The sequence below is a fragment of the Triticum urartu genome, chromosome 2A (assembly GCF_056163025.1).
Source record: "Triticum urartu cultivar PI428250 chromosome 2A, HENAU_Tu73, whole genome shotgun sequence".
Classification (NCBI taxonomy): domain Eukaryota; kingdom Viridiplantae; phylum Streptophyta; class Magnoliopsida; order Poales; family Poaceae; genus Triticum; species Triticum urartu.
Genome location: NC_141874.1, coordinates 20,028,716 through 20,098,372, shown reverse-complemented (window position 1 = coordinate 20,098,372; position 69,657 = coordinate 20,028,716). Strand labels below are relative to the sequence as shown.

At 43.3% G+C, this 69,657-nt stretch overlaps 7 protein-coding genes across 9 annotated transcripts; 2 read left to right on the top strand and 5 right to left on the bottom strand.

Moving 5' to 3' along the window:
* The first annotated feature begins 17,800 nt into the window (after positions 1–17,800).
* Positions 17,801–20,882, top strand: LOC125535167 (putative carbohydrate esterase At4g34215). Its single transcript, XM_048698214.2, has 2 exons — positions 17,801–18,571; positions 20,402–20,882. The coding sequence occupies exons 1-2, from the start codon at positions 17,858–17,860 to the stop codon at positions 20,630–20,632; spliced, it is 945 nt and encodes a 314-aa protein (XP_048554171.1). The 5' UTR covers positions 17,801–17,857; the 3' UTR covers positions 20,633–20,882.
* A 641-nt stretch (positions 20,883–21,523) lies between these two features.
* On the bottom strand, positions 21,524–26,824 carry LOC125535168 (zinc finger (Ran-binding) family protein). Its single transcript, XM_087542781.1, has 7 exons — positions 26,435–26,824; positions 25,244–25,608; positions 24,582–24,660; positions 23,788–23,879; positions 23,566–23,702; positions 22,727–22,804; positions 21,524–21,939 (listed from the first exon to the last, which is right to left on the bottom strand). The coding sequence occupies exons 1-7, from the start codon at positions 26,634–26,636 to the stop codon at positions 21,894–21,896; spliced, it is 999 nt and encodes a 332-aa protein (XP_087398907.1). The 5' UTR covers positions 26,637–26,824; the 3' UTR covers positions 21,524–21,893.
* Positions 26,825–27,752: 928 nt separating this feature from the next.
* Positions 27,753–32,040, bottom strand: LOC125535166 (ATP sulfurylase 2). The gene is made up of 5 exons (XM_048698212.2): positions 31,420–32,040; positions 28,961–29,366; positions 28,622–28,882; positions 28,302–28,388; positions 27,753–28,201 (listed from the first exon to the last, which is right to left on the bottom strand). The coding sequence occupies exons 1-5, from the start codon at positions 31,959–31,961 to the stop codon at positions 28,064–28,066; spliced, it is 1,434 nt and encodes a 477-aa protein (XP_048554169.1). The 5' UTR covers positions 31,962–32,040; the 3' UTR covers positions 27,753–28,063.
* A 15,021-nt stretch (positions 32,041–47,061) lies between these two features.
* LOC125534755 (uncharacterized) lies at positions 47,062–49,739 on the bottom strand. The gene is made up of 5 exons (XM_087540612.1): positions 49,673–49,739; positions 48,356–49,038; positions 48,098–48,241; positions 47,211–47,521; positions 47,062–47,080 (listed from the first exon to the last, which is right to left on the bottom strand). The coding sequence occupies exons 1-5, from the start codon at positions 49,737–49,739 to the stop codon at positions 47,062–47,064; spliced, it is 1,224 nt and encodes a 407-aa protein (XP_087396738.1).
* Positions 49,740–50,872: 1,133 nt separating this feature from the next.
* LOC125540680 (uncharacterized) lies at positions 50,873–53,444 on the bottom strand. Of its 2 annotated transcripts, none has more exons than XM_048704269.2 (2): positions 52,022–53,444; positions 50,873–51,608 (listed from the first exon to the last, which is right to left on the bottom strand). In XM_048704269.2, exons 1-2 carry the CDS (start codon positions 53,258–53,260, stop codon positions 51,318–51,320), a joined length of 1,530 nt encoding a protein of 509 aa, XP_048560226.1. In that variant the 5' UTR covers positions 53,261–53,444; the 3' UTR covers positions 50,873–51,317. The 2 variants fall into 2 exon arrangements, with proteins under 2 accessions (XP_048560226.1, XP_048560227.1); XM_048704270.2 differs by having other exon boundaries at positions 52,034–53,438.
* A 3,413-nt stretch (positions 53,445–56,857) lies between these two features.
* Positions 56,858–60,941, top strand: LOC125534754 (G-type lectin S-receptor-like serine/threonine-protein kinase At1g11300). Of its 2 annotated transcripts, XM_087542779.1 has the most exons (7): positions 56,858–58,219; positions 58,332–58,430; positions 59,005–59,180; positions 59,274–59,481; positions 59,560–59,797; positions 59,888–60,038; positions 60,159–60,941. In XM_087542779.1, the coding sequence occupies exons 1-7, from the start codon at positions 56,878–56,880 to the stop codon at positions 60,459–60,461; spliced, it is 2,517 nt and encodes an 838-aa protein (XP_087398905.1). In that variant the 5' UTR covers positions 56,858–56,877; the 3' UTR covers positions 60,462–60,941. The 2 variants fall into 2 exon arrangements, with proteins under 2 accessions (XP_087398905.1, XP_087398904.1); XM_087542778.1 differs by having other exon boundaries at positions 59,274–59,797.
* Positions 60,942–62,253: 1,312 nt separating this feature from the next.
* Positions 62,254–67,243, bottom strand: LOC125540679 (transcription factor E2FC). Its single transcript, XM_048704268.2, has 13 exons — positions 66,323–67,243; positions 65,097–65,238; positions 64,912–64,950; positions 64,748–64,833; positions 64,534–64,622; positions 64,402–64,456; positions 63,777–63,829; positions 63,645–63,695; positions 63,519–63,567; positions 63,372–63,437; positions 63,195–63,289; positions 62,903–63,122; positions 62,254–62,820 (listed from the first exon to the last, which is right to left on the bottom strand). Exons 1-13 carry the CDS (start codon positions 66,695–66,697, stop codon positions 62,755–62,757), a joined length of 1,386 nt encoding a protein of 461 aa, XP_048560225.1. The 5' UTR covers positions 66,698–67,243; the 3' UTR covers positions 62,254–62,754.
* Between the last annotated feature and the right edge of the window lie 2,414 nt (positions 67,244–69,657).

Here is a 69,657-nt window from a genome sequence, read left to right as displayed (position 1 = left end):
GCCTTTAGGTCAAATTCTTCCCCCATGTGCTCATCCCACGCACGTACACCTGTTCCATTCCACAGTTGTAAGAGTTCTTCAACTAATGGCCTTAGGTACACATCAATGTCATTGCCGGGTTGCTTAGGGCCTTGGATGAGCACTGGCATCATAATGAACTTCCGCTTCATGCACAACCAAGGAGGAAGGTTATACAAACATAGAGTCACAGGCCAGGTGCTATGGTTGCTGCTCTGCTCCCCAAAAGGATTAATGCCATCTATTCTTAGACCAAACCATACGTTCCTTGCGTCATCTGCAAACTCCTTCCCATACTTTCTTTCGATTTTTCTCCACTGTGACCCGTCAGCGGGTACTCTCAACTTTCCGTCTTTCTTACGGTCTTCTCTATGCCATCGCATCACCTTGGCATGCTCTTTGTTTTGGAACAAACGTTTCAACTGTGGTATTATAGGAGCATACCACATCACCTTGGCAGGAATCTTCTTCCTGGGGCGCTCGCCCTTGACATCACCAGGGTCATCGCGGCTGATCTTATAGCACAATGCACCGCATACCGGGCAAGCGTTCAAATCCTCGTACTCACCGCGGTAGAGGATGCAATCATTAGGGCATGCATGTATCTTCTGCACCTCTAACCCTAGAGGGCAGACAGCCTTCTTTGCTTGGTACGTACTCTCGGGCAATTCGTTGTCCTTTGGAAGCATATCCTTTATCATTACCAGCAACTTTCCAAATCCCTTGTCAGATACACCATTCTCTGCCTTCCATTGCAGTAATTCCAGTGTGGTGCCCAGCTTTTTCTTGTCACCTACGCAATTTGGGTACAACAATTTTTTGTGATCCTCTAACATGCGCTACAAATTCTTCTTCTCCAAATCACTTGCGCAGTTTCTCTCTGCATCGGCAATGGCCCGACCTAGATCATCAACGGGCTCATCCAATGCCTCTTCTTCAGCTTCTTCCCGCATTGCCGACTCGGCTTCTTCCCTCATTGTTGTATCATTGTATTCAGGGAACCCATGGCCAGGATAGTTGTCGCCGTCCTCTTCTTCTTCATTGTCTTTCATCATAACCCCTCTTTCTCCATGCTTGATCCAAACATTATAGTGGGGCATGAAACCGGACTCAAACAGGTGGACGTGAATGGTTCTTGACGTAGAGTAATTGCGACCATTCTTACAGCCAGCACATGGACAATGCATAAAACCATCCGCTCGCTTGTTTGCCTCAGCCGCAAGTAGAAAAGTATGCACGCCATTAATGAACTCGGGAGAGCATCGGTCATCGTACATCCATTGCCGGCTCATCTTCAATACACAGCACCGAAAACATCAAATTAATACAATACATAAAGTTCATACATAAAGATCATACAACACTTAAATGCAACAAACAAATAACTCTCTAGCTAAAGAATTTAAACGCAACAACAAATGCGATCAAGATCGCAACTAAGGTAACAATTGATCCAACAGCATAATGATACCAAGCCTCACTATGAATGGCATATTTTCTAATCTTTCTAATCTTCAAGAGCATTTTCTCCATCTTAATCTTGTGATCATCGACGACATCGGCAACATGCAACTCCAATTCCATCTTCTCCCCCTCAATTCTTTTCAATTTTTCCTTCAAATCCTCGTTTTCTCTTTCAACTAAATTTAACCTCTCGACAATAGGGTCGGTTGGAATTTCGGGTTCAACTGCCTCCTACATACAAATATCTATGTCAACTTGATGGGCATAATTTGTCATAAACACGAAATGCAATGAATAGTTTTAAAAGAGAATATACCACATCCGAATCATAACCCGGGCGAGGGCCGACGGGGACGGATATCAAAACCATGGCACTATGCATAACAAATAACGTATGGGTAAGATAATTATACGAGTAACTATATATCCAAATCACACAAACATCATTTTTTTATATAAAACTTCATGAACAAGAGGCTCACCACAAGGTGGTGCCGGCGACGGGACGTTGCGAGCAATCGACGGTGGTTACAACGGAGATTTAGAAGGTACTAAGTAAACCACACCTACATATGCAAAACTAAGTGTTATTTTTGACCTCAAATTGCATATAAATCAAATACTAGCACATATATATAATTCCTCCCAAATTACTAAACTCAAAAATCAATCACTATATAAAGCATTGCATGAGCTAATCTAGCAATGAGAGATGAAAGGAAAAATTTGCTAACCTTTGTGATCATTTGAATGGATGGGGGCCTTCAAATCTTGGGCAAAATGTGTGATGAGCTTGAGAGGAAGAGGGAAAAGAACAGAGAGGAGAGGGGAAAGGGGAAGAACAGAGCGAGCTCGGGTGGACGAAGGGTCTATGTAGGACGACCTTTAGTACCGGTTCGTGATACGACCCGGTACTAAAGGTGCTGGAGGGGCCCCGGACTGACAACATCCTGCCACCACTCACTTTAGTACCGGTTCGTGGCACAAACCGGTGCTAAAGGTTCGCCACGAACCGGTACTAATGAGAGCGGCCCGGCTAGCCGTTGGAACCGGCACTAATGTACACATTAGTGCCAGCTCAAATTCAAACCGGCACTAATGTGCTTCACGTTTGACCCTTTTTCTACTAGTGACACTTACTGATTTTGACAAACATATGTTATTTAGTGGAACCATGATAGTAGATCAAGCTTCGTGCAACCAAATACTTTTTGGATGCATATGAAGTTTAGCCATACATATTTATCTCATACGTTTCTGAAAATGTTTAGTTTTTGTGATGTGGAAGTGTTGATGCCTTATGATGAAAACCAGAAGTTATATATAAGAAACCTCACATAAGTTTGTAAGTAGTAGTAACAAATTAAAGTAAGATCATCTAAAAGAAAAGGAAGTTTCCATCACAGACATGGATGGACTCTGACAACCTTATGAGTTGCACAAAAAATAGAGCAAAGGAGAGTGTGACACTAGGGTGATACAAAAGCTTCATGAACAACAAGTATACCTTCGTCGGTGCATGTTGTTGTGCTGACAAGTGTGTGGGAATCATGAAAAATTACCCGAGTACAGAACTGAATCACACAAATAAAATTACATTCTACAAAAGTATAAATTCGTAAAATTCACGCCAAGTAATGAACTGTATGATTTTGATGCAAGTTGTTGAGTATGCAACCGTCATATTGACTAACTATTGTCCTCTTCATGAACATAAATGGTAAAATGATAAATAAATTGGTACTAACTACAAGCTAGAGCAGAAGTTGACTTTCAAGGACAAACTATTTATTGACACTTCATACACTCTACTATTCTCTGTTTAGTTACAACTAAACTTCATAGTCTTCTATTTTATACACATATGTCAAGTTATTTAGTAAATTTCTATAGTCTAAAACACTCCACCTAGTTCTATAGATATTTAAGGATATTATTTCTGATGAGCACTATAATACATTAAGGCCATCAATGCTTAGACCACATGAAAAAATTCTGTTGTGTCTTGCATGACCCCCCCCCCCACACACACACACAAAACCAACATAAATATGCACACATTAAATTAGTGCGGAGAATACAAAAAATAGCATGTCTTAAAATTCTTTTATTTTAATCCACGTATGATCAGGAAATGATGGTCTTCCAATCTAGTGTTTCTCTGTTACTTAATTTGAATTTGCTACATCAAAATACACTACCAGGACTTAGTCAAAAATGAATTAAAACAAAATAAAAATGTTTAGTATAAATATGTGATCATATCCAATCAGTCGAAGCCAAAGACACTCCACCTAGCTCGAGAAGAAGAAGCTCCAATCAACTTAGTAGATTTCTAGTCTAAAACACTCCACCTAGTTCTACAGATATTTAAGGATATTATTTCTAATGAGCACTATAATACATTAAGGGCATAAATGGTCAGACCTCATGGAAATTTTCTCTTGTGTCTTGCATGACCCCCCCCCATCCAAAAAACACACAAATATGTACACATTAAATTAGCGTGGAGAATCCAAAAATTAGCATGTCTTCAAATTCCTTTGTTTTAGTCTGGTATGATCAGGAAATGATGGTCTTCCAATCTAATGTTTCTTTATTAATTAATTTGAATTTGCTACATTAAAATACACTATTAGGACTTAGTCAAAAAATGAATTAGGACAAATAAAAATGTTTAGTACAAATATGTGATCATCTCCAATCAGCCGAAGTCAAAAACTCGACCTAGCTCGAGAAGAAGCTCCATAAAGTACGACAAGATGACTAGAAGACTAAGCTTGAAGAACTCACATCCCTCGATGCCAAGTAGATGATGTCCATTGATAGGCCGACAAATCAATGCGCGAGAGAGAAATTGTTGCAAAAACTATGTAGATTCACTATTGATATTGGAATCAAGATCTATTTTGACTTCTTTGTGTTCATTGTCCTCTTAATGTATTGTGTGCTTGGTAGAAATTAATATCCATCATGTGATGTAAAATGTGCTACAAGTTCCGGATTGATATGTTGTTGATCTATTGCTATGATTTGCTTGAAGATGGTATATTTGGATTATCCAACCTGTTAATGAAGACGGTATTGGTCTTTTGTTTTGGTTTCTATCATTTCTCTTTAAGTTCACCTTTTTTTGGTACTGAATTGTTGATTGTCCCTTCTCCTTATGGGCTTCTTTTTTAAATGCACTTCACTAAGCTTCGTTATGGGCTTCAGAGCACATATGATGAAGTTTGAATGTTGTGCCAATACTTGAATTGAGTGCATCTAAACAACTTATAGGAACATGGACAAATCCATTTATTGGATTAATGTCTTCTTTCTGTATTCATATGCACATTAAAAAAGAATCAGATAGTTCAAACTCAGGCCAATCACCAATGTAGAGGAGCCCAAAAGGTTGTGCCAGATTCCCTCTTTCCTTGAGATGCCTTCTTTGTTATGTAACTAAACAGATAGACTATCAACGAATGTTAGATTCTAAGAATATGATCATACTAACATTCAAAAAATCTGGTGGGTTGACCATTTTTTGCAATGTTACAAATAACTATTGAACTCAATTTTGTGTAAAAATATTCCATGGATACTTAGTGGCAAGTGCATGGACGCGAAATTATGGTTATGGGAACAAGTATTAACGGCAGCAGTTAAAGGAAGGGGCCTTGGTTTGAAGGTTGGAAGAAGTATATTTGCATCGGAATACATGCATTTGGAAACCAGTATCGAGCTACCAATATGATGATTAATGGTCTATGAAATCTTGAGATGGTTTATGTTTTTTTGAACGCATAGTGATTTTAGCCAATACACTTGTTTGATATTACTAGTAAGATGCCCATTATCGGTGTGAAAACCGGTAGACCTCGGGGTAGGGGCACCAACATGTGGATCTCAGACTAATGGTAACAGGAACAAGTAGGCGATGTTTACACAGGTTTGACCCCTCTTGATTGAGGTACAACCCTACGTCCTGCTCTTGTTTACACTAGTAGAAAAAGGGTCAAATGTGAAGCACATTAGTGCCGGTTTGAATTTGAGCCGGCACTAATGTGTCCATTAGTGCCGGTTCCAACGGCTAGGCGGGCGGACATCATTAGTACCGGTTCGTGGGCAACCTTTAGTACCGGTTCATGCCACGAACCGGTACTAATGAGGTTGTGCCGGACTGTGGTCAGGCTGGGGCCCCATGAACACCTTTAGTACCGGTTCATGGCACGAACCGATACTAGAGTTTCTTAGTAAGCTGATTTTTAGTCCCACCTCGCCAAGAGAGAGGCAATAGGAGTGGTTTATAAGCCGTGAGTGCAGAGACAATGAAGGAGAGGCGCAATGCTCACCTGCACGTTGCTTAGCTTCAAGCCTTTCGGAATAGCATAGATTGCATGGAGCTATGTGCAGTGCAGTCTACACTATTCCAAAAGGCTTGAAGCTAATTAACCAGCATTGCACCTCTTTTTTATTTTTAATAACTTATTTGAACTCTAGAATTTTTTTGCGTTCACTATGCAGCATTCAAAGCGACGTCATCAATTTCCAACACGTTCTGACATCATTTGCTGTTTTTCAGTCATTTACCAATTTGTTTAGAGAGCTAAATGACCGTGAAATTGAAAATCAGTACAAAATGAAGTCTGAAAATGTTGAAACTTGGCATGGTATCATCATTTCACCTGCATAGCATGTGCTAAAGAGTAGAGAGGGTCACGGCAAAAACTGGATGCACTTCATGTACAAACTGGACAATCTCTTTCGGAGTATCAGGGTTTCAGACGAGAACTCATCTGTTACACGGGCACTTCAATGTTTTTTAAACTTATTTGAACTCCAGAATTTTTTTGCGTTCATTATGCAGCATTCAAAGTGACGTCATCAATTTCCAACACGTTCTGACATCATTTGTTGTTTTTCAGTCATTTACCGATTTGTTTAAAGAGCTAAATGACCATGAAATCAAAAATCACTACAAAATGAACTATGAAAATGTTGAAACTTGGCATGGTATCATCATTTCACCCACATAGCATGTGCGAAAGAGTAGAGAGGGTCACAGCAAAAACTGGACGCACTTCATGTACAAACTGTACAATCTCTTTCGGAGTATCAGGGTTTCGGACGAGAACTCATCTGTTACACGGGCACTTCAGTAAATAGAAGAAAATAAATAAAGCACAAAAAAGACTACTCAGAAATAAATAGAAGAAAATAAATAAAGCAAAAAAAACTATATAAAAAATTACTCAAAAATAAATAGAAGAAAATAAATAATGCAGAAAAGAAAAAACTATATAAAAAATTTACTCAAAAATAAATAGAAGAAAATAAATAATGCAGAAAAGAAAAACTAAAAAAATTGTTGAATTAATATTAACTAAAAATTGTTAGATGAGATTTGAACTAGTTGAATTAATATAACTAGTTTATTTTTAGTAAGAAAATAAATAGAACTAGTTTATTTTTAGTAAGAAAATTTAGGTATATGAGATTATTTGAACTAGTTGAATTAATATAACTAGTTTATTTTTACTAAATGCTTAGCTGAACTAGTTCAATTAATAGAACTAGTTTATTTTTAGTAAGAAAATTTAGGTATATGAGATTTGATGATCTAATTAAAATATTACTATATATAGCTACTTTATATATTTTAGTGAGAAAATTAATAGAACTAGTTTATTTTAGTAAATTCTTAGTTGAATTTGTTGAATTAATAGAACTTCTTTATTTTTAGTAAGAAAATTTTGGTATATGAGATTTGATGATCTAATCAAAATATTACTATATAGAACTACCTACTTTATTATATAGAGATTTGATCATCTAATTAACATTTTACTATATAGAACTAGCTACCTTATATTTTTAGTAAATTCTTAGTTGAATTAGTTGAATTAATAGAACTAATTTATTTTTAGTAAGAAAATTTAGGTATATGAGATTTGATGACCTAATCAAAATATTACTATATAGAACTACCTACTTTATTATATAGAGATTTGATCATCTAATCAACATTTTACTATATAGAACTAGCTACCTTATTTTTAGTAAGAAAATTAATAGAACTAGTTTAGTTGAATTAGTTGAATTAATTAGTTGAATTAATTAGTTGAACTAGTTAGTTGAATTAGTTGAGCTACTTTATTTAGGTATATTTTTCGTAAGTGCTTAATTGAATTAGTTGAATTAATAGAACTAATGAGTGTTTAATGTTTCACCTATGAACATAGGAATGTCGTCTGACGACGAACACGATTTCATTATGTGTGAATACTGCGAAGACCAGCGCGGCCTGTGCGGCAGAAATTTTCTAGTTGATGATAGGCGCTTCAGCATCAAGCTGGATGACAACTTCGAAGTGGATACAGTAAGTCGGAACGATAAGTCTTTTTCCGTAATTAAGCATGACTTATGCTTCATTTGCTTCAACTTTTAATTTTAATTTTTCACTATTCTACTAGCGTATCCCCTGCCATGCAAGAATTTTTGTCTTGGATAAGATAGGTTTCAGTCCTAACAAAACTATGGGGTAAAAAAAGTTTACTTGAAGACCGACCATGGTTATACCTTCAACGTCAAATTATACAATGCAGACACATACACCTATTTTGAATGCAAAACTTGGCAAGCACTATGCAAGGCTTATGCATTTGAGCCTGATATGGTTAGCACCTCTGATATTCGTCCGGAAGATGATATTGAAGGTAATATAGACATCTGGGTCGATGTGCAGACGCCTCCAGTTCTACCATTATGTGAGTTTCTCAACCATATTTATTTCTTCGATATTGTTTATTCAAAAATAGTTGACAAGTAATTTATATTGACAGCTTATTTCCAATCAAGCAAACATGTTCGGCGCTTGGTAGACAGGGCCGTCCACTATCCCGGGGCTGAACTAAACTGTGAGGAGACAAGTCATTATGTTTCATGGCTTGAGGATCTTGATGCTGTCAAGACAAAAAAATTCCTGCACTTAGAAATGTTAGTACTCAAAACGTGCGACCAATAGTGTCCGTACTGAACTACGGTCACATATATTTAGGAAGGATGGTAAGATTTCTACTATTTCTCCTCAGTGCATCTTTTGCATACATTATTTCTACTATACGATGTTCTTCAACAGGGACTCCCGATGAATGTTGTGCCTGATTGGATTGAGACTAAAGGTACCATGAATATTGTTAGCTTACGGCCAAGATATCCTACAATGCACTTTAGTGCATTCAGGTTTTCTAATAGCGAGGAATGCTTAATAGTAAAAGACTGGAGCAAAATTGTGAGCGATCACAGAGAAGTACTAGGGGGCAGCAATCAGAAGCGCAACCCATGATTAGGAGACAGGTTCATCTGCATGCTCCAATATGATGAATCAGGAAAGCTATACATGTTCTATGCTATTTTACCTGAGAGAGAGCAGCGGGAGTGATTAGCTAGTTCATGCTCTTAGTACTTGTCCTCTCATGTCCGTGTTCTTCGTCCTGAACTTAATCTCAAAGAGTGATTTGCTTTTGTGGTGTTATGAACGCTTATAATATCATTACCATGTTGAACTCGATGATATCTTTGCTTTTGGTGCAAGTGAATGTTTCTTCTTTAAGCTAGTGTTGGTGGTGATTAGATAGCGGTAATGACTATATGATGATTAAGTAGTGGTAATGAGACGACTATTATATGATGATTTTTAGCTAGCTATGAAAACTGTTGTTGGTGATGATATATATGATGCAAGAGTTTTTATATTATGATGACGATGATGATGAGTTATTATATCATTTATGAAAGAAACCGCAGATTAGTTTCAACTGGATGGATTCTAGCTAAGTGATCAACTATATGCCATATCCATATTACCTCGATCACTTAATTAGGTGATCAAGTATATATAATATGGATATGGCATATACTTGATGACTTATCTAGGATCCACATGCATCCAGTCAAACTAATCTGTGGTACTTTCACCTAATGATTTAACAACTCATTATAATGTAAAACAATCACTAAATTAAATTGGAAACACAAAATTAAAGTAAAAATAAAAAATAAAACCAAAACACACCCAAACATTTAGTATCGGTTGGTGTTACCAACCGGTACTAATGTCCTATGTGCCCTCGGAGCTGGCTCGTGCCACGTGGTTGCCCTTTAGCGCCGGTTCGTGCGGAACCGGTACTAAAGGGGGGGCCTTTAGTCCCCACACTTTAGTGCCGGTTACCGAACCGGCACTAAAGGGCCTTACGAACCGGTGCTATAGCCCGGTTCTGCACTAGTGTTATATTGATGGAGATGTATCAAGTACAGAGTTGATCTACCTCGAGATCAGCAGATGTGTTCTTACTCTAGGGCTAGGTGAACAAGATTGCGTTGATGTCCCCTCTATAGGCTAAACCCTATGGCTTATATACATGTCAGGTAGGGGATCTAGGGTTATAAGGTCGGTATCTTGGCGTGGAGGCGGCAGGAGAAATCTTGGAGTATACGACAAGTCTTCAGTAGATGAAGTCCTGATCGCTCCCCATCGTGCAGCTTGCGGAGTCCATCTTGAGAAGAATGAGGGCCCATCATCCCAACCCGAGGAGCATGGGCCGACCAGGTTAGTACCCCCTAGTCTAGGACACCATTAGTAACCCCTCAACTAGTCTTCGGCGACTAGGACGACATTGTTAGACTTCGGTCCTAGAGTCTTTGGCTCGATAGGTGAGTTCCTGTGAATGATTCCTCCAGCTCAATTTCAGAAAGTCTTCAGCCAGGTTAACGACCCTGTCGGGCAAGAGCAACCCATTGCACGTGGCATCTAATTTCTGACCTTGGTAACCACATCTTATGGGAAATTGGACCATTTATGGCAAAACATCGAAGCGTCGTCCCTTTCCCCTTTTTAATCGCAAGTCCGGTGTGCGGATTTACCACACACCCCCAACTCCTCTTTCCAAGCAAATCACGCAAAGCGTTCCCCTTCCCCTAGGTCCAGCCCTAAGAGCTTCTCATGGTGAGCGGCGCGGGGTCTTTGAACCGCCCTCACGGCCCTATCAGAGGCGAATGGGGCAGTTGCGCCGTCTCGTGCATCCAACTGGAGCGCCTGGCCAAGCAAGGATATTTGCCAGATTCAGATCTGACAGTACCCGCTCAGGATTGACATTGTAACCCACAAGTATAGGGGATCGTTTGTAGCCTTTTTCGATAAATAAGAGTGTCGAGCCCAATGAGGAGCTAAATGTAGAAAAAATATTTCCTCGAGTTCTATCGACCGCCAATACAACTCTACGCATGCTTAACGTTTTCTTTACCTAGAACAAGAATAAAACTAGAAGCACTTTGTAGGTGTGGATAGGTTTGCAAGATAATAAAGAACGTGAAAATAAAATTTAGGTGTTGTTTAAATAAAGAAACAATTAATTTTAGTAAAACGAGTGTGGATTGGTAGTGTTAGGATTTGCGGAATTGTCCCTTAGCAATTGACTACAGTACTAGACCGATGGCAAGTTTTTATGTGGGAGAGGCCACTGCTAGCATGTCGTCCCTTACATGGAATTCCATGCACTTGTGATTGGAACTATTAGTAAGCATCCGCAACTACTAACGTTCATTAAGGTAAAACCCAACCATAGCATTAAGATATATATTGGTCCCCCTTCAATCCCATACATATCAATTTCTATGTTTAGGCTGAAGCTCATATCACCCTTGCCCTCCAATGCATAGTCCTATCAACATACTACTAACCCTATGGTTTGATCCACACGCGTGCTCATATGATGAGCACCAAAGGACAGCAATATAACCACAAGCAAATTAAACCAACCATAGAAATTCACCAATTACCGACAACAAAAATCTACTCAGACATCATAGGATGGCAACATATCATTGGATAATAGTATGAAGCATAAAGCACCATGTTCAAGTACCGACAACATATCCTTGTTTTTGAGTTTCGCAGAAAAGGAATATCAAACGGAGTCCAAATGGAATAAAACTTTGCGATGATTTTTATTGGACCAGAAGACACCCTTAGGACTTGGATTCCAAGCCAGAAGACCCACAAGGCAGTGGCAAGGGTGGAAGGCGCGCCCCCTGCCTTGTGGCCCCCTCGGGACTCCCCTGACCTACTTCTTCGTCCTATAAATTCACATAAATTCCAAACCCTCAGAGCAAGGCACGAAAATACTTTTCCACCGCCACAACCTTCTGTACCCGTGAAATCCCGTCATGGGGCCTTTTCCGGCGATTTGCCAAAGGGGGATTTGATCACGAAGGGCATCTGCATCAATCCTATTGCCCTTCCAATGAAGTGTGAGTAGTTTACCTCAGACCTATGGGTCCATAGCTAGTAGCTATATGGCTTCTTCTCTCTCTTTGATTCTCAATACCATGTTCTCCTCGATGTTCTTGGAGATCTATCCGACGTAATCTTCTTTTACGATGTGTTTGTCGAGATCCGATGAATTGTGGATTTATGATCAGATTATCTATGAATATTATTTGAATCTTCTCTGAATTCTTATATGCATGATTTGATATCTTTGTATTTATCTTCGAATTATCGGTTTGGTCTGGCCAACTAGATTGGTATTTCTTGCAATGGGAGAGTTGCTTAGTTCGGGGTTCAATCTTGCGTGATTTCACCCAGTGACAAAGTAGGGGTAGCGAGACACGTATTCTATTGTTGTCATCAAGGATAAAAAGATTGGGTTTTCATCATATTGCTTGAGTTTATCCCTCTACATCATGTCATCTTACTTAAGGTGTTACTCCGTTCTTTATGAACTTAATACTCTAGATGCATGCTGGATAGTAGTCGATGTGTGGAGTAACAGTAGTAGATGCAGGCAGGAGTCAGTCTACTTGACACGGGCGTGATGCCTATATGGATAATCATTGCCTTATATATCGTCATAACTTTGCGCTTTTCTATCAATTGCTCGACAGTAATTGGTTCACCTACCGTATTATTTGCCTTCATGAGAGGAGCCTCTAGTGGAACCTATGGCCCCCTGGTCTATTTTCTATCATATATTTTCAGATCTATAAACGAAAAAATCCAAAAATATCTTGCTTCCATTTATTTACTTTTATTTTGTTTTATGTTTTAGCAATATTTTATACCTATCTCTATCAGATCTCACCTTTGCAATTGACCATGAAGGGATTGACAATCCCTTTATCGCATTGGGTGCAAGTGTTTTGATTGTTTGTGCAGGTGCATAGATTGGGGACTTGCTTGTACCTCCTACTGGATTGATACCTTGGTTCTCAAAAATATTTGCCTTTTTATTCGCCCTTTTAGCATTCGTCTTTTCGTTTGCTTTTTGGTTGCTCGTGTGTTAGATTGCTTGTTTTGTCACGATGACTCAAGAGAATACTAAGTTGTGTGACTTTTCCAATACCAATAACAATGATTTTATTAGTACTCCGATTGCTCCCGCCACTAGTGCAGAATATTATGAAATTAATGCCGCTTTGTTGAATCTTGTTATGAAAGAACAATTTTCCGGCCTTCCTAGTGAAGATGTCGCGTCCCATCTAAATACTTTCATTGAGTTGTGTGATATGCAAAAGAAGAAATATGTGGATAATGATATTGTTAAATTGAAGCTGCTAAACTCCAAGATAATATTATGGCTAATTATTCTCAATGTCACACCGAAAGATCCTCTACTAGTAAAAAGGTGCATGCGATTGAAGAAATTAATGTTTTGAGTGGAAAGATAGATGAACTTATGAAATTGTTTGCTAGTAAGAGTGCTCCTATTGATCCTAATGATATGCCTTTGTCTACTTTTATTGAGAATAATAATGAATCTATGGATGTGAATTTTGTTGGTAGGAACAATTTTGGTAATAACGTGTATAGAGGTAATTTCAATCCTAGGCCGTTTCCTAGTAATTCATCTAATAATTATGGTAATTCCTACAACAATTCTTATGGAAATTATAATAATATGCCCTCTGATCTTGATAACAATATTAAAGAATTTATTAGTTCTCAAAAGAATTGCAATGCTATGGTTGAAGAAAAATTGCTTAAGATTGACGATTTGGCTAGGAACATGGATAGAATTTCTCTTGAGATTGAATCTTTGAAATTAGATATATTCCACCCAAGCATGATATTAACGAGTCTCTAAAATCCATGAGAATTTCTATTAATGAATGAAAAGAAAGAACCGCTAGGATGCGTGCTAAGCGAGATTGGTTTGTAAAAGCATGTTCTTCGATTTATCGTGAAAATAATGATGAAGATCTTAAAGTGATTGATGTGACTCCTATTGAATCACTGTTTTATAATATAAATCTTGATAATTATGGGACCGGAGATGAATCAACTTTAGCTAGAAGGCGTCCCAATGATTCGGAGTTTATAGATCTTGATGCAAAAATTGATAAAAGTGGGGTTGGAGAGGTCAAAACTTTAAGTTTGCAATGAACCCACTCTTTTAGATTTCAAGGATTTTAATTATGAAAAAAATTCTTTAATAGATTTTATTTCCTTGTTGCAATCCATGTTGAATTCTCCTCATGCTTATAATCAAAATAAAGCTTTTACTAAACATATTGTTGATGCTATGATGAAATATTTTGAAGAAAAACTTGAGTTGGAAGTTTCTATCCCTAGAAAGCTTTATGATGAGTGGGAACCTACCATTAAGATTAATATTAAAGATTATGAGTGTCATGCTTTGTGTGATTTGGGTGCTAGTGTTTCCATGATTCCGAAAATTTTATGTGATGTGCTAGGTTTCCGAGAATTTGATGATTGTTTTTTAAATTTGCATCTTGCAGTTCCACTATTAAGAAACCTGTGGAAAGGATTAATGATGTTCTTATTGTTGCAAATAGGAATTATGTGCCCATAGATTTCATTGTTCTTAATATAGATTGCAATCCTACATGTCCTATTATTCTTGGTAGACCTTTCCTTAGAACGATTGGTGCGATTATTAATATGAAAGAAGGAAACATTAGATTTCAATTTCCGTTAAGGAAGCGCATGGAACACTTTCCTAGAAAGAAAATTAAGTTGCCATGGGAATCTATTATGAGAGCTACTTATGGATTGCATACCGAAGATGACAATACCTAGATCTATTTGCATTATGCCTAGCTAGAGGCGTTAAACAATAGCGCTTGTTGGGAGGCAACCCAATTTTATTTCTGTTCTTGTTTTTTGTTCTATTTTTCAATCAATTTTTCATCTTGCCTCTGGTTAGATGTGTCTTTATGTTTTAATTAGTGTTTGTGCCAAGTAAGACCTTTGGGATGGCTTTTACGATAATAGTTGATTTGATCTTGCTCAAAAACAGAAACTTTTGTGCCCGGTAAAATAATTTTCATTTTTAACAGAAGAGTGATAAAATACTGATCCTTATTGAACAAGATTGATATACAAATTGGATATGTTCTCCTAATTTTTCAGAATTTTTGGAGTTACATAAGTATTTGAGATTTACAGATTACTACAGACTATTCTGTTCTTAACAGATTCTGTTTTCTATGTGTTGTTTGCTTATTTTGATGAATCTATGCATAGTATCGGGGAGTATGAACCATGGAGAAGTTGGAATACAGTAGATATTACACCAATATAAATAAAGAATGAGTTCACAACAGTGCCAGAAGTGGTGATTTAGTTTCTTATACTAACGAATCTCACAAGTTTTCTGTTGAGTTTTGTGTTGTGAAGTTTTCAAGTTTTGGGTAAAGATTTGATGGACTATGGAATAAGTATTGGCAAGAGCCTAAGCTTGGGGATGCCCAAGGCACCCCAAGGTAATATTCAAGGACAACCAATAGCCTAAGCTTGGGGATGCCCTGGAAGGCATCCCCTCTTTCGTCTTTGTCTATCGGTAAATTTACTTGAGGCTATATTTTTATTCACCACATGATATGTGTTTTGCTTGGAGTGTATTGTATGATATGATTCTTTGCTTTTTAATTTGCCACAATCATCCTTGATGTACACACATTTTGAGAGGGACACACATGAATCGTGATTTATTAGAGTACTCTATGTGCTTCACTTATATCTTTTGAGCTAGGCAATTTTGCTCTAGTGCTTCATTTATATCTTTTTAGAGCACGGCGGTGGCTTTATTTTGTAGAAATTGTTGAACTCTCTTGCTTCACTTATATTATTTTGAGAGTCTCTCTAAACAGCATGGTAATTTGCTTTGGTTGTGAATTTAGTCCTAATATGATGGGCATCCAAGAGGGATATAATAAAAACTTTCATATAAAGTGCATTGAATATTATGAGAAGTATGATTGCTTATAATTGTTTTGAGATATAAAGATGGTAATATTAGAGTCATGCTAGTGAGTAATTGTGGATTGGTAGAAATACTTTTGTTAAAGTTTGTGATTTCCGTAGCATGCACGTATGGTGAACCGCTATGTGATGAAGTCAGAGCATGATTTGTTTATTGATTGTCTTCCTTATGAGTAGCGATCAGGGATGAGCGATGGTCTTTTCCTACCAATCTACCCCCCCCCCTAGGAGCATGCGTCTATTACTTTGTTTCGATAACTAATAAATTTTTGCAATAAGTATGTGAGTTCATTATGACTAATGTTGAGTCCATGGATTATACGCACTCTCACGTCCTTCCACCATTGCTAGCCTCTCTAGTACCACGCAACTTTGCCGATGCATTAAACCCACCACCACCTTCCTCAAAACAGCTACCATGACATTTCCATATCCATTCTGAGATATATTTCCATGCAACTTCCACCGTTCCGTTTATTATGACACGCTTCATCATTGTCATATTGCTTTGCATGATCATGTAGTTGACATCGTATTTATGGCAAAGCCACCATTCATATTTTTATACATGTCACTCTTGAGTCATTGCACATCCCGGTACACCACCGAAGGCATTCATATAGAGTCATATATTTGTTCTAGTATCAAGTTGTAATTCTTGAGTTGTAAGTAAATAAAAGTGTGATGATCATCATTATTAGAGCATTGTCTCATGTGAGGAAAAGATGATGGAAGCTATGATTCCCTCACAAGTTGAGATGAGTCTCCAGACTTTACAAAAAATAAAAGAGGCCAAAGAAGCCCACCGAAAAAGGAAAAAAATGAAAGAAAGGAGAGAAGGGACAATGCTACTATCCTTTTTCACACTTGTGCTTCAAAGTAGCACCATGATCTTCATGATAGAGAGTCTCCTATGTTGTCACTTTCATATACTAGTGGGAATCTATCATTATAGAACTTGGCTTGTATATTCCAATGATGGGCTTCCTCAAAATGCCCTAGGTCTTCGTGAGCAAGCGAGTTGGATGCACACTCACTTAGTTTTTTTTTGTTTTTTTGAGCTTTCATACACTTATAGCTCTAGTGCATCCGTTGTATGGCAATCCCTTCTCACTCGCATTGATATCTATTGATAGGCATCTCCATAGCCCGTTGATACGCCTAGTTGATGTGAGACAATCTCCTTCTATTTGTCTTCTTCACAACCACCATATTCTATTCCATCTATAGTGCTATATCCATGGCTCACGCTCATGTATTGCGTGAAAGCTGAAAAAATTTAAGAACATCAAAAGTATGAAACAATTGCGTGGCTTGTCATTTGGGTTGTGCATGATTTAATACTTTGTGTGATGAAAATGGAGCATGGCCAGACTATATGATTTTGTAGGGATAACTTTCTTTGACCATGTTATTTTGACAAGACATGATTGCTTTGTTAGTATGCTTGAAGGATTATTGTTTTTATGTCAATATTAAACTCTCTTTTTTAATCTTATGGATCTGAATATTCATGTCGCATGTCATTTACATCCTTGACAAAAGGTTTGGAAAGTCCTCATCTCGGTTTGAGCTCATATGATCTCAGCATAAACAGTGAAATCTGAAAATTTTGAAGAAAATGTGAAAAGTGACGGTCAAACGGTCAAAATCGTAGGAGGAGCGAAGTGGCTTGAGCAGAAGCCAGGTTTTTAAAAAATTAGAGATACAATTCTGATCCATATTAATTGTCGCCGTATATCAGTGGTAGAGGCCAGAGCATAGTTGAGATTTGAGAGGGACAGAGAGAGCGTCGAGCTCGGGTGAGGTGGTGATTCGTCATTCTTTTTTTCGATGGCTGCTGTGGTGATGCCGGAAGCAGTTGACGAGCGTTGGTGTCAAGCTCAGAGATGTTCTACTATCTTTTCAGTATTGTCATGTCGGTTTTTACGTGATCTGTACTTTGTTCTTTATAATATGAATGAGACACGTATTAAGGGAACGTCCGAGTCAACCAACCAACCACCGCCCGCCCGCGCGTGCATGTGCTCGGCTCCAACCAAAACCCGCCCAACCCGTCCGCCTCGCTCGCCCGGCAATCCCCTCCCAATAAACAATACAATAATGAAGCCGCCGGCGCGGCGGCCGCTGCTGGGCGTGCTGGCGGCGGCGGCGGCGCTCTCCTGCCTGCTCCTCCTCGCCCCGCCGCCCCGCCTCTTCCCCTCCTCCTCCTCTTCCTCCACCCGCGCCCCCACCTCGCCCTACGCGCACCGCCCCAAGCTGCTCTTCCTCCTGGCTGGCCAGTCCAACATGGCCGGCCGGGGCGCGCCCACCTCCCCCCTCCCCGCCCCCTACCTCCCCCACCCCCGCCTCCTCCGCCTAGCCGCCGACCGCCGCTGGGTCACCGCCTCCCCGCCGCTCCACGCCGACATCGACACCCACAAGACCTGCGGCCTCGGCCCCGCCATGCCCTTCGCGCACCGCATCCTCCTCTCCTCCTCCTCCTCCTCCTCCTCTCCGTCCTCCCTCCCGGCGCCCTCCACCGTCTCCGACCCCGGCGGCGAGGAGGACCGGCTGGTGCTCGGCCTCGTCCCCTGCGCGGTCGGAGGCACCAGGATCTGGATGTGGGCGCGGGGCCAGCCGCTCTACGAGGCCGCCGTCGCCAGGGCGCGCGCGGCCGTGGCGGGCGGTGGCGGGGCGCTCGGCGCCGTGCTGTGGTTCCAGGGCGAGAGCGACACCATCGAGGTCGACGACGCCCGGGCCTACGGAGGCAAGATGGAGCGCCTCGTCGCCGATCTCAGGGAAGATCTCGGCTCGCCCAATCTGCTCGTCATCCAGGTCAGCGCACGCAAACACTCTCCATGTGCTGGCGTTAGCTGAAATTCAGCTCACGCATTAAAAAGTTGGCTCCTTTTTCACCAACACGCCACTGCAAAATCGACATTTTGGTATGAGAAATGTTAATCTTGTCAAGCACTATAAGATGATGCTCTTGCTACACTGTTTTATTGCACATTCATGTCAACTCTGGCTTGGAAAATCACTTGCAGAGCTTACACCGGCTGGAAGAATTAACCTTTGAGGTTATGTTACTACTAGTACTATATAGATGACCCAAACCCGACAAAAGCACCGCGATTTCCCTAGGAATTATTGTGCGCAACATCCAACTCATTCACTGTCATTATTTTACCACTGTCCTGCGTAGATTCTGTCTAGTCGTATGGAAATCAAGTACAGAGGCATACCAATCACTATGATATGGGGCATAAAACTAAGTTAGCAGTACCTCATGTCTCACATGTTTATTAATAAATCAACTCGTGGATTAGTAGTGGATTGTTATTATTAAAAAGACAGAGACATGAGTTGAAGCATCACCAAAAATCTATTACAATTCATTAGATGAAAGCTTCTCGAGTTCCACATGGGCATCAATGGAATGATTCATATATTAACTAAAGACAGATACATGAGCGGAAACATAACATCACCAAATCTCTATTACAAATGATTAAATGATCTTCTGGAGTTCCACATGGAATGGTTCAACCACTCAAACTCAATATCGTGACAGTGTAACCATGATAAGGAAATGAAATGCTGAGTTATTGATCCCCTGCAGTCAGTTAGGTTGACCCGTGGAGTTTGATATCGGTCATGCTGTGTCCAATCCAACGATTCGAAGTTGTGCTAGGATTTTGGACCGCTGCGAGACACGTGACTTGTGACCTACTCTGCCTCATCTCAGTAATGAGCCTCCCAGGTAGACTGGCCAATGCTCCATCAGAATTGGGATGACAACAGCCTTTAAGCTACCAGACCTTCCACAAACAATATATCCTGCGGTCCTACCTAAAGTTGCCAGCTTGTTGCATTTAAAATGGCACTATAACATAGTGCCAAACACGACCAAATTAGTGCTAAGCACTCACGGAAGAAAAGAAAAATCAGATGCTTCTACATTGCCCATAACTTGAAGCATTGTGCTGCAATCTATCTTGCCAAACTATTTTTGGATATGCCTTCCCCAAAGCAACAGCATACCACCTAGTGCCAACCTGCCTTTTATATTGCCATCGTTTTTCTTGCCTTTGACTCCATGTGATTATCTGTATGGTGTTTCTGATCAGATTACATGACTGCTGACCAGCTCAATATGTTTCTGATAATAATATATATGATACGCCAGTTATATTATGGCCCTACAAACATCTAACCAGGTGGTGGTTTTGTGGTCACTCCATTGCCTGTCTAGAATCTGTGACCCTGGTGTTATTTGTTAGTGTTGAGCGCCGGTCGCATCTAGAATCGAGATCAATGCTCTCTTTTTCACTATGCGTCACCAAAACATAGCAGAACTAGAGGGTACAATCATATAGAAGTGTGGCACACTTCTTGTAAATCTCATTTTTCATGGACAAGACTAGCATTTGTTTCCACAAGGCATAATAATTGTCTCTGCATTTGTACGGAATTATGAGCTTGAAAAGTTTATCAGTTGTACTGGTATAGTTTCTCCAGGCTTGTACATACATGATCTGGATTCTCTACACTCCACAATCCATTTAAAAACATTTTGCAAAAATATGTCAGTGCACTCTTCTTTGCCAATCCATATAGTGCAAGAAATAAGAATTCCCTATAATGGCTCTTTTTTCTTTCCAGGTTGGTCTTGCATCAGGGGAGGGGAATTACACCGACATCGTAAGGGATGCTCAGAGAAGTATCAATCTTCCCAACGTGATTCTCGTCGATGCCATGGGCCTGCCGCTCAGCGATGATCAACTGCACCTCTCCACGGAAGCTCAACTCCGGCTCGGTGAAATGTTGGCGCAAGCCTATCTCGAATTCGAGTCGTCGAGAGATCCCAAAGCTATAGAATCACTGCATCAATAACATTATCTGATTTGCTAGGTGTAGATACCATTATTCTTTGGGACATCCTGTTGTAGAGTGTAGATGAATGTACAAACAAGGGAAGATCTGCCCACAGGCGCACTGTCGCTCACTATACCGCAATAACAAACGGATTCCTGTACAAGTTTAGCTCAAACTGTTGCGCAAGTGATGTACATTTGGGAGAAGAGAACAGAGCTCTGTTTGTTGGAACTTGGAATAAAGCTGAAGAGCATTTGTGGTGGGATTCTGATAACATCCCCATTAAATTTTATCATGCTCTGATATTTTTCTCATTCAGTAGTTCCAAAGCAGGGTATAAACTTCCTGAAAGCACCGTGCACACATTGGGCACCAGCAAAAAAACATCGAATTCAGTACAGAAATTCCATCCATACTTTCTGAAACCAAATTGCAATTTACTTTCAAAGCATCCTTTTAAAAAAAACTACTTTCAAAGCATCCTACCTTACAGACATGATGAATTCATTCTTCTGTGATATAAGACTGCTTGTGAACACTTTAGTTCTACATTCAAAATTCAAGTATCTAAAAAAGATTCCCTGTGATGGTTTGAATATTTACTTACTGCTGTGATATGGCATGTTAGCCTTTATGTTCTAGAACATGTCTGAAACCAGTCACATGTTTAATACTCCCTCCGTCCCATAATATAAGAATGTTTTTGACACTAGTGTAGTGTGAAAAACGTTCTTATATTTTGGGACAGAGGAAGTACTCCATCCCAAAATGTAAGACATTTTTAAACACTATCATAGTACCAAAAAATGCCTACATTTCAGGACGGAGGGAGTAATTTTCTAAAATGATGACGATATCAATGTTACAAAGCTGCGAAACAGGATTACAGATCTTTACAAGGTGAAGCGATTCAGAAAACAATAAAATCCAGCATTGCCACTTGAAATAGATCCAGCATTACATTACATCATGGCTGTCTGAGGTACTGAAGGAACCAATCAAATCGTTGCACACGCACACACAAAAACAAAAAACAGATGGTACACTTCGACATACAGGAAACATTTTATTCTAGTGCTCGGCGGAAACAAATGCAAACTCCCACAAACAATATTAGACTCAGACAGAACAATTTTAACAGCAGCATAAGCACTGCAGGGCCAAACCACAAACATAACAACAATCCTGGCGACGGCAGCGACCAATCAGCCGCAGCAGAACCAGGAGACTCCACGCCCGCTTCAATAACTTAGTCGCAGAAGTACAAGCAAAGCTATTATTATAGCGCACCCGGATGAACCGAAGACTCTTTCGCAGTTTTGCATCTGCAACACAAGAGATATATTCCCCGGTCAAAACCAAATTCCATAAAACAGGAGACGGTAGGCACTGAGAACGGTTAAAATGAAGAAGACAGGATTGATGCTGAAACATTATTACGTGGAAAACATAAACCTAAATTTGATCGAAGTCCTCGCAAATTTCTTTCTACCCGTACACATGGCACAGATTTCGCTTGAGTTAAATATGAATCAGATTTGACATGGCTAAGGTTATTGGATCTAACTTGACCCACAGACGAACACCTATGCTGCTGGCATGGAGGATGTGCGACTATGCTGTTTCAATTATCCCACCAAGATAGACAATGACAGGAGGGGTGCACGCCAAGTGATCTTTTTTTCATACAAGACAAGATGTGACTCTCTAAACATAGTTATGTGAGATGAAGCTCAACGCATGGTTTTGTGATATTTTTGCCATTATGTTGGCCTCGTAAATTTTGCTCTACTTCAAGGAATTATCAGAACAGATTTTATTTAAATAATATTAGCTACCATGTATCCATTATCAGTTAATCAAAGAATAAACCAATCTATGTCCACTCCCCCTTCTCCAAGTCCTGCTCTTGGAAGCGTGGCTGGCAGCAAGGCACCACCCTCCATCTTGAGTCCAGGATAAACTCAAACAGATCCTAAACAGTCCCTATCTACCCCACCACTTGGCAAATGCATTCTATAAAGGGGAAAAGAACCTAAGGGCAATTTCACAAAAACAATTCAAAAATGGCCTAGGCCACAAATTTGAACAAAAGAGGCCAGGACACAGTACCTGTTACAAAATGCACGAGATGCGTAATTATGATTGCTGCAGTTGGTGCACAACCAGTCTCCTTCACGCCATTTTGCTCTGATAAAGTGCAAGAACATATGTACTCAGCTAGCTTATTCATGTCAAGTACAAAATTAATAATAAAAACTTGCAAAAGGCAGTACTTTTAGGGATACATTCATTTGCCAATGGTCAATCAAGATTGTGACACTGGGATTCCATATAGTTCAACTAAAGAGTTAGTCCAAAACGACTAGTGTCTCCAGTACCCATTTGTTAAGTTGTACTCCCTCCATCCTAAAATAAGTGTCTCAAACTTAATACAACTTTGTATTAGAGTTAGTACAAAGTTGAGACACTTATTTTGGGACAGAGGGAGTATTATGCTACCAACATAAAACGACCATGCAAATAATCAGAAAACAAGAAGACATAAAGGGACATAATTTTGCCAACCACTCCCAAATTTATATTTAAACACATGCACATGCTATCTATTTAACACCCACTAATTCTCAAAAAATTTGACTAGGTCTATTCATGTATAATTTCCTTCCACCTCACACATGTAAATTTAATCATTAACAGACACAGATTCATAATCTATTTTTTCAGTTCCTATAAAAAAGATATTCATATCTTCAAACCTGAAAACCCTATTCAAAATTATATAATTCGCTATTTTAATTATATAGGGGGTCATATTTGAACTGCTCTCCATTTGTCATCTCCCTATAGGTTGTTACACCCATTAGGATAGCATTCTAAGACAAGTATAGTGGCCTACTACATGAGTTTAATTTGTAATATGAGCATCTATAATTTATGAGAAGTATTACCCTTTACCAACTACACCAGACATCCCTGGAATTTGTCCAGATGCCATTGAGTTTCCATTGTCATATGCAGAATAAGTTGTCTGGCCATTATTGTTTCCAGCACCTTGACCCATAAATAAATTATCTGAGCCTGCTGCCTTTAATCAAATTGGAAATGAATCAATGCCATGTGATAATCAGGTAAACAATCAATGACAAGTAAAAAGGCCCACAAGTACATACTGAAAGTGGATAATTAGCATTTCCAGGATTTAGCCTTTTATTATCCCAGTCATTGGCAAGCTCCTCTGATGCCAAACGCTTATTACCTAATGCTGAAACAAGAAGATTTTTCAGTATAACTATTAGAGTACATGTTGATCCCAGTTGCAAAATGTAATGAGAGTTGTCACTGTGATACTACATGAAGCACAAGAAAGAATGTGTAATGTGGTTAAGTAAAAATAAATGATAAAAACTAAGTTACGTAAATCATTGATGCTACAACAAGAGATTTCAGGCTAACTATCGGACTTCATGTTGTCAATCACAAGATGTAACAATAAGGCCACTGTAATACTACATGGAACACAAGAAAGAATGCATAATGTGGTTAAGCAAATAAACGATAGAACTAGGTTCGATAAATCACTATGGCAGCCAAGCCAACAGATCCAGAAAACAGTAACAAAAAACCAGAATATGGCTATTATCAACTTCTTTTTCGAGAGTATTGCCGACTTGTGTTGATCACGGAGAAGTTGTACAAAGAAACATCTGCCTACAGTTACCCATTAATCGGCAGATGATAGATGTATCACATGTGAAAAATAGTACTTTTGAATGTGCATGTACTACTAGACTAATTAACCTATTTCTAGTGGCAAAGAATAACACAACCTTTTGAAAAGGCAAGTATATCAGATAGTTCCCTAATCACTGGAATTCAAGGGGGGGGGGGGGGGGGGGGTTATTTTTTTCATCAGTTAAGAGTACAAGTTTAAAAAATGTAGGACATTAGAACAGAGATGTCTTACTTGAAGAACTATCTGCTCCTGTGGATTTCATGGTTGTAGAGGCCATGCCTGATGGGACAGGTGCATTACACTCTTTGCACTGTAAAAGATAAAATAACAAGGAATCAGGTCAATCACATTGTACACTCAATGTAGAAAAGGCATACTGCAGAGAAACCAAAACTAGAGTTCATGTCTAAGGTTCAGTGTGAAGTTGCTACACTATGTTGTTGCTTAACTTATTTTATAATCTACTGCAGAAAAACTAGCCACGAAGCAGAAAAAAGTTGGCTAACCAAACAGTAAAATACGAAAAAACAAGTTGGAAAAGCTAGATTATCATAATCCATTGCAATGCCAAACGAGCCTAAATTGACAATAAACAACGGGGATGGAAAGTTATCTGCGTAATATGCAAGTGAACAAAGAACAATTTTAAGAATAAATGCAGAAGTAGGTGAAGGAACTTAGATGATAAGAAAAGCAACAAGATTGCACATATTAAAGGCTCTAATGATGATCTGAGAGGTGGCAGTATCAGGGCTAAACTAGAGTTAGCCACAATCAGCATAATACATAAAAGCCCATTCTTATTACAATTCAGAAGGCAGGACAATATTTACCAACAACCATCATGATCGAGAATTAAGATATGACAGACAAGTATATTAACATGTGATCACCTGAGCACGAGATGAGTAGTTATGGAATCCACAGCTGCAGAGCCAGTCACCACTGCGCCAGTCCTTTGGAACACCTTGAAACTGATTAGTGCTGTTGCCGGCGAAAGGCCAAGCAGACGATTGCATACCATATCTACCAGCCATCCCATAAGGCCAGTTTGCGTTTGCAAGTAGCTGCTGCTGCATAGCTGGATTGCCAAAGTTCATCTTATACCCAGCATTGGCAATCTCCTGTACCCTGGCCATATAATCTGCATAGGCTGGCATCATTCCTCCCATTGATAACTGCGGCATCGCTGCTTCCTCCTTGGGCAGGTTGCACTTCTTGCAGTTCTTTCTGGATGCATAATTATTGTTACTGCAACCTATTCATTCATCCATTTGCCGCATAAACCAACCACCACCACCACGACCACCACACCAGGCAGCACGACAACGCACATCCGAAGTACACGCACACCGAGGCAACCAGCCATCCCGCACAACACCCAAAAAAAGAAATAAGCACACACACACTAGTCATTTACTCAGTAAAGCTGCTGGTACTTGTCTAATATCATCTACAAACATACATATTTCAATGAATAAAATAAATAGGACCAGTAATCAAGAGTTCCAACACGAAAGGTAAGCAATTACTTTGTACAGACTTTCCAAACTCGCTTCATGACAACTGTGTGCTCTATACTTGAGCCACAAAAACAAAAGTTGCATCAATGACACATGTTCACTATTCAGCACCAACTTGTTACCCAAACCTCAGTAGCAAGCCGAAATATACACATAAACAAGATAATCAAATAAAGCATAAATGATATGCCCCTTAAGCCTCCGACGCGATGTGCTGAGGGAGATCACAAGCTTAAATTAACCAGGGCACCCCGAGAGGCACCGCCGCCACCGGCAACCATCTATCTCACTTCCACATCCTAGCTAACTCATGGTACAACACAACGAGAGCCCAGGCCACCTCCAGGCTAGCTCTACCAGCCTGATTGGTTTCCCTTTCCGCTTGATTTCAGCTCTACATGAGCCTAGATGGGGAAGAGCAAAAACCAGGGATGCCAGCCAAATCAGGGCCCTCAGCCTCCTCTAGTCCATTATCATTAGAGCAGCGACGAAGGAAGGGAAGATTATGATTCTACCTAGAGAGGTTAGGGGAGGCGTGGGTGTGGGGTTCGGGGGCCGTACCGTTGCAGATCCAGTCGCCGGCGCGGGGGAGCCACTTGGAGTCGCGCGGCGTGTTGGGGTCGACGAGGAGTCGCGGCTGCTTGCAGCGGTTGCAGAGGGAGCGGAAGGCGTAGTTGCGGTTGCCGCAGCCGCCGCAGTCCCAGTCGCCCTCCCTCCCCCCGGCGCCGCCCGACCCGCCCGACGAGGACCCCGTGCCGGCCATCGCTCCGCTCCGCTCCGGTCGCGTCTCCCGGCGGCGGTGGGGTTGGGGGTAGGTGGGGTGGGGTGGTGGCGGAGGTGATGGGGGATTTGATTCGGGAGTGGGGAGGAGAGGAGATTTGGGGGTGGCAGCAGAGCACGGAAGGGATCCGGGGAGATGGCAAAGGTATATTCTTTCTCCCTACTCTTTTCTCGCTGTCCCTCTCCGGCCTCGCCAGGGTGTACTGTAGGGTTGAGAATTTCCCTTCTCCTTCAGTCAAATTTGTAAAAAAAAATACCCTAAAATCTTTTGTGCATTATATTTTTTAGTTTAGAGAGCTGGATTTTGTACAGATTGCCCGGGTCTAGGTTTCAAATTCAAATTTCTCATCTTTTTTGTAATTTCAAGTCTTCATATTATTTTGTCTCCGGGACCGGCTGTCGGGTTGACGGTCCATTTTCTCCCTTTTTCTTGTGTAGAGGCTTCAAAAGGACTCCCTCTGTGCCCTTCAAGTCTCTAAAACGTCATATATTAATTTACAAAGGGAGTAAATTGCAAGATAATTTTGCCGGCACAATCCAACATGTCCAACAATTGAACAAGGGCCAGTGCCACAACCCAACATGTCCGACAATTGAACAAGCGCCAATGCCGGACATGTTTGGTTGCCCTACGCATTTTGCCACGCTTTTTATGCCACAAGTTTTGTGGTGGCCAAATTGGTCGTGGCAAAAGTTGGTTAGCAACGGTGTCTATGACAAGCGGCGTATGCGACTAAGAAAGTGTGGCATGCTATGACCGTGGATACAACCAAACCCTTTTCCGCACTTTGATAGAAAAAGTGTGACAAGGTGTGGATGCCGACCCAACATGTCCTTCGTTACACTCCAACACACTTTCCGATAATGGTCTAATGCCATCATCACTTACCAAAGACTCAGCTTATTTGCAGATTCTTTGATAATTATAAGTAATTTTTTTGTTTAAATCCTGAATCGGGAGGCTTTGTCGAATATAGTACAAAAACTAAACTGATAAGTTGGACTGTCATCATCTAATAATCCACCGCAATGCCAACTCTGCCTCTCCGTTGTGTCATAATATGGAGATTAATTGCTGTCTGATCTTGGATGAGCTCCCACAATTGCAATGAACTTCTTTATTGGCTAGTCGGACTGTCAGAGTCATCACAGGATAATAACAGAATTTGCAGTGCGGTTACAGCTCAATCTGTCAACATTTTGAGTCTCAGTGCCAAGCTTCAAAATCTTTCTTTCTATTTTGAAAGAAAAAAATTGAACAGTTGGAAGATCTGATGGCATCAATAAACTAGCGACCTACAAAAAAACTTAAAAGAAAGGGCAAAAAAACGAACGGTTTGACAATCCCCTGCATTCACCATTCCTCACCGGCGAATCAATGATCTCAAAGCCATGCAGCAGCAGCTTGTCTCATACAGTAGCAGGAGCAGGAGCAGCAGCAGCTCCTTCAGTTTGCAAGCTATTGTAGTAGTCAACAAGAACCTTCCACCCACCAGGGCACATGAAACCATCAGGAGGGTTCTCTCCGGTTTTGGCGAAAGTCCGCATCTGATTGATTTGTAGGTTAGTTGTTAGCAGCAGGTAAAGTGTCTCCAGTTTGGTACCATAGAGCGACCATTTCTCCCCTGAAAATAAATGAAACGCTTACCTTGGTTCCTGAGATGAACAGAAAATCTTGACTGCGTGAAGGTTCAAAGAAAGCCATCTTCTTCGCCACCGTATCGTATGCTGCTACCTGGAGCGATTCAAAATGTATATGTGAATCTAACAAGAAGTGGCACGAGATACAAATGAGTGATACACCCAAGAGATGATGAAACACTGAAGATATATGTTAAGGGCATTAGAATTAAAAGGTGGAAACAATTTTAATAAATTACAAGCATTGAAGTTGATCCAACTAAAGGAAAACAGGACAACTTTGACAATATTAATAAATCTGAAAGGACGCATCTATCCATCAAATACCTTGAAGGGCAATATGTTGAGTTTCTCCAAACCGGGGGCCATGCTTAGGACTTTCTTCCCATGGTCTGGGTTGTACAGATCTCTCTTCTCTGTTGGATGGCCCATGCCAGCTGGATCACGACCCACTATGTAGAAATTAGCACCGGCATTAATTCTTGCCTTCGCATGCCACTGCACTTCTGTTGGACCAGCATAATGCATTGGAGAGGGGAATATAGACACAATGGTGGTCTCAGGGTCAAGGACTCCATCTTCTAAGACCTGTCATGCAGTAGGATTTAAGGTTTGCATTTTGCATTAACCCAACTGGAAAATAATCTGTGTAAATAAAATGATTACCTTGCTGTGTTGTTCCATTCTAACAGGCAGCGGGACATCATCAGCTTTTGTAAAACCACCCAAGGGGTGTAGCAGTAGAATGGGATTCTTGAAACCCATTTCCAAGAGACGCCTTCTAGTGTCATTCATCAACAGTGCATGCCCATTGTGGACTGGATTTCTCAATTGGAACGCAAATACAGCATCAGCCCCACGCTTGTCGAATTCGTCCCTAAGTTGCTGGGGTGAAAGCCTGTAATGATCGAGGCCATCGTTATATTTGATGGGCTGCAACACCTCCAGATCACCACCAATCAGCCAGTTCCCAGCTGGTGTTATCGCCTCATCGACATAAGGTAAGCCAGGCGCGGTTGTCCCCCATGTTCTTGCAATCCTTTCTTCTTTATTGTGAGGGTATATCTCAACACTGATAAAACGATAATGTACATATTAGTAAAAGGCCTCGTTAGAACTGGACGCAAAAGTAATACCACGACGAACAAATTTCATTAGTCATGAAAGTTGCCGCCACAACATTAGTGAAGTTTCATCATGGTATATGATCATATATATGATTGGTGGCAACTACCATAGCCGCTAAAGCCCCTTAAGAAGGATACTGTTCTAAAGTGAATCATGAAGGAAGAAAAAAACAGAGCGTAACATTGATATGGATTTGTAAATGAAATCTTGACATGATGAAAACCTCATCATGATTACTATTTCATGGTTCACAAGTAAATCCAAACAAAAAGCTTCTTACACACATATGATGTGAGGGAATCAGCACATAAATGTGTTTTTGTACAATCAGATCTATTATAAAGTCTGATGGTTAGATAGCCCAAAATATTTATGCGTTGAAGTTAATCAAAAGGGTTATGATGATTTGCTTGGGCATATTCGTTGCTAGCATGTCACAGACAGAAATGTCTTCGGCATAACCTCACTTCAGAACACCCAAAGCAGGAAGTGATTTACCTTCACTCAAAATCTACCCTGAAGTAAAGCTATGCGAGCTTAATTCAACCAAACCATATAGAAGTCATTTGTACAGGGGTTCAAGAAGTGGTGCCCACTGACCAGGTCCCAGGCCACTGACTGATTTTTACCCAAAATTCAGAACTGTCAAATTTGGTGTTTTGCTGCGATTTTTTATGTACACAACAGGATATGTTGGTAGGTTAAAAGTCGTAGGAAATTCCAAACAAATTGATGAAAATTCGAATTCAAGAAAAATTGACCAGTCAGTCATCGAAACTGGTGGGTGAACGGTAAATCTCTCCAAATTATATTTTCGACCTGATTTCTGTATAAGTATAACTGCAACGGTAATTCAGAGCTACTGCAAAGAAAGGATTAATGCTTCGATGGTCTGGAACAAAAATAGTTCAAATACAGTTCAATGGGATGACTTAATGGTGCTGATAGGATTCCTTCATACTCAAGAGAAAGACCAAAAAGAAATGTCACAAGGAGAACATCACATGTGTCAATTTCTACTTTTGAAGTCAGCACACAAAAAAATTCATTGTTCCCATAATGACCTAATAATGAATACGCATAGATACCTTTAACTTTAAAATCAACAGTTATTTCCTTCCCACTTTATTATGATAAAAAGAAGAAGAATTGGCCAGACACATCATGTTACATCCAAAAAGAAATGCTGTAGCGATTGATGACTGGTCGCATAGGCACATGGGGCTGCTAAATTCATGTTGTTAATTAAACACGAGGTCAAATATACATCAGAAGGCAATCCTTATGCAATCACTATGAGAGTGACATGAAAGGGACAGCACTGTCAAGGATGGCAGCATCTTTTTGTTCAAACATTCTCATCCATTGAGCTTTTGCTAAGCTGCTAGTGGTGCTAGGTGCCATGGTCCCCCAAACCTGCTAAAATGTGGACTAGAACGAACAGACAGCAAAGCTAAGATGCTTCACTAAATTTTCCCACAATGATAAGATGCTAAATTCCCCCACAATGGAAGGACAAGAGTGTTTTCGGGCGACGAAAAAGACAACAGAGGCACCATATTCTTTGGCCGTGAACTTGTGATAAAGTCTCCAAGTACTACCTCCGTCCTGGTTTACAAGTCCCCTTTGTATTTTGTGCCAAATTTTGACCTTAAATTTAATTCGTAGAGCCAACATTGCATCCCACATTCTCTAAATTATTGGAAATAATTCAAATCGTCAATACATATGAAAACCGACGCCTGCAAGGCCACAAAAGTACACACCTTCTTCCAATTGTCAATTTGCAAGCCCAATAAACTTGGAAGGAATTTTTGCCAAGTATTCAATGTTGTTTTTGCACGAAAGCTGCAGCAAATGTTTTCGGTCGAGCCAAGAACCGTGAAAATGGAACGCACGTGAACTAGGGGACGGATGAAAAATGGGCAACCGTAACGTAATCCACACAACAGCAAGAAACTGAGAGGTAGAGATGAGAGGAGGAGGCAAGAGCGGACCTGCGGAGGACGGCGAGGAGCTGGCCGTCGGGCCCGGCGAGCGCGACGTCGGGCGCGGCCCCGACGCGGTCCTTGGCGGCGTCGTCGAGGGCGAGCACGATGGGGAGCGACATGTTGGCGAGGCCGCCGGAGGGGAGGCGGAGCGAGTTGAAGTGGAGGCACTGGAGGTACTCGTGCTCCCGCATGAAGCCGCGCAGCGGGGACGCCCAGCCCTCGGCGAGCACGTGCGCCCACTCCACGTCCACGGCGGCCAGCCGCACCCGCGGGAGCGCCTCCGCCTCGGCCCGCAGCGCCGCGCGGCGCTCGGGCGGGGCGACCAGGTCCACCAGCGCGCCGCCGTCCGGGTCGATGAGCGAGCTACGGATGGCCGACATGCCGCGACGGAGCCCGGTGCGCGGGGAGGGCGCGGTGGCGAGGCGGAGGCGGGGGTGGGGGCGGAGTGGGTGCGCGAGCGAGGCTGTGGCGGTGGCGCGGCGGCGCGGGAGGGGGGAGGACGGGGAGGGGTGGTGGAGGTGGGTGGGAGTGAGGAGGTGGAGGGCCATGGCTGCCTGCTAGGTGTTCGACCGACGCTCCGGTGCGGCGCGGCCTCCGAGCGCGCACGGGCGGGTTGATTTTTTCTTTTGTCTCGTCTATCTATCCATTGGCTATGTGGAGTATTTATATTGTGTGGGCATGACATGGTTTGGATTTGATTTTGACCGCACCATGTTTGTGTTGTGTTGACCCCGAATGTTTGGAAATGTTTTTATATCATTTGATTAAAAAAGTGGGCAGGATTCAAGGATATGCCAATCAAGGTGATGTAATTGAGGATTTGACATCATTTGACCCTAGTTCTTTGGAAATGAGTTATGAGAATCAAGAGAGCATAATGTCTTTGGGTGATTGCCTATCAAAGGGATTCAATTCAGGATTTGACATTTTCTACCTGACGCGGGAGAATTATCATACATGGTGTATTTGGTATGTGATGATCAAAATCGATCTTATCTGTCATTTGGTCGTGATTCTATTTTAAATGTTCGTCTGAGCGTCACGATTTTTGATTGGACGGTAGGAGATGCATAGAATGTTGGTTGCATTGAATTTATGATGGGTAGTGTCACACTTGAAACGAAAGCACACCTCCATAAAATTGGAGCCGGCGTACAAGTGAGACCCCATAGAGAAAAACATGAAATCAAAATATTAGCACCGGAAAAAATTGACTGTTTGGATCAGTGGGAGATTCGCACGTCTTTCATGGTGAAGATGGTCTTCTTATTCTCGAACAAATTTATTTTGTTTATCTTTTCTACTGGCGTGGTGATTTGATATGTGTAGATGAACGCACCAAACTCAATACTTGTACAAATAGCGAGAATTGGGGTCCTTAATCCCTCTCAATCTCTCTTTTAATTTTATGATTGAGAGAGGTGTTTTCAAATTCATATCCAAATAATTGTCATGTCATAATATTCTCAGTTTCATTTTTTTTATGATGTGTCTTTGTATATGAAAAATGGTTACTATTTAGGATGTGCGATGATCCATGTTAAGCATTCATGGCTGAGTGGTTAAAGCGCCCAATTCATAGCTGGTAATTTGCGGGTTCAATTCCCGCTGGATGCACATGAACGCCGAAAACATGCATCTAAAAAAATCATTGTCTCTACTACTATAGTGTAGCAGTTTTGAATTTGGATTTACCACTTCCCTCCTAGCTTCCCGCCAAAACACTTTTGAGGTGCTTGGAGCCGTTGATTTCCCACATTACGTTGACATCTACCGTTCATCAATCGTCAATGCTACGTATCCAACGGCTAGCATGTGTCGGATTCGCCTCTCCTGCCGTGAGTCGCAGGTCCACACTGACCCAGCTGCGGGAACCACCTAGAAGCTATACGATATTTCCCTTAAAAAATATAGAAGCTAGAAGGCTGTTCCAGAAACTTCCCTGTCTGCGGTTTGGCCGGTCCCAATGGATGGATTTTTTTAGCTTGACCGAGCCGGTACCTGTCTTGTCACATCACTAGGAGTACTACGATTTTGATGTCAAAAAAAGGAGTACTACGATTCACCCGCCGTAGAGGGTATGCGGGCAATTAATCTAGCTAGCGTGTACAAGTCACATTTTTCTAAGCAAAGAGAGAGATTTCTACCAATCCATAAACATAGAAGAAACTAAATAGATGCTTCACATTATTCTAATATGCTCACCATCTCATACTTCATCCGCTCCTAAATATAAGTCTTTTTAGAGATTCCAATAAAAATTACATATGGATGTATATAGACATATTTTAGAGTGTACAATCACTCATTCTGCTCCGTATGTAGTCCACATTGACATCTCTAAAAAAGATTTATATTTAGAACCGATGAAGTATTTTAGATGGTAAAGGTTTTATTAAGCAAGGCTAAAGCTTTGCCTTTTCATTAAATGAGCAAGGAGTAAAGAGCATGTACAAGGTCGTATTCAAAAAGGAGCAAACAGATTACTCTCCAGGAAATTCGCAAAAAAAAAACTACTCTCTAGGAATGATTGCCCCTAAGTGTTTCACCCTGGTGATATACCACAACCTAGCCTCTCTCTTGATATTGCCAAATACAGACGTAGGCAAAGATGCAAAATTGTGAAAAACTTGAGCATTCCTCATTCAAAATCTCCCATGACACGTGCTTAAGAAGAAAAGCCATGGCATCGTTTGGTTGCTTACTTGAGTCAACCATTTTGGTCCACCAAAGGTGGGTGGAGTTGAATGATGCCAATTTCGAGGGTCGAGGTCCTTTTTTCCAAGCCAATCTTTAATCATGCACCAAATTCTTTGTGTATATTCATTGGAATAGGATGTGTCCCAAGGTCTCCATGTGACAATTGCAAAGATGGCAAAAGCTACAATTAGGCTATCCTCTTTTTTACAATTTATCATTTGCCAAGCAAAAAAAATTGCACTTCAAAGGTGCCCAAGCTTTGCAAACTGTGAGCTTGATCAAAGACGAAGGCAAACCAAGAAAATTGGCATTGGAAGCCGAGACAGTGAAGTAGCAAGCATTGGAGGTGAGCTTTCAAATATGAACATATAAAACTCTCCAATGTGCTTCGTGGATAATCCATCAGTCAAGCGCGTGCTTTACAGGTTAGCGTGCAAAGCACGGGTATATAACCACGTCTACTGTAGGTGTCTCTTTCAATTTTTTATTCCTTTCTGATTGGCCACGTCTACTGTAGGTGTCTCTTTCAATTTTTTATTTCTTTCTGATTGGCGTTGTTAATACATCATACTGGTCTTGACGGACAACGGAGAGTAATCTACCATGTTTTTGGCTGGAGGTACCGCTGTAGCGCTGATTTTTTTGTCAATTTTTTAGCGGACGATGTGAGTGTGACACAACTGGAAGATAAGAGAATGGTGGATAAATGATTTGCACATCCCTAAACTGAGATGCAAATACACTAGAATAACAAAAAAAAATAGATACTCCAAGTCCTTTGTAATTCACAAAAAAGTCCTTTATAACTCCTACGGCGAAAATATATGAATGAACCATCTGCATCCAAATTGAAGTGATGTTTTTAATTTGTTCGTGTCGGTTTGAAAACGCAAGTTGCATTTTTCACTGAACTAAAAGTACACTTTGTGAAATCGGCCAGGCATAAGAGCGAGGAGCAAGGAGCAGCCTTAGACAAAACCAAGTTCCTAAGAGAAAATATAGTAGGACGACATAAGAGCTACTCCCTCCTTCCATTTATATAGGGCCTAATGCAGTTTTTGAGGTTAACTTTGACCAAATACTAAAGCAATAATATATGACATGCAACTTACACAAAGCGCACCGTTAAATTTGTGTGTGAAAGGAGCTTTCAATGATATAATTTTCACATTATGCATGTCATGTACTATTAATCTTATCAATAGTCAAAGGCGGTCCTAAAAAACATATTAGGCCCTATATAGATGGAAGGAGAAAGTATAAGAGTTGCCACTTCAGATTTATGATGAGGTTGGGGGAAGAGAGAGGGGGAAGCAAGAGAAGGGACGGGCAGCACACTTAAAGTTCAACACAAATTGTGAGAGAAGGTGGAGCCAAGCATTAATGACATGGTAGTACCTAAAACTGGAGTAATTGTATGAGTGGGATTTTAGATTGGTTATACATGATGCGACACATAGTGAAAGTACTTTTTTCAGGTCAAGCCCAAATGCACCTGGTACGAACAATGAAAACGATAAAAACAAAAACAAAAATCTTTTTTTGGAAAACATTAAGAAATATTTGGAGTGCTTGCAAAGTTTCACCATGGAATCTCATTTGTGGAAGTCGTGAAAAAAAACCGATGCTAATGGTTGGTACTGTTTCCATAAACATGACTTCATGATGAAACTTTGCAAGCACTCCAAACATTACTTAATGTTTAAAAAAACATATATTTTTTTAAAAAATATTTGTTTACCATTTGTTCGATTTAACTGTTTAGTACTCCCTCCGTAAACAAATATGAGAGCATACTTTAGTGATCTAAACGCTCTTATATTAGTTTACAGAGGGAGTAACTGGGAGCATATGAGGTCGTGAGTAGATACTCCGCGTCCGGCATAGAGATAGAGCTAGCAACGGGCTCTATCTCTTAGGGCATCTCCAGCCGTTTGCCCCCAAGGAGGGGCAAAAAATCGCCCCCTGAGGGCGCGCCGGCGCTAAACCGCGCACTGGGGGCGTGATGCCCCCCAGTCGCGGCGCCCACGGTTAGTCAAAAAAGTCAAAAACGGCGCAAAAACGACTCAAATTCAACGCAAACATCGGCGAGTTCGTTCAAACTTAAACATATTTTACAAAAAAGAAAAAAACTTCCACGGGCTACCCCCGCCGTCTCCCTCGCCGCCCGCCCACGCGGTTTTACATGCCGAGGAGGCTGTAAAACCGCGTGTAGTCACCGCCGTGTAAGTTTTTTCAGGTTCAAGAAAACAAAACAAAAAGTCCCGGGCATGCCCCAAGCCCCGGGCACCCGCATGTCCGGCGGGACCGGGTACTCGGCCTCGAAAAGGAGGCGAGCCTCATTCTTGTGGAGATGGCGGCGGCCGAAGCCGTTCGCCGCCGCGCCGTCGCCTGGGAAGCGCTCGGCCATGGGTGCTGGAGACGGCGAGAGAGAGGAGAGGGAGGAACGACGACGGCGAGAGAGGAGAGGGAGGAACAACGACGGCGAGAGAGTACGAGTCGCCGAGTGCGCTGGGGCGCGTCTTACATAGGCCGAGGCGCCGCCCCGTGTGCGAGCCGCCGTGAGCACGCGTGGCGGGCGAGGGAGGGCGAGGGACGCGCGTCATCCGGCCTTCACTGCGCATCAATGGCGTAGGCTGACCGGCGCGGCAGCGCGGCAGCTTTGGCATTGATTCGCTGCGGGAAACGAGGCGATGAGGACGACGAAGGGGCGAGAAGAGGTTAGAGTCGCTGACGCGGCGGGCCCGCGGCTGTTTCGCGCCAAAACAGTTCGCCCCGGCGCCCCCGGACGCCCCCCAGCACGCCGGGTTCGGCATGAATCCGCCGGCGCTGTTTTCGGCCCAAGCCGGCGAAAATCGGGCTCCTGAGGGCGCGACTGAGCCGTTTTTTGGCGCCGGTGCGAAAAAAACGTCTAGGAAGGCCTTCCTGAGATGCGGCTGAAGATGCCCTTAGTAGCCTTGCTCTAACAAAGATTGATTAAGTACGTACGTGTCCCCGACATGTTGTGAACTTACACCGTCCATGGCAAGCAAGCTGGAGCATTTGCAAGAGGATCATGGGCTCATGGCATCGAATGGAATCGATGGTGTAGCTCTCCTCCGAGCGGCCGGGTTTGGGCGTTTGGGTGACCCTCCGGCCGGGACGGCTATGGCGCAGCCCAAGTAGGGCTGTCCCTTGGCACTGGCCAAACGACGGGCCTCTTGTGCCGTTGTGCTGCCCGTGCCCGTTGAAGCTGATGCTCTCGAGTCGAGTCGAGTCTCGATCGTCCTCAGCCCCAGGTAAAAGGGGGAGGCGATCTGCCGGTCGATTCGCGTCCACGGGCTGATGAAGAAACGGCCGGCGGCAAGAGACGGATGGGGCGAATAAAGATAGGTAGGTTCCTTCGGAGTCCCTTTTTGTCGCGCGAATGCGAATCCATGCTGCGTCACTTTCAGGTTCAGGGGCGCGCAGCTGCAAGCCTGAAAAGAACGGTGGCCTCACCCTCACGCGCTGGGTGCGCTGCGGCGCGGCGGGATACGACAGGCATGACCATCAGAGCCAGGTGACGCCGATGATGCCCGTTTGGTTTCTTCCGATAGGATAGCTAGGAGGAGCACACGGCTTCTCCTTCCATTAGCAACTCTGCGTTTCTTTCAGGTTCAAGAAAACAAAACAAAAAGTCGGTGTTCCTTTGGTGTTGGCTGGTCTACGCGGTGGTTCCGCCAAGAGCTGTCAGGCCGCGGTTCCGACCGAAACATTTCGAGCACGCCGAAACATCCCGGACTGGCTTTCTACTAGCGCAAAGCTAACAGAGTGATCGAATGCTATTTTGAGTATTCCTTTCTTAACGCTCTTATATTTCTTTACGGAGGGAGTGATAAAGTTTTGAGCACACAATAAGTTTTAAATCACGACGATCCCAAAGAACAACCAATGCTCAAAGCGTCTGGAATACAAATACTGCCTTTGCTGAAACACGAGCTTCAAAAATTAGATTCCCTAGGTTGAAAAACGGAAAGATGCGTCCTCAAACTCGTTGAATCCAACGCTCTACCTCCTTCAAGACCGGAGCATGTATAGTTGTTGCACCCCTGTTGATATTTGTGATGGCCTTGAGACACTCGGAGCCAATCACCATGTGTCGAACATGAAGATCCTGGGTGAGGGCCAACGCCTCATTGCATGCATGAGCCTCTAGGCTAGCAGGGTCTGCTAGGCCATCGAAGATAATGGGCCCATGCACCCAAAAACCGGCCTTCCTTGTCTCTGCATACTGCCGCAGCTGCTCCCATGCCCCCCATTCATCTTCACAGCTAGACCCTCCGGAGCAAACCATTTGCGAGTTCTTTGGCGTGGAGCTGGAGCCCCCGTGGCGCGTGTTGCGCGAACAACAACAACCTCCAAGTCCTGCAAATAACAGATATGGTGATGAAGCTCATAGTCAATGGAGGACTTTGGGGACTTTGGAATTCATTGTCATGGGTCGCTCTTCTCCTTGCCCACCAATTTGACCACATCGTAACAAGAACACGAGCTAGATCATGTTGGTTCATTGTGTCAAAGAGCCAATTTGACGTTCATGTTGAAGAGGCCTCATTAAAAACAAAAGTGTTGAAGAGGCCAAAATGGAGCACATCTGAACCCACGGGAAAAGAAGTGCAGCGGCCCGGACAGCCCAAGGAATTACACTATTATTTTCTATTTTTAACACAAGCATGGGCTAATTGAGGAAACTTCAAAAATCCAACATTATTTTCCTCTATACGTTCTTCATTCGATTTTGTAAAATAGCATAGCTTCTATTCGACCGGCCTGGTAGCTTCGTTCTCTCTACCCTTGTTCTTCCTTCGTTCTTTCCTCTTTTCTTCTTCATTCATTCATTTTTTACTTTTATAATTTGGAACTTTTTTAAGTACACATATTACAGAAACTAATTTACTTATATTTCTACAACATTCATCACACATTGAAAAAAATTGTCACATTTCAAAAAACATTTCACGTGTTCTAAAAAACACATAATTAAAAAAATGTTTGCACCATTCAAAAAAATGTGTGTGACATTAAAAAGGTACATATTTCAAAAACATGCTCGTGACATTTAAAATAAACAAATTAAACGATGTTAAAAAAATCACATAACTTAAGAAAATGTCTTGTACTATTCAAGAAAATGTTCATGGAATGTTTAAAAAGTTAACACATTTTCAAAATATGCTTGGGATTTTTTATAATATGTACAAAAAATTTCACGTAATTTTATAATTGTTTAGTACCTAAAAACGTTTTATCGTGTATTGGAAAAAAAATCTTCATCATGTACTTGAAAAATGTTCAGTGTGTATCACAAAAATGTTCCGTGTGTCTAGAAAAAATGTACAATGTGTATTTAAAAAGTTGACATGTATTTGAGAAAAGAAAAAGGAAAAATAGAAAAAAGAAGGAAAAAAGAACAGAAAAAGAGAAAACCGAAAGAAGGCCTGGTGAAAACCATAAATAAAACACATATAATAAAACATGGAAGCAAGGCAGGGCTACGTCTCGCAGCAAGCGAGGTATAGCGGTGACGCACGAGCGTTACAAATCCAGTTTCTGAAAGTCGAAAATTGTGAAACTTAAAAAATCGAATGTTTCTGAAGATTGTAAAAGTTAATTGTTTTGTATGAAGATGTTTGAGGTTGATGCTATGCTCAAGTAGGGATGCAGGGCTGTGTCCCGTATAGTCACGCAAAAGTAACAATTAGTTCAAAACTAAACCAAATCGCTATAAAAACGCACAACTAAGCTGATATGTTTATACTATGGAGCGGGGCAGTTCGGGCACCACCCTGCATCCCTACCCTCAAGTATCTCCTTGTCGATATAGACTTTCGAGGCGCGACCAATGAAGTGGAGGAGACTATAGAGGCCAACTGATAGAGGCAGCCATCAAAGGTGCCACTGATCTCATTTCCAACCAGCTCCGAATTGATATCAGTCAACAAATTGTGGATGGATCAGATGATGAAAGATGAGGATGATGAGAGCGTGGAAGGCAACTAGCATAGGGACACAGAGGGTTGGGCAGAGAGTAGTGCCGAAAATATTCTGTATCTGCACTTCAAAAAATTCATCGTGTAGGCAATAGCCAAAGCAGGAAAGATACCAACGGGAAGATCCTACTTGTGCAAAAGGATGTGAGCTATAAAAAAAAATCTATGACTTTAATTAAGAACTGCGTATTTTGTTGAATACAAAATTATCCATATAATTAAGTCATAGAATTCTTTCATGCTATATATGCTGAATTGTCTCTGATTTTAGGGCAACCCAAGCACTGATTTGGAATGTAGTATGCAATTTCCTTACTTTGTACTAAATAGGAAGTATGCAATTTCCTAGGAAAGGAACACCACCCTACAGCAGCAGCAACTACTGTGTTCTCTTAATTCTATCTGCAAAATTTCCTCTCCTATAGTCTCTGTAGTTGGGCCAATATTTGGCCCCTTTGGTTATGCGATTCTCTATCAGGCTGTCAGGCTGTCAGCATATATTTCCTTCACTTCTTCTGATACGGTATTTTTCTCAGGTGATGAAAGGATAGGATTGTGGCATTGAAAGCCGGTATGACCGCAATGCCTGAACTGAACTGAATTGAATTCAGCTATCAGTTAGTCCTCAAACTGGTACAATGTATGTTTCTATCTCCCGGTGAACGGACGCGGGAGAAAGGGAGAGGCATCCTCCGTCCTGCCCAATTCCATACAATTCTCGAAAAGTTATACAAGCAGTTCATTTTCTGCATTTTCCGTGCGGCATACACATGCATGCAGTTCATGTTGGCTTTTGATCGCTAGATCAATTCCCATAGAGCAGCAGCACTCGTACGTGCAAAGCTAGCAAGCTAGCTATCACCTTGATTGCTGAACAGTGCCCAGCACATGCACGTCTAGCCGCAGGCTCCTCGTACGTGAACTTCGAGCTAGCGATCGATTCTCTCTTCGGCGTCGACGGAACTCTCGTGCGTGAACGTAGCGACAAGAAACAGATCGAGACTGGTTTGGTGATAGCTACAGGAGCGTGTCGCTCCTGGGCTTTTTATTGCTTTTCTTCTGATCGGTGTTACAACGTCGGGGGTACAGAGATATATATAGCATCTAGCCCTAGCCAAACTACTATACGTATCCTATACGGGGACTGCCTGCAAGTCCTTTTCGGACAAGGACTACTAAGCCGTGTTTAGCTCTAACAGTTCATAGTACTCAAACTCTACCCAGAACCTCAAAAGGCCACCTGCTATGCTGCAGAAAGTACCGAATAGGCCAAAGGAAACAACCCAAATAAAATGTCAACATGAAAGTAGCATTATAGATCAACCAAGATGGCATCGAAATGTTGTGCAAGCAAAGATTATCTAACCTAGCTCTATTAAGATAGAAGGGATAAAGCAGCAACCAATAACAAATTAAATTCTGTCTTGCGATTCGCTGCTACATGCAGAGCAGGAAAAGCACTTTCAGATATGTGCAAGGCATGAAAAGGAACGGCAGGGCTTATATTTAAAGTCACTGTCCATGCAGTTCAAAGATAGATAGATAGATAGATAGATAGATAGATAGATAGATAGATAGATATGTGATCACTGCAATGCATGGCAAGACCATATTATGCACAGATATCACAGAGTTCACATCAAGCAAAAATACCGATTCATGGTATGTGTGATTCCACCAGAAATCAGGTCACAAATTTGAGTGGCGGCTAGCAAATGAAGCAGATTGCAGATACCACACATGATCATAGTTCAGCACATCCCAAAATACTTCTACTGCCCTAGGCTGATGATCTTCACTGGGAGAAGTTCCTCGGATGGAAAATAACTCTCATTTTTGAAACTCCACGCTGTGCGATGGCGGAAAGCGTCATACCTCAACTCGAGGGGACGCCGTACGTGTTTATAGGCAGGGGCGCACCTCCCTGATAGCGCATACAGTTGAGATTACATCTTGAAGAAAAAGCTAGATAGAGATAAGATTACAAAGAGAAGATAAACTCTAGCTAACTACCTAACCAAACTACCAAGATATGCATGGCGCAAGATATGGATGCGGTAGCCTTGTCACGTACACAATACGGTGTTTGACACCCTCCCTTAATCACAACTTCATCAAGTTGAGATTATACTTGAAGTTCTCAAAGCTTCGTATGGGCAAGGCTTTGGTAAACCCATCTGCAATTTGGTCCTTGGAATGTATGAACCGGATGTCTAAGAGTTTATTAGCAACTCTTTCTCTGACAAAATGAAAATCTATTTCAATATGTTTTGTTCTTGCATGAAAAACTGGATTTGCTGAGAGATAAGTTGCACCCAAATTGTCACACCACAGACATGGAGCTTGAGTAGTTCTCACACCAAGTTCCTTAAGAATGGATTGCACCCAAATGATCTCTGCAGTAGCATTAGCCAGTGCCTTATACTCTGCCTCTGTGCTAGACCTGGAAACAGTAGCTTGTTTTCTAGCACACCAGGATATTAGATTAGATCCAAGAAACACTGCAAAGCCACCAGTGGAACGTCTATCATCCAAACATCCTGCCCAATCCGAGTCAGAGAATGCACTAACAAGAGTGGAAGATGACTTGCTAAAATTAAGACCAATGCTCATAGTATCTTTCACATATCTGACTATACGTTTTGCAGCAGTCAAATGAACTGTGGTTGGTGCATGAAGGAATTGACACACCTTGTTGATAGCAAAGGAAATATCAGGTCGTGTGAGAGTTAAATATTGAAGCGCACCCACTAGGCTTCTGTATCTTGTGCTGTCTTCTAAGCTCAAGGGTTTTCCTTCTGTGAGAGATAGTTTTTCTGTACTAGACAAAGGAGTAGTGGTGGGTTTACAGCCTTGCAACCCAGCTTTTCTTACCAAATCATTTGCATACTTTTCCTGGGAGAGATGAAGTCCACCCTTGTGCTTCTTTACTTCAATCCCTAGGAAATAGTGCAAGTCCCCAAGATCCTTTAGAGCAAACTCAGTACATAAGTCCTTCAATAGTCCTGTTATTGCCTCATCAGATGAACTTGTGACAATAATATCATCAACATATATAAGAACAAATATTGATGTATTGAACTTATTGTAAATAAACAATGAAGTGTCAGACTTTGAAGGAACAAAGCCAAGCATTTGCATCTTCTTGCTAAGACGAGAATACCATGCTCTAGGGGCCTGCTTCAGTCCATACAATGCTTTATCAAGCCTGCATACATGAGAGGGTGCATGTTTGTTTTCAAACCCAGGAGGTTGTCTCATGTAAACCTCCTCTTCCAGAACACCATGAAGAAACGCGTTCTGAACGTCTAACTGTCGAAGACTCCATCCCCTGGAAACAACAATAGATAGGACAAGGTGAATGGTTGCAGCTTTTACAACTGGACTGAAGGTGTCCTCATAATCTATGACATATCTTTGTTTAAAACCTTTAGCAACTAGCCTTGCTTTGTAGCGATCAACTGTTCCATCAGTCTTTCTTTTAATCCTAAAAACCCATTTGCAATCAATGAGATTTTTACCTTTTCTTGGAGGAACTAAATGCCACGTTTTATTTTTCTGTAGTGCCACATATTCCTCATGCATTGCCTTTCTCCACTTTTCATTACCAAGAGCCTCCTCAAGTGTGTTCGGCTCACCTGGTTCACCTGTAGAACAGATCATACCATATTTTGTTATGTGCTTGTAATTAACTGGCTTAGTTACCCCTGACTGCAATCGTGTGCGGCGTTGTAATGTGACAGAATCATTCTGTGCCACAAAAGATCCAGCGGAATCCTCCTGCACCAGATCCGAGGTAGATCCGCCTGCGCCAGCAGCTTTGGCAGGTTCTGCAGCTGAGCGATCTTCTGTGGCTTGAGGCTGAGGCGTTGAAGACGAATCCGGCGCAGAAGATCCCACCCGACCAGTGGTCACGGGCTGGCAGAGATCTGCGCCTGCCGCAGCCGGGCCCATGCCAGTCGATCGCCCTGCGTCGCGCCGCTTGTAAACAGCCGGCTGGCTGCCGAAACGCGAGCCGACCGGGCCGATGGGAGAAGAGCGTGTGGCAGTTCCTGATTGGCGCGGGCTGGTGGAGCCGCTACCGCCAGCCACACCTGGTCGCGTGGCCCGCGCGGAGCCGGTCGCTGCCGGCGCGCCAGATGCTGTCACGCCAGGACCCGAGGCGGATCCACCTGCCGCTGCTGCCATGTTGGATCCCGAGGCAGATTCGCCTACCGCAGCTGGTGCGCCGGATCCCGAGGCGGATTCGCCTGCCGTAGCTGGCGCGCTGGATCCCGAGGCGGATCTGCTCCCTCCATCGTGACACATGCGATATGGACAGTGCGGTGCACTGTTTTCTTCATTTTCTTCACTGTTTTCTTCATTTTCTTCACCATTACAATCTCCTGGAGCATCACAGAACTCATGCAGATGGTTATGAGGGTTAGTCAACAAATGATCATTACCATTATTATCGTGCCCCCCTTGATCATAACTAGAGAGGTGAGGTGGAAGAAGAAGAATTTCTTTGCGAAGTAAGGCACCGGCGTTAGGATGTAGATCAGCAAAAGGAAACTTTGTTTCATCGAAAACAACATCTCTAGAGATGTAGGTACGACCAATAGAGATGTCCAAGCACTTGACACCCTTATGCTGAGCACTATACCCAAGAAACGCACACTGTTTGGAGCGAAACATAAGCTTACGATTGTTGTAAGGGCGAAGATTCGGCCAGCAGGCACATCCAAACACACGAAGAGATTTATAATCTGGTTTTGTGTGGAGAAGTCGTTCTATGGGAGTTTCATTGTTGATAACTCGACTAGGTAGCATGTTGATGATGTGAACGGCAGTAAGGAACGCTTCATCCCAGAATTTTAAGGGCATCGAAGCTGCGGCCAAGAGAGCAAGACCAACCTCAACAATGTGCCTATGCTTACGTTCTGCCGACCCGTTTTGTTGGTGAGCGTGAGGACATGGCACATGATGAGAAAATCCTAGTGTTTGGAAGAAGGAGTTCAACTTTTCGTATTCTCCTCCCCGGTCTGATTGGACAGCAAGAATTTTCTGTCAAATTGGCGTTCAACAAGCGCCTAAAATTTTTTAAAGACTTGGAACACATCTGACCTTTTTTTAAGAAGGTAAAGCCAGGAAAACTTGCTATAGTCATCAATAAAGCTAACATAGTATGTATGTCTACCAACGGAGCTTGGGGCAGGACCCCACACATCGGAAAAAATCAACTGCAAGGGTTGAGTAGAAACACCGGTGGACACAGGATAGGGAAGTTGATGACTTTTTGCTTCCTGGCAAGAGTCACAAATGGTTTCAATATTGCGCTCACCAACAAACGGAAGCTTATTCTTTTTAAGTAAACGATCAACTAAAGAAAATGATGCATGTCCTAAACGGTCGTGCCATCTTGTGGCTGAAAGCTTGATAGCACCACAAGCTCGTTTATTGTATCTTCGAAGCTCCGGAATCAACGGATAGAGGCCCCGAACGCATCTACCTCGATAGAGAGTTTTCCTCGTGACCTGATCCTTGATCAAAAAGAAGAAGGGATGAAACTCAATATAAACATGATTGTCAAGGGTGATATGATGGACAGATAGAAGATTCTTGTCGGTGCTAGGAACATGCAAGATTTTCCTAAGATGAAACTGTTTACGTGGGGTACGAAAAACGGAATGACCAATGTGACGTATCCTCATACCTGCACCGCTTGCGGTGTGGATCTGGTCCTTGCCATGATACTTCTCCTTAAGCGTGACCTTCTCTAGTTAGCCAGTGAGATGATTTGTCGCGCCGCTGTCAAGATACCAGCTGGTATCTACACCGTATGAGCCGTCAGCAGCAACAGCGATCTTTTCTTCATCTTCAGAGGAAGCCTCGTCCTCATCAAACCGGTACCAGCAATCCCTTGCCGTGTGGCCCGGCTTGCCGCAGATCTGGCAGCGTACCGCGTCCGGGCGCGATCTGGAAGACCCGCCGTGGCGGCCCCTGGTGTTGGTGGAGTTGGTCCGTCCGCAGGAGTTGGACCCGCCGCTGCTGCCGCCACTCCCTTGCTTGCCCTTGGAGCGAGGCGGGCCACGATGACGGGAGTAGCCACCGCGCCCACACACTGCTGCGTTAGCGGACGACTTGAAGCCGCCTGATCCCTGGCACTGTGCCACCCTCTGATCAAAGTTACTAAGCATTGAGAAAAGCTCATCGAGGGATACCAGGGAGGTTCGGGCGTCGAGGGCGGAGACGAGTGGCTGGTAATCCATGTCGAGGCCGTGGAGGATGTAGGAGACGAGTTCATCGTCCTGGAGAGGCTTCCCGGCGGCGGCCAGCTCATCGGCGAAGCCGTGCATCTTGGCGAAGTAGGTGGCGACGGTCTTGTTGCCCTTTTGCGCATTCACCAGAGAGGTTCTGATGTTGTTGACGCGACTGAGCGACTGTGAGGAGAACATCCCCGACAGTGTCGTCCAGAGCTCGCGCGCCGTGGTGATCGCGGTCACCTGCACGAGCACCTCCTTGGTGAGGTTGTTCAGCAGGTACCCGAGCATCTGCTGGTCCTCTCGCGCCCAGGTGACGTGGAGAGGGTTCGGCACAGTCGATTCCTTCCCATCTTTGTCCTTGGTGGGGAGGATCCTGGCCGGCTCCGGTGTAGCTCCGTCGACATAGCCGAAGACGCCCGCGCCCCTCAGCTGCGGCGTGATCTGCGCGCGCCAGAGGACGTAGTTGGTGCGGGAGAGCCTCTCCGTGACTTGGCCATCGAGGCTAGTCTGGGAGGCACCGGAGGAGGACGACATGGTTTGCACTGGATGGAGTTTTAGTGTTTAGACATTGTGGAAGAGAAGGGCTCTGATTACCATGTGTGATGGCGGAAAGCGTCGTACCTCAACTCGAGGGGACGCCGTACGTGTTTATAGGCAGGGGCGCACCTTCCTAATAGCGCATACAGTTGAGATTACATCTTGGAGAAGAAGCTAGATAGAGATAAGATTACAAAGAGAAGATAAACTCTAGCTAACTACCTAACCAAACTACCAAGATATGCATGGCGCAAGATATGGATGCGGTAGCCTTGTCACGTACACAATACGGTGTTTGACACACGCTTTGCCTCCTTCAGGACCTGTACCCAGATGAACACCGACGAGTTGGCATCTACTGACCTCAGAAGCTTGCCACGCTCTGGAAAACGCTACATCTTCCCGAAACGGTGTGAAGCTTGGGTTCGCCATGATTACCACTGCAGCCTCCAGCGCCTTTGCACTCTTATGGAGCAGCTTGAGGAAGGCAACCTCGCCTTGTTCCCCTCGGAATTCACGGAAATACATCACTTTGATGCGCGACATAGCACTGTCAGTGGGACCCACCTTGAAATTGAGCCTGAGATTACCAGTGTACTGATTACATTTTCTGGACTGCAAAAACAGATTAAATTGGTCAACTGGTGTGGACATTTGGTGAATGAAGAAAGCTTCAACATATGCCGTGAGGCAAATATTGTGCATTACCTAAATGCTGTAACAGACATGTGGGAGAAATGACAAGATATACGCAATGTCAACTGTGGAAAAATACATTTTCTACCAAATGTCATAACATAAACAGATCACATGCAACCCCCAGAATTATTATTGTATATCTAGGCTATGCGTGTTGAGCAAGGCTTGGCCTTTAAGCTGCGACTGCTCAATAATGTCACATATCAGATATTACATGACTATCTCCAGTCATGTAACATTTACCTTATTCATAGTTCATACCCTACTTGCTTAAATCGCTTGCATAACTAGGTACATGATTCACTTTTCACAATAGAAGAGAAAACAAACCATAAAGAAGCTCTGATGGTGATTGACTTGACAGATCTATGCAAATCAATCAGAACAAACAATCTACAAGTAACACAAACTGCTGCATGATGGAGCAAGTAGTACATGTAATATCTAGAGGAAAATGGCAAGAATGTAAGCAAAACAGGAATCAATCAGTACCACAATATGCAGCTGCTCGACATTGGGAAAGCATTGGAGGAAGGTGAACAGCATTTTTGCCTCATTGATTACTCCGGAACGCACATTTAGGCCTAGGGTCTTAACGCTCGTGAGAATGGTGCTTCTACTTGCCTTTACCCCAGCCTGAAACTCACCCAATTACATAACAATGATCAGACATTTAACTCATGGACCTCCACCAGTGGGATATATTTGATAATTGCAAAAATAGATAGACCAGAGACAAGTGATATTCACCGTTATGACAGTGTTTCTGATCTCCAGGACATGATTTCCTGGCTCCAAGGATCCAAGGGTATGGAGCTTCGGGGCATCGACAATAGTGACCCTGGTAGACAGGCCAGCGGCCGTGTGCCGGCATCCCTCCAGGACGAGCCGCTCGAGGCGTGGAGCCTTCGCCACCGTGATGCTCTCCACAACAGAGCTGCAGACTTGCACGCAGCGTAGGCTCTGGCTGACGAGGTGGAGGCGCAGCCCCATGTGGCATCCCTGGATGTTGAGGATCTCCAGGACGGGGCAGCGGGCGACGATGGAGTCGACGTCCCCCTGCTCCATCACCACCGTGCATATACCGAGCTCCCGGAGGTTGGGGAAGGAGGCGCCGCGCAGGCCGGCTGTGTCCGGGAGCTTCCAGAGGCCGATGTAGAGGCGGACGAGCGTGCTGATGCGGAAGAGCGTGTCTGGGAGGGGCACATCGAACGGCCACGACCGGTTAACGAGCACTGAGGCAGTCGACGCCGTCGGCGGCGGGGAGTGCGGGGTCGTGCGCGGCGTCGGTGATGACGAGGCTGCGCAGGGGGGCTCCGGAGACGGGCGGCGCGGGGAGGAGCTCGGTGTAGATGTATGTACACACACAGCTGCTCCGCTGCTCCGTCCAGTTTGCGGGGGTTGAAGCCGCTGCGCCGCAAGGCCGCCGCCGTCTCCCGGTCCACGTTAGTGAACGGCGGCCGCCCGGCCATGGCCGGCAGAGAGGGTTTGGGGATTTGGGGGCTGAAGTTTTTTTTAGGGGAGAGGTGTGTGGACTGTGGAGGGTGTGCTTCGTTTTCTTGTTTAGTTGAGCTACTACTAAATTCCTGGCCCATTTGCAATTTCTTGTTAAAGTCTCCTATAATTGTTTCAACAAAGAACTCTCTTTCTGTCAAAAAAAAATACAAAAACAAAGAACTCTCTTGATCACTGTTCCAATCACCTAAAAAGAACTAATCCAAGAGAGTGAGATTTTTTTCCGTTGGGATTGTGTGCTTCAAATATATTTTTATGAACTAAAAATATTTGGCCAGTAATAGGCATCGATCCACCAATCGCCTCGTGTAGTCCGTTTGATCTTTCCATGTGTCGTACTGCCTTCGCGTTGCTTGCACAAAAGGTAAAAAACGTGACCCGCTCACGCAACATGCTGCCCCAAACACTCGTAGAAGCCATGGTCGTCAAGCTTCGATGAGGACACCGTCATGGCTTGTCGCGATAACCACCGACCGCGGTCGTAGCACCATTGTGGATGGCTGTAGGATGCTGCCTCACTTTAGTATCAAGTTGCATCTCTGATTGAATCACCGTTGTGGCTGGTTGTAGCATGCTTCCTCACTTTAGTATCATGTTGCATCTCTGATTGAAGCACCATCGTCACACTGCCGCATGCCCTGTCTCCAATCGCAACAACAACGAGCGCCCCCCCCCCCCCCCCCCCCCCCCAAGTAAGAATCCAAAAAATTAACAACTTTGAAAATAATTAAGGGATAAACAAAAGTAAACCTACAGATTGTACGATTTTGAAAGATGGGCAAATTAGTAATTCATTGATAGGTAATACTACATCCATTCCAAAATAATTGAAGTCCTAGGTTTGTCCAATGTCAAATTTGTTTTAGTTTGACAATGTATATAGAAAAATGTATTAACATGTAGAATGCCAAATTAGTCACATGTGATCAAGAGATGTTTACCGCCCCAACTTCGTCTTAGGCGGCGCCACCGGGTGGCGCCCCAACAACTAGTTCAGCATCAAACCGGGGGAGATGTTTACATAGCCATGAGGCTTGGCATCCAGTTAAATAAGGTTTGCACCGGATATTAGATTAACTCACAGGGACCCTCAACAGCTGGACAATGAAGGTGGAGCGCCCTATGTCATCTAAAACAACATTATCTGTTTTAAAACAATTTGATTAGTACTAATGTGTTTACGTTACTCTGACAAAACTCGTCACCCCAAACCGTATCAAATCGTGTACGGAGTTGTGATCAAAGTCTTGCAAGAACTTTGTACCTACATGCCAACAAACAAGGTTTGACTCGAGACAGAGACATTTTAAAACAGAGGGATTGTATATAGTGTGGTCTACTTTTGCCCTGAGTCAAATTTATTTGTAGAAGAAAATGTCAATATCTACCATGAGAATATATTTGACAACGGATCTAATGTTATACTATTTTATTTTATGTTTTAGGTGTTCAAACTTTTTTCTGTACATTTGGTCAGACTGAAACAGGTTTGACTTAGGACAAAATAAGAATGCACTATGCTATCAAAAGAGAGGCACTCCAACATGCGCCACTATGCCGACACATAATATTCAGGAAAAAAATGATGTCCAGCTCAGGTAATCACAGCCTATTGTTAATGATGTCAGAACTCGAGTACTTCATCACAAAACAAGAATTCTAGAGTTATCATGGCAAAACTAAACTGCACCCTGGTAATCTAAACAACGCAATAGTTCTAGGACCCAAAGGCTGGACAAATTGACACCCACATACGCTGCAAATCTATTATAGGTGAAACTTGAAAAATACTACAACATACCAATACAATCTCCTGGTTCAAATGTAGTTGCACAAAAGACGAAGCCATCATTCAACACATAGCAGCGTTGTTCACATAACCATGAGTGTTTGACATCTACCTAGATAGGGTTTACACTAACAGTGCATAGGCAAGTTAAACCACCCTCAAAGGGCTGGAAACAACAGTGCAGCTGCTCTTTACTTGTCCGTTGTCAATGCCACAAATCCAATCACCCGCTGTAGATCGACAAGCCCTGCTGTCGATTCATAAGCACCAGCATGCCTAAACAAAATTACTGCCCACCATAGGATAGGTTGCTTCATTCTGTAGGATTCGAAACCTAACTTGAGCCTTTGAATATTAAGCATCCTCCCAGAAATGTTAAGTTCAGCTGACTCTAACTTCATAGTCCATCTAACTGTAAGCTTGTGATAGACCGCAGAAGAAGCAATCATCGTCAAGACATGGTCTCTTGCATTCAGCAGAGTCAGCACTTATCCTCAAGATATGATCTCTTGCATTTGTCAGCCGTGCATCCAAAGTGGCAATTTTGCTGACGAGAGACCTGTTCTTAACCCCAATAGAGAAAAAGGCCTTTGTCTCAGTAATATTTGCTTCATCATCAATAATCAAAGCTTTGAAAGATTGCAATGCTGTGATAAGGATAGAAGTAGGTTCTCCTTTGCCCACAGCTTCTGAACCATCCTGTCAAAATGAAAAAGATATGAGTGTGCATGACAATTCAAATGTTTATGCTAGGCTATAGATTCTAATGATACAGATCAATCGTTTATCTTATATACACAAGCAAGGGAAGTAAAATGCTTCACAATGGCCATCTAATGGTGGTTACAGGTTATCGTTGAGTCATTTAGTGCACAAAATTTCCAAACACAAATATCAGCAGTACAGAGCTTTATAACCCTGTGCTTAATCTGCACAGCACCTTGTGGTAAAAATGCGAATATACTCAAATGGTGATACCAAATCAGACATGTCATGTATCTGAGACTAAGTGTTGACAATAGATTTAACAAGACTACAACAATCCAGTGCTCTAAGGTAACATAACATCATACAAAGGTAGGAAGAAATTTACGAGATTCAAGCATAAGCACCTTGCTACGTACCAAACAAGGAGGCCACGGCATTACATAGGGACGTACACAACTACGACTCCGATACGGGCCCTCAAAGAGCTGATGCAGCTCTGCTGTTTCCAGGCATAATGATAAGAACCACTCTGGAGAATTACTACAGTTCTGAAATTCAGCATACTCATGACAGTCAACTGAGAGATACACAAAGCCATCAATGACAGCCACAATTGTTACTTGGGCATGATTTAGCTTTGAGCGCATGATGAACTCCACAATCATGCGCAATGGAAACGACTTGTCCAGCTTCCATCTCTCCACACCATCACCATCTTTTCCCCACGACCAAACAAAAAGCTTGCATTCCTTGTTATGTATGCCCTTATGCACAATACAGAGCTTCCCATCCTTGGTCTGACCAAGCTCAAAAAATGTAGGGTTGAACATCAAAGCTTCTTTCAAGGGGTGCGGCACATCCATTCGGTGGAACTGAGATGTCGCGGTATTGAGCACGAGCATACCGTCCCCGTTCGGAAATGTCCAATAGACGAATCCATCAACCGCCTTACCCGACTTAAGGTAGGTGGCGTCCTTGGGAATCAGGGTCCCTGTTTCCACCCAAGGGGAAATTTGCCACTCCATGGTGCGCGATGAGAAGACAGCGACGCGCGCCCCCGTCCATGGGCGGTCGTGACGGATGCAGACCACACGCTGCAGCCCCTGGTCCTCCTGGTGGGAGAGCGTGTGGAACTCAAGGTAGCTGTCGTCCGTCACGATCTGCCTGTCGGGGAAGAGGGACAGCGCCTGCGTCAGAGGGCTGTAGCTGGCTCGCTGCTCCCGGTGGGCGATGCGGATCTCGCAGCGCAAGCTGTAGTCGAACTCCCATCCGGGTTCGCCGGAGGCAAGGCCGTCCATGTGGCGGGTCTGGAGGAAATCGGCGTCGCGGAAGGCGGCGGCGAGGGCCGGGTCGGAGGGGCCCCGAAGGGAGGGGTATACCGGGACCGTGCCCATGTCGGGCTCGACGAAGAACGCGAGGAGGGGCGGCGGGCGGAGCGAGCGGAAGCGGCCGCGGAAGGCGGGGGACGAGCGGACGGCGCCGAGGAAGGCGCGGCACGCGAAGGCCGCGCGGGCGAGGTTCGGGAGGTCGGGGAGGCGGGCGAAGATCTCGCGGAGCATGTCGTCGCCGAGAGCGCTGATGGTGGTTTGAGCGGGCGGCGGGGGTCTCGCCGGCGGCGGCGATGGCTGGGAGTGGGAGGACATGGCTGATTCGAGTGGGTGGAAATGACGACTTTTTCTTTCGTGAATGAACAAAAGACGAGCTAGGGGTTCAGGCCCGGATGAGCGACCAGTACTGTGGGCTGGCCCAATTGCTGAAACCCACCTTAAAATTGTTCCAACAATTTCTATCTTTTTGCTGTTGACCCTTTCTTTTCATATTTTTCTAGGGAGTAATTCTTTTGCTACACATATCTATTTTATTTGATACTCAAAAAATTGTCGTTATTGTTTATCTCCAAGATATTTGTTTTTTATTATTTTTATATGTGGCATAAGATGTTCAACACAAATTTCTTTTTCCACCAAGCTAATCAGTTTTATTCATAAGATATTTGTTTATGGCAACAAAAGAGAATCCACGCACTTTGATTGATTCTCACTGGCCCTTCTGGTCTCTTCATTAGATACATATTCGCATAAATAACAAACGTGCTTCTTTTCTTTTCTTGTTTCAGCAATTTTTATCGGTGGCGGGGGTCTCGCAGCCGGTGGCAACGGTTGGGGGCACATGGCTGATCGTGTGGGTGGGAGCTTTCAGAAATGGCAACTATTTTCGTGAAGAAATGGTGAGCTAGGGGTTGGGGAAGGGTAGGTTCAGGCCCAGAATAGCGACCAGTGCTGTGGGTCAGCCCAATTGCTGGTCTTTATTAGAGCATCTCTAGCAGACCCCGCATAAGTGGTTAGACCCGTAAAAATTTTGCGTTTTACAGTTTTGGGCAAAAAAAAATGTCCAGAACAGAAATCGTAAAAGTGGTCTAACCCGTAAAAATTTTAAGGGCCACCGCAAATGCATACCCGAAACCCTTATCTTTGGAGTTTGGAAGGCCGAATCTAGGGGGCCCCGTATACCGGTCAAACCTCGTCGGAGCAAACACGCCACCGCGGAGTTTGCCGGAATCCGCCCTAAACTCGCAGGAATTCATCACCGCACATCGGAAAAGGCCGCTAGACGCCGCAATCGATCGCCGCCGTTTCGAATTGGACGAGCTCGACATCGTCGTGGCCTCCCATGACCTCAGCCTGGCCGCCGGAATCCTCCCGATGCGGCAGGCAAAGGGGCACGGCTCGCCTGGCAATAGAGCAAGGCGTGGACAACGGAGGCGACGGGGTGTGGCCGGCAAGGCTGGGCACGGACGACGGAGGCGACGGGGCGTGGCCGGCAAGGCTGGGCGCGGTGATGGGGCGTGACCGGCAGGGACGGGGCGCGACCGATGGGCGATGGGGCGCAGCCGACGGGCGACGGGGCATGGCCTGCGGGCGACGGGGAGCGACCGACGGGGTTGGGCGCGGCCGGCGCGGCCGGCTGGAGGAAGGGGCGGCAACGGCCGGACTGGAAGAAGAAGCTTTTTATTCCAGTTTTATAGTTTGTTTTACAGTATCTGTTCGGCCGCGCTAGTTTTCGACCCGCAAACGCGATCTTCGTGAAACTGCAAACGCGTTTTGCGGGTCAAGTTTTTGCGGGGTCTGCTAGAGTTGCTCTTAGTCAGGCTCAGCAATGACGAGTTTGTGTTGTTACCTTGTTCAAGGTGTTGCCTCGCTGATGTGGTTACCTTCAGTTGTTGGCTGCGGCGTCTAGGATGAAAATCCTCGTCCTGTCCATCTTCGGTCGGACGTGGCGACGACAAGGCAAAGACGTTTATCCCTTTGTGTAGGCGTTGTTGCGGAAGAAGTCAACTTAGTCAAAGATGTTTTATTCATATTTTGTAATGGTTTTGTCTTGGTTGCCTATGTTTTGTACTCCTTTTATTGATGACTTTGGTCTTGTTGCCTTACATCAACTTTAATTTAAAAAATGGATGTGTGTGCCGCAATGATACAGAGGTCGAGGGGTTTCAACCTCCTTTTTGAAGAAAAAAATGTCCAACCTATGCTAACATGGATGTAGAAATAGTTTGTGCTGGGATGAGATCTGGATTTGAGAGGAATAGTTGCAAGTATGAATTTGTCATTTTCCAATTAATCATATGCACATGAAAGAGTATCATTTAAGCCCACGCCACTTTGCCTCTATTCCGTAATTTTCAGAAGAAGAATTTTTTTTTTTTAAGAAAACGAGAATCAACCCTGGGCTCATCGCTTCGTGCACATAATCATTTAAAAAAATGATATCAAACTCAGGTCATCACAGGCTCAATGATATCAAACCCTGAGCCTCCTGTAAATGTTAGAATTCTAAAGTTGCAATGGGAAATCAAACTGCACCTTAAAGTTGGAGACCCATAGACTGTCCAAAGCTATATTATTTTTCGAATTTTCAAAGCTATATTATTTTTCAAAGACTGAAATTCATTGATTCCGGCCTTTGTTCAAAATCACAAGCGCAGCCCCCATTGTTCAGTACGAATAGACGCCAAAGTGCAATAAAAAGAAAAGAAAAAACTACAAAAGTATGGAAGACAAGGTTGTAACGAATCAACCACTAATTCCATCCTTTGCTAGAGAAAACCAGTTCACCCAGCAATATCTTTACAATTTATAGTGTCAACTGTACATACAGCATCTCTGTTACTGCAGCTAAATTAAATAAACTCCATCTAAAAACTACATATCATTGTGAATTTGAATTCAGATTCAAAAGTTGAATCTGCATTAGTTAGTAGTACTCCTTCCGATCCAAAATAAGTGTCGTGGTTTTAGTTCAAATTTGAACTAAAACGACGACACTTATTTTGGATTGGAGGGAGTATTATTTTTGCCACATTTTCTCCTGCCGAACCAGAAGAACCCAGTCCTCTCCTTTGAACGGTCATGCGCTCCCGTCACCCTTTCACCGTCATTGTAACATGTGCAGGCCTCCCACAATTGAGCAAGCATCCCCTGTGTTGGCGCATCTCTAGGTTTACAAGGCAACTTCAGTAACTTTCTATTGTTCATTCTAATATCGACGGTCCCTGCAAAGAAAAAAATCTAATATCAACGGAGTTGAGTGGTTCATGGATCTAGAATTTATCCGGAGAATGGAATGGTAGGTGGTGAAGAAGTTGATGTCAAGAGACTAAGTAAGGTTCTAGACAACAGAGCAATCCAAGAATAAAATAATTCTAATTGCCGAATCGCAGCATATTCGTTCAACTTACCGGATGAAAAGTACCCCCTCTGTATGTTGCTAACTTTGTAAGTTGTGACGTGGTGAGGAAGAGAAAAACATTCAGTCTGCACGCGAACACGGTAAGAAATACCTAGCTTGTTCGTTGGTCGTACATTTGTGTTAGGTCTGACCATGCAACAACTAGAATTACTACTGGGATCCAACCACGTTGGAGCCGGTTAATTTTATGAGCAGTCACTGATCTGTCTAGTCAGCAGTGACGGTGGCATCCCAACTCCGACGTGGACAGCTGAAATGTAAACTCCAAAGCTCCAATACACTCAGCTCCCAAACCAACCTGCTAGCATTTCAAGATCTTGCATTATTCAGTAATCTTCTTCTTCCACGGACGAAAATGCCTGGATGCTGCCTGTGATTCATCTTCGTCAACTCTTTTCTTTTTTTGGCTTGTAGACCAAGGCTCATTGGGTGCAAGTATATATACACTTACTCAGTTACTCCCACTTTGCAAACCAGTTTTGTACCAAGATTTTTGTGGCATGGTACATCGATGGATTGGCTGCCTCTCACCTACCGCGCCGCGGTGTTGATCCTCCTGTTCCTGCCGTTCGGAGCGTCCGATGACCGGCTTGTCCCCGGCAAGCCGCTCTCCCCTGGCAGCACCATCATCTCCGATGGCGGTGCTTTCGCCTTGGGCTTCTTCTCCCCAAGCAACTCCACCAGTACTCCGGCCAAGTTGTACCTTGGCATATGGTACAACGACATTCCAGAGCTCACCGTGGTGTGGGTCACCAACCGAGAAACCCCGATCATCACCAACTCTTCCTCTTCACCAGTGCTCTCACTCACCAACACCTCCAATCTCGTTCTTTCTAACGGCGATGGCAGCGGCCGTGTCCTCTGGACGACAGCTAACGTGGCCGCTGCCCCAGGCTTGTCTACCCCTGTGGCGGTGCTTTTGAACACCGGCAACCTTGTTATCCGGTCGTCAAACGGCACCACGCTGTGGCAGAGCTTCGACCACCACACCGACACATACCTCCCAGGTATGAAGCTTCGGGGCAAGTACAACACCCACGATGGCGGTGACCGCCTCATATCCTGGAAAGGCCCCGGCGACCCCTCGCCAGGCCGTTTTTCTTATGGATTCGATCCCACCACGTTCCTCCAGGTATTCGTCTGGGACGGGAAGCACCCGGTGTTGCGCAGTGCCCCATGGACAGGGGACCTTGTGATGAGCGAGGGCCGATACCAACAGGCGAATACCAGCACAGGGGTCATCATGTACCATGCCATCCTTGACAACGACGAGGAGATCTACATCACATATAGCCTCTCCGATGGAACCCCGCATACTAGGTTTGTGCTGACCTACTCCGGCGAGTTCCAAATCCAGAGCTGGAACAACAGGTTGTTGGCGTGGGAGGTCCTCGTGAAATGGCCCACCGTTGAATGCAGCCTATACGGCTATTGTGGTCCGTACGGCTACTGTGATCTGACGGCAGCAATCCCAACATGCAAGTGCCTAGATGGTTTCGAGCCGTCTAGCACGAAGGAGTGGGCGGGTGGTAGGTTCTCTATGGGATGCCGGCGGAAGGAGCCATTGGGCGGGTGTGGTGAAGGTTTCTTGGCCTTGCCGGGGATGAAGCCACCCGACAAGTTCACACTCGTCGGTGGGGGCAAGAGTACATTCGAGGAGTGCGCAACAGAGTGCAGCCGCAACTGCTCCTGTGTGGCATACGCACACGCTAACCTGAGCAGTAGCAGGTCTGGAGGAAACGTGACAAGGTGCTTGGTTTGGGGCGGGGAGTTGGTTGACACCGAAAAGCTTGGCGCGGTGTTTGGTAGAAACACGCTCTATCTCCGACTTGCTGGCCTAGATGTGACAGCTGGTACCGCATTCTCTCCTTGTACTAAGTTTCAAATGAAAATCTCTCCCTTTACTAATTTGTTATTTGAGTACTCTATTGTTTGCCATGTTTACGCTATGTATGTATTGCACAGGTAAAAGGGCAGAGAGCAATGCAGGGAGGATTGCGCTACCAGTTTTAGCAACTGTTCTGGTACTCCTATTCATAGCATTTGCATGGTTAAAATTTAAAGGTGCATTTAGCTCCCCTCTCTCTCTCTCTCTCTCTCTCTCTCTCTCTCTCTCTCTCTCTCTCTCTCTCTCTCTCTCTCTCTCTCAAAAATGAGATATTCCATCTGAGCTTGCAATTCATATTTACTATCATGTTGTACCCTTGGACTACAAAATCTTGACATCGTTTGGACACATAAAACTAGAGAAAATAACCCTTATATGAGTCTAGCTTGCTTTAACCAAATGATGTAATCACAATGGACAATCTACTAAAAATAATAATGGAGTCCACATGCCAGAGAAACCATACTCGACATCACCTGGCTTCATAAAACAAACAGTGATGATGTGTAACCTTGCTATGAATTCGAGGTATCGAGGATATAGGTGAGCCTGATTGAGTGAACAATGCACATGCTATGGGGGTGAGGAGGTAGGGGTGACAGGGGGATTCTAGGGAAAGTATGTGTTCATAAGGGGGGTATTAGTCGAACACCAGCGGGTTCCAAGAGTAAAAAAGAACATTTCATTTATTATTTCTATTTCCATGATATACTCATCAAAGAATAAATGATTATAATATTGTGGAAGCAGGTAAGAGTGAACAATGGAGAAAACGCAAAAAATTATCATTGGGTGAGCTTGATGTAGGAAACCCTCCCCATGATCATGATTTTCCATTTGTAAGATTTGAGGAAATTGCCATAGCAACTCACAACTTCAGTGAAACGTGTAAGATTGGACATGGAGGCTTTGGCAAAGTTTACAAGGTAACATATTCAAGAATTTTCTATATTATTCATTGTAATACCAACATAATTTAGTGGCTCATGTATCTAGGGTTTTACCTTCAAATTCTCTAGGGAATGTTAGGTGGTCAAGAAGTTGCTATCAAAAGGCTTAGTAAGGATTCTCAGCAAGGAACAAAGGAATTCACCAATGAAGTAATTCTAATTGCCAAATTGCAACATAGAAACTTGGTTCAACTCCTTGGGTGTTGCGCGGACAGGGATGAAAAGTTATTGATTTATGAATATATGCCTAACAAGAGTTTGGATGCTACCCTTTTTGGTACATATTCTAGGAACACACCATCATATCCTATAACATCTCAAAACATTCTTTTTCTTACATTCCTTCTATTTACAGATGACTCAAGAAAATTGCTACTGGATTGGTTGACACGGTTTAATATAATCAAAGGGGTCGCAAGGGGGCTTCTTTATCTCCACCAAGATTCAAGACTCACAATAATTCACAGAGACCTGAAAGCTGGAAATGTTTTGCTAGATGCAGAGATGAAACCCAAGATAGCGGATTTTGGTATGGCGAGGATATTTGGCGATAACCAACAAAATGCAAATACTCAACGCATTGTTGGGACCTAGTGAGTATCCATTGAAAGAAATATCATATTAACTTCTTTTTATAAAAAACTCTCAATTTAGTAACTCTTGCAACTAAAATGATCAAGCAGTGGCTACATGGCTCCTGAGTATGCAATGGAAGGCCTCTTCTCTACCAAGTCTGATGTATACAGCTTCGGTGTGTTACTATTAGAGGTTGTAACTGGTATTAGAAGAAACTCCAATAGTCAAACCATGGGTTTCCCTAGCCTCATAATCTATGTGAGTACACAGAAGACTTCTCAGAATTTTCATTTGAAAAGTGGATCCAGTTTTGAAAACATTTTTTTATTTTGACTAACAAAAAGAAAAATAATAATATAAGCTTCTTGGTTGTTTCAGTCATGGACTATGTGGAAAGAAGGGCGGGCAGAGGAGTTGCCGGACTCATCTATCATGGATGCTTGTTCACTAGATGAAGTTGTGCTTTGCATCCATCTAGCACTGTTGTGTGTCGAGGAGAACCCAGATGACAGGCCACTTATGTCATATGTTGTGTTCGTCCTGGAGAATGGAAGCACCACACTTCTGGACCCCAATCGTCCGGCCTACTTCGCGCGACGAAGAATTGACATGGAGCAAATCAGAGAAGATATCCAGACTTCCGCAAATAGTTTTACTCTTACTGAAATAGAGGGGCGTTGAAATAACAGTTCTTTTGTTTCTATAGATGTATCAAGCATTGCTGAAACACTGTATGTCCCTACAAACTGGGCATGCATTGTGTGTTGTTCATAAGCCATCATCTTTGGATGGGGTTTTTATTCCGTTTTGGGCCTGATAGCAGTCTCAGTAAGAATAGCAATTAAGATACTTAAAACAACAAAATTCGGTACTTATTGGACACAAGTGATTCGGTGGCGTTGTTATTCTCTGCCACTCTTATCATGGGTTTTGTGCTTAGTTCCTAAAGAAATGACAGCACAGTCAGAGAAAATCACAGACAAAGCACGTTGACTGAGGTGAAGTGTGCAAGCGTTCATACGCAGCTTTGAAGTCTAAACTGCGGGTGATCAGAATGGCCATGTGGTGGATTTTCAGTCCAATCATCAGTAGCAGCTCTGCAAGGTGGTTTAGTACAGGTCCTGCGTACACTGTTTGTACCTGGCCTGTTTTGTGTCTTGTGGGCGGTCAGTCCAAATTTTGACTAAAGCCTGCACACATGGCGCAAAATGATTGGACACAAATTTGACTTATGATTAAATGAAAATCAGTCGATTGTTAGTTAGACACACCCTTAATCTATATGAAGAATGAAAGAGAAGTTCATTAGAAAGAGATGCCAAAAAAACCTCTTTTCTCTCTATATAATGAGTAGATATGTCACGAGCAATTGAAAAACATTGATGCACCCTATTCTAGACACGCATATAAGATGAATGCTTGGTGGTTGGCGTTGGCAATTTGTGTGAGGGAAAGTGGACACTATCAGATGGATATGCATATATATATGAGTGACATTTAAGACTTTAGATCATCATTAGACTTAGTTCATGTACATACACTATTTGTGCCTAGGAGATCTAATTATCTGAGACATTGGAGGAACCAAAAGTTTGGAAACAAAAGATGCACTTTGATTGCCATTGGGTCCATATTCGAGCCCATCTTCCTTTTGCATGAATGTAGTAACCGAGAAGCCTGAAGGAATTTTGATGGAGTATGACTCCAAGGGTCTTTTGTCGACCAAGTCGGACATCTACAATTTCGGCGTCTTACTTCTCGAGGTTATAAGTGGGAAGAGGAATGCAAGCTTCTCACAGGACACGAAATACATATAATGAACTAGATACACAGGACCTGTATACGGGGGCCTCCTATTGCTTTCTATTCAAAACAGACTCTGAAACATTTCAGAAAGAAAACATAGCAAGCGATTTCCAATTTGCTCCTTTTATGGGAAGCTCGTTGAGCCAACTCTTGGTTTTCCCATAAATTTCTCTAGAAAGTCAAACTACCTCTTAGACTCAAGGTGTTGATATGGTTGGTACCAAGATCCGAGAAATACTAGTATTCCAACCAAGGACAAGTTACGGAGTTTTCTTTGGAAAGGTGACAAGAGTTGCCAGTTTTGCGAATGCGAAGAGACAATTGATCATCTCTTCCTGAAATGTTTTATAGCTAGTACATAGTACTTCATCATTTTTCTTTCTTTTGAGAAATGGCCAAGATCATGCATGGTGTACCCTTGTGCACACTGATATCTCAACACATGAAACCAAAAATACAACCTGAGAGATCAGACTGTAGGCGTCGAGAAGATGCCGTGTCAAGATATGAAAACAGTCAAGGAGACACAGGTGGAACACGCACCAATGAACAGCACAACATGAGCTACACAGGAGCCCACCGCGGCCGAAAGAAAGGCTGCAGCAGAATTTAAGATAATGGTTCATGATGATCATATCGACTAACACAGCTGAACCAATGATCGGTATGAAGTATTGACCTTTATTGATATGCTACCAGCAATCTAGGTTGCCAGTCAGGATATACATCCGATGCCGCTCCTCAATGGGGGAGAAGACCAGATAACAACACAACACGCACCGACCGGTGGATGTTGGCCTTCTTCTGGACTGTGTTGCCTTCCTATCTTGGTATACACACACACAGTCCCACTAAGGAAGGCCGGTATAATGGACGGCCCAGTTGCTGAGCCTATCCCATGTATAGATGCACAGGAGGAGGTACCAGCTACAACCATCCTGCCAATGTACAACATCTACTGCCTACAGTATACTCTCTCTCTGCTTTGCCAGTCAGCCAAAAGTCCGGAACAGAGCATGCGCCGGGGGGGAATGGAAAATCTGCGGTTACCCAGTGAAAGACTCCCGCTGAAGGTGGGCCTACTGATCCAGGCTCCGGTTCCTTCGCCAATGCGAATGTGCATTGTGGAGTAGTCATTGCTATTTCGCCACGTAGTGGCGGACCAAGTCTAAGTGGCCCATGTTTCAGTCATGGTAGCGTCAACGTCAGATGCGAGCCAGTAATCAGCATCAGCCTGCAAAAAAAATGGAAGAACATGAGTATCGAGCAGCCTTGATTAGTTGGGTCTGTGATGCTGTTTTAATAGCATTCCTTACATCAGTATCTGGCAGTACGATTTTCAGAATGCCAGACATCAGTTCATGTGTACTGGATGGTTCCGATGTATGCTTGCCGACAGTGTCGCCCTCTCCCTTTTCGGGAGCTTGACTTGGATGATCATCCACCGGCCTTGGAGCATCTGAACCTCCAGCTGTGGATGCATGATCCAAATTGTCTTGTGCCACCTGCTCTGGGTCGGATACCCCCTGATGGTCACTGGCAGAAAATAGCAGCTTCGTTAGTACTATTGAGTGTGCGTTCTACAATAAGCGGTTTGCGGCAGTTTACCTTATCAAAAAGCAATCAATGGGACCCATTGAACTTCTCAAGAGAAGCTGGTAATGCTTTTCTTGAGATTCCAGGTCCTTGCAGATGTCCATATCCTGGTAAATGAAGTAGCGTCAACAACCAGACAGATCAATCAGCTATAACCACATAGCTGAAAGGTAACTAGAGATTGCTTACCGCATTAGGATCTGGAACCTCAACACAGGTTCCGTGAGGAGCATGTATTGCAATACGAGTGGATCCCTGCAATCAGTGGGGCAATTGTTGAAATGCCTTTGTGATTACAGGAAGAAGAAACAGACATGAAGCAAGGAACTTTCTTACCTGTAAGTGAGGAATCTTACAAATATCTTCCTTGGAAAGATACAACCACCTAAACAGAAATACATAAGGACTCGGTTGATTGTAGCAACAAATATTATTTGTGAACATAAGAGACGACAATCTTACTTTTTTTTGTCCTTATTTAGTTTGAGCGCCAGCAGTTTCTCTTGTGCTTCTCTGCAGAATCAGTAACTATTCATCAAAAAAGAGAGCAGCGATCAGGTATTTTTGTTGTTTCGGTGAAAAGAAGGAACTTACCGTATTTCCTCATCCAACCTGCATTCTTCATCATGTGATGAGTCCAGTTCCTCCTGTAATATAATCAAATGAAACTTTATACAAAAGTTTAGGACAATAATGCTAATGTTCAGGTCGACTGGCTTGCTGTCAGAAGATGGGCCTGCTAATTTGCATTTTGTTTCATCAGGGAAAAAAGGGGGATTGCATTTTGCAGACAATACTGTGAACTTTGAGAAAGGCAGAAAGCCCTCAGTCAAACGAAGTGTGCTTAACATAGATTAATGGAATTCTGATACGTGCTTTATTCCTCTGGTTATCTTAGATATACTCATAATGACTTGGATATTTCCTAGAACTTTTTTTTACAAGACAGTGGGCGTGTTGCATCCACTAAATCATCGGTACACACCATTCACTATAGAAACACTTTGCTGCGACACCCATGGTCTGATTAGTCATATAATTACAATTAGAAACTAAATGCAACTGTAGAAAAATGAGCAAATAAACGTCCCTCTGTAATAATGAAAAATAAATTAAAGCTTAATAATGCACGCACAGTGTATGTATATAAAGCATGAATATAGTAACAAAAACATAAAAACAGAAAATGAAGATCATACAGTTGAGTAGTATAGTGTACCTTCAATGCAGAAGTTTGGAGCTCCACCTCCTTAGGCAGTAACATGTCAAATCCCCTTCAGATGTATTTATTTCATCAGTAAAAAGCTACGACTGGGAAAATGCATTAAAAGCAGAAACATGGGGCACTTACTTCCAACGAATCGTATTCTTCAGGCCCTTTTCAATTAAATCTACACCTTCTAGGACATTTGTTATATCATATATCCTCCGCTTTTGCACCTACAGAAATTAATAAAACTAAAAGACATTAAGGCACTAAACTCCAGACAATGAAAAAAGAACAGACACCAACAAGGCTGAGACAGTACAAAGCAAATTTCATTTTGCTATATACTAAACCAGACCTCCAGTATCTCAACTGCTTTATTTAAATCAAGGGTTCCATCTTCTGCTCCTTTAAGCAGGTTGATGAATTTCTTTGTCAGCAGACCTGGCATGAAGAAAATAATAAGCAACAAACATACATCATCTCTTTTTTTAACTTTGGAAGATCAACAGCATACTTTACCTAGTGAACTGTCATAGCGGCAGTTGTTTGCTGCATCTCCTGAAAGCAAAATTGGTGCCGTCAACAAATGACTATTATATTAACAAATTTGGTTCAATAATAAACTGGAAGTATTATCATCAAATGACCAAAGTGACGCACATCGAATATTTTGTAAACTGACTTAAATGCAACCAAGAGCGCACCTTCAATTGATCCATGTGGTTTTCTTGCTCGCTTGATACCTTTTGTTGGTCCAGTGGTACTCTCCTTATGATGCCCTTGACTAATCTCTCCCTTCCCAACTTCAGACTGGGCATTTTCTATTTCAATTTTCTGCTCATTTTCCTAAATCATGTGAAGAAGATACATGAAGATGTTGGTAACACTTATAGTCTCATAGGTACACTAACTCGCTAACAGAATGCAGCTAATTGAAATAACCATAATAGAACACTATGTCGTTTCTAAAGATGAATTACGGCATCCATGAGTCTTGAAATGGACGGTATGCTGTGCTAACTTTCTAACTTTTTTAAAATGAGGATATAATCAAATCAATTCAGCAAGTATAAGCCCTCATTCCAAGGGGTGAAAATGAAGTTCGGATATATATACTGCAAAAACAGAGTTGACTATTTTTATAAGAAAATTGTGCGCAGCGTTGCACTATAAGTTCAGTACCAGGACAGTCTTATCTCATAAGGCCAGGTGCAAAAGGTCATAAACCCTCAGCCTGAAAATCATCCAAAGACATTATATGCTTCTACAACTCACTTTAGACATTCAAGGTGAGATTAAAATCATAACTACAAATATACTTAGACAACCTGGGTCGACACTCCAAACATACACATAGAACATGTTACTATGATCAGTTCTAGGCTGAAGAGAAAGATAAGCTGCATAGAAGAAGTACTAAATGAGGATGCATATATATATAAACTAAAGCTCACATACACAATGCTGCTTTACTAAATACTAGTCTTCATCTGAGATGTTCCCTCCAAAACAGAGCACGTCAATCGGACGTCGATTTCATGTTTGGAGTGCAGGTTTGTTCGAACACCGCAAGAGTTTAATCTAACACGGCGATCATAACGACGCACATTGGCCGTACAGCTAACCGTGGGAACATTACAGTGTTGCCCTTAGTCATGGTAGAGTTCACTGGATACATTACCACTACCCAAAGGACCATTCGAGCTCACTGTCAATTGATTCAACTAGCAGAAACTCTTCCTGATGCAAACCTACAGGAAATCACAAAAACCCCACCGAAATTCACGGTGCCCAGGGCTGAACGATCGAATGTGGTGACGAACACTAGGATCAATCACGATTTCTCGAGCACACGACGCAGGATCGCCGCAATTAGCTAGGAACAGATTGAAACAGCAATGCTGAATGTAGTACATTTCGATTGACTTACCGGCGCCTTGGACTTGGGCCTCCCTCTCCTCCTGGGCGGCGGCACGACGTTCTCGTACACCGGCTGCGGCGGTCTCGGAGGCGGCAGCTGCGCGGGGGAGGCCTGGGGCGGCCGCGAGGGCGCCGCGGCGGCAGCAGCGGGCGCGGGAGGGGGCGGCGTCGGGGGCCGAGCGGCGATGTAGCGGGGCCCGGGGAGCCGCGGGGAGTACACGGGGATGGGCGACGGGGCGCGGAAGTAGTGCACGTGCGGCGGCGCGGCGGGGACGGCGCCCCGCGGCGGCGCGGGGCATCGGAGGAAGACCTGCGGCGGGAGCGGGGGCCGGTGGGCGGGGCGCGGGCGCGGGAGCGGGAGCGGGAGGCTGGGGGAGCCGTCCATGGCGCGCCGGCGTGCGGCGAGCGGGGACGGGGACGGGGTAGGGTTTGGCCCGGCCGCGGCGGGGCGGCGAGGTGGGGAAGCGGGAAGCTTTGGCTTCGGGGGGAAGGAGGAGGGGAAGGTGGGAGGGAAGAAGAGAGGGAAAACCAACTCAAGAGCTCTCTTTGTTTCTCTCTCCTCCTTCTCTCTCTTGTTCTTCTCGAGGTTTTTCTCGGGCTTTATAGAGGGGTTTCGGCTCACGTTTTTGGCAAATGTTTGTTGCCGAGATTATCCGCGGTGCAAGACGATGCGCGAATCGTTATCCCGCGCATCGGCGATTATGGGAGGCGGGCTGGCGACGGGTGTTTCTTTCCGGAATTCGGCTGGGTTTACCGTTGGAGGTTTAAATGTTGCCGTCGAAAGGCGAAAGTCGTAATCTTTCCGTTGTTACGTTGGCTGAAATAATAATGGGGCTATCGGGGGGCGACTAAGGGGGAGTGGGCTCGCGAGGGAGGGAAAGCATTGAGTTCTCCGCGTTGACACGGTATGTATTACAGCTATGACAGTTGGTTGGGCGATGCCGGAGACGTAGGTGTTCGAGACATGGCGACGCAACTAGACAAAGGATGACGGTTTGTTCGGATATAAACAGTGCCGCAAGCGCAACACAATGTACGGGGGTCCACCTTGTAGCACGAAAAGCTTTGAGTTCTTCGCGTTAACATGGTCTATATTACATCTCCGACGGTTGGCCAGGTAATGCTGAAGATGTGGTGATGCAACTAGATAATGGGTGACGGTTCGTTTGGATGTAAAGTGGTAAGAGTCGATCATTCCAGGTACGTCTTGTTTGACTAAGATCACAAAACAATGCGCGGACATCCATTCTGTAGAGTGCGTGACAGGATGAAGGCATATATGCATAAAGTCTGTTGTCCATATCTTGTTTTCTGTTGGGAATTGTCCATATCTTGTTCCTGCTAGCAACCATGCATATCTATTATTATTATTATTATTATTATTATTATTATTATTATTATTATTATTACTACTACTACTACTGGATCAGGCAAATATCTTGTATAAAAATCGACCAAAAGGGAAGGAAAATCTTTGACTTGGTGGTTTGAAGTTTTTGAACCAAAACATTTTGAAATGTATAAGAGCGGGTATAATGTTGTTCCATGCAATATTTTCGTCAGGGTAGAGAAATATACTCCATCGGTCCGGAAATACTTGTCTTTGAAATGGATAAAATGAATGTATCTATAACTAAAATAAGTCTAGATACAATCATTTTTAGGACAAATATTTCCGGACGGAGAGATACATAAAATGGGTATTTACTACAGGAGGAATTGAATAACGTATCCACCTACGGTTTGCTGTGATCGGATCACATAGAGACGCTGGCGGCCGGCGTGCAGCGCAAAGCAGAGCAAGCATCGGATCCCAGCTACCGGTCACGTGGTGGGTGGTGCCGGTCCATGGTGCACCGCGACCGGCATTCCCCTGCTTTGTCTCAATGGCGTGCGGGTCCCAGCTTGCAGGTTCATGTGGACCGGGTCTAGACCGGCGCGGCGGGAGCAGCGGGGCGAAGCGGGAAGGAGCAGAGTTGGAGGCGGCCGAAACTGATACGCGGCGAGGCAATGAGTAGGACCCACTGAGAAGTCTGGGCCCACATGTCACGCGAATACCTCGGGCTGATACTCCAGCGCGCTGCGCGCTTTTTGTTCTGCTTTGCGACGCAACCGTGTGCGCGCACAGCTGGCTCATACTCCAGCGTGCTACTCCCTCCTTCCGAAAAACTTATCCTCAAATGGATGTATCTAGCACTAATTTGATGCTAGATACATTTATTTGAGAAACAAGTTTGAGATAAGCTTTTTCGGACAGAGTGAGTACTTCACAAAATACAGAAGTGGACGCTTATATATACAAGTGCATATACTCGTTCTTATTCTTATGAACGCATGCACATACACCTTGTCCATATAAACACCTTCGAACGACTGAGCCGTCATATCATCTTGAGATTGATGAAGTCGCTACAGACGCCGTCGTAGTCAATGGGGACGTCTCCTCCCACTAAATGCGCATCGTCGAAAGGCCTGAAATAAATTCAGAAAAATGCAAGCACCAATGAGCTGAGGGTACCACTATGCTCCTAATTATCTAATCACAGGTTGGTTCACTACGCCCGTGAAATTGGATTCTATGGTTATTGTGCCTTTCACGTAGTGGCTCAGACACGATTAATTGGGTTTGATTGACCCCATCTCTTTTTCTCACCCAAATGCTCTGATCCAAGTCATTGGATTATCCTTTTTTTTGTCACTCTTCATCAAAGAAAGAAAAACAAAGTTGTTTGGTTTACCGGATGTCCCCAAAGTTTTTCTGGATTATCATTTTTTTTGTGGGGAGTTCATTTGCTCTTACTTGCAAATTTTTGTTTTAAAAAAACCTCTTGTATAGATGACATCAATGATTGTCATAACAGGAACACATAGGCCAAAAATTGCATTGCAAGCATGCGTAGAAACGACAAATGTTTTCAGAAATAATGAACTAGAGCAAACACACTTCAATATATGGTGTAACAAATAAAATACAACTCCATCCCAATATTAATATTGTTACAAAAAAAAGCTATAGACGGCCGCGCGTGCAACCCTGTGTTGGTTGCTGGGGCAGTCAATGTAAGATTGTGTCCGTCTTTTTTTGTTGTTTCAGATTTAGTTGCTTTTTTGTTTTTTCATTGTTTTTATTTTCTCTTTCCTCCTATATTTCTACCAATTTTCTTATTTTCTATTGTAATTTTTCATATTTTCCATTTATTTTTTCTGCGTTGTTTTTATGCATGAATTACTTTTTATAAATATAAGCTGAAAATGTTTACAATGCGTGATGAATATGTTATAAGTATATGAATATCACTTTTATAATATGCAACGCATATAATAATTATAATACATGGTCAATTT

Excerpts from the sequence above, each read along its gene's own strand:
- LOC125535167 (XM_048698214.2), top strand. The coding sequence starts at position 17,858 with ATGAAGCCGCCGGCGCGGCGGCCGCTGCTGGGCGTGCTGGCGGCGGCG. Across the intron at positions 18,572-20,401 it reads CCAATCTGCTCGTCATCCAG|GTTGGTCTTGCATCAGGGGA; the intron begins GTCAGCGCACGC and ends TTTTCTTTCCAG.
- LOC125535168 (XM_087542781.1), bottom strand. The coding sequence starts at position 26,636 with ATGGCCGGCACGGGGTCCTCGTCGGGCGGGTCGGGCGGCGCCGGGGGG. Across the intron at positions 23,880-24,581 it reads AGGAGCAGATAGTTCTTCAA|CATTAGGTAATAAGCGTTTG; the intron begins GTAAGACATCTC and ends TTCTTGTTTCAG. Across the intron at positions 21,940-22,726 it reads TCTCGTGCATTTTGTAACAG|ATGCAAAACTGCGAAAGAGT; the intron begins GTACTGTGTCCT and ends CTTGTGTTGCAG.
- LOC125535166 (XM_048698212.2), bottom strand. The coding sequence starts at position 31,961 with ATGGCCCTCCACCTCCTCACTCCCACCCACCTCCACCACCCCTCCCCG. Across the intron at positions 29,367-31,419 it reads CTCCTCGCCGTCCTCCGCAG|TGTTGAGATATACCCTCACA; the intron begins GTCCGCTCTTGC and ends TCGTTTTATCAG. Across the intron at positions 28,389-28,621 it reads TCAACATATTGCCCTTCAAG|GTAGCAGCATACGATACGGT; the intron begins GTATTTGATGGA and ends GAATCGCTCCAG.
- LOC125534755 (XM_087540612.1), bottom strand. The coding sequence starts at position 49,739 with ATGGTGCTTCAATCAGAGATGCAACATGATACTAAAGTGAGGAAGCAT. Across the intron at positions 48,242-48,355 it reads TCAGAAACACTGTCATAACG|GCTGGGGTAAAGGCAAGTAG; the intron begins GTGAATATCACT and ends GGTGAGTTTCAG. Across the intron at positions 47,522-48,097 it reads TCGAGCAGCTGCATATTGTG|TCCAGAAAATGTAATCAGTA; the intron begins GTACTGATTGAT and ends CTGTTTTTGCAG.
- LOC125540680 (XM_048704269.2), bottom strand. The coding sequence starts at position 53,260 with ATGTCCTCCCACTCCCAGCCATCGCCGCCGCCGGCGAGACCCCCGCCG. Across the intron at positions 51,609-52,021 it reads CTTGTTTGGTACGTAGCAAG|GATGGTTCAGAAGCTGTGGG; the intron begins GTGCTTATGCTT and ends TCATTTTGACAG.
- LOC125534754 (XM_087542778.1), top strand. The coding sequence starts at position 56,878 with ATGGATTGGCTGCCTCTCACCTACCGCGCCGCGGTGTTGATCCTCCTG. Across the intron at positions 59,181-59,273 it reads GCTTTGGCAAAGTTTACAAG|GGAATGTTAGGTGGTCAAGA; the intron begins GTAACATATTCA and ends CAAATTCTCTAG. Across the intron at positions 60,039-60,158 it reads TCCCTAGCCTCATAATCTAT|TCATGGACTATGTGGAAAGA; the intron begins GTGAGTACACAG and ends TGGTTGTTTCAG.
- LOC125540679 (XM_048704268.2), bottom strand. The coding sequence starts at position 66,697 with ATGGACGGCTCCCCCAGCCTCCCGCTCCCGCTCCCGCGCCCGCGCCCC. Across the intron at positions 63,438-63,518 it reads GTAAGATTCCTCACTTACAG|GGATCCACTCGTATTGCAAT; the intron begins GTAAGAAAGTTC and ends CACTGATTGCAG. Across the intron at positions 63,290-63,371 it reads AGGTTCCAGATCCTAATGCG|GATATGGACATCTGCAAGGA; the intron begins GTAAGCAATCTC and ends TTCATTTACCAG.